At 36.9% G+C, this 62784-nt stretch overlaps 4 protein-coding genes across 7 annotated transcripts; 2 read left to right on the top strand and 2 right to left on the bottom strand.

The window, feature by feature from the left end:
* The first annotated feature begins 5617 nt into the window (after positions 1-5617).
* LOC119784620 (beta-1,4-galactosyltransferase 1-like) lies at positions 5618-9360 on the top strand. 3 transcript variants are annotated; one of them, XM_038286767.1, is made up of 3 exons: positions 5618-5923; positions 6298-6767; positions 7748-9360. In XM_038286767.1, the coding sequence occupies exons 2-3, from the start codon at positions 6387-6389 to the stop codon at positions 8414-8416; spliced, it is 1050 nt and encodes a 349-aa protein (XP_038142695.1). In that variant the 5' UTR covers positions 5618-5923; positions 6298-6386; the 3' UTR covers positions 8417-9360. The 3 variants fall into 3 exon arrangements, with proteins under 3 accessions (XP_038142695.1, XP_038142694.1, XP_038142696.1); XM_038286766.1 differs by having other exon boundaries at positions 5618-6767; XM_038286768.1 differs by having other exon boundaries at positions 5618-6771; positions 7752-9360.
* A 6300-nt stretch (positions 9361-15660) lies between these two features.
* amer2 (APC membrane recruitment protein 2) lies at positions 15661-19961 on the bottom strand. Its single transcript, XM_038286748.1, has one exon. It carries the CDS (start codon positions 19748-19750, stop codon positions 17672-17674), a length of 2079 nt encoding a protein of 692 aa, XP_038142676.1. The 5' UTR covers positions 19751-19961; the 3' UTR covers positions 15661-17671.
* A 12514-nt stretch (positions 19962-32475) lies between these two features.
* mtmr6 (myotubularin related protein 6) lies at positions 32476-48679 on the bottom strand. Its single transcript, XM_038286792.1, has 15 exons — positions 48467-48679; positions 45772-45903; positions 43726-43888; positions 41727-41884; positions 40888-41016; positions 39877-40011; positions 37298-37430; positions 37111-37220; positions 36910-37035; positions 36772-36821; positions 35501-35594; positions 35306-35412; positions 35015-35149; positions 34809-34935; positions 32476-33032 (listed from the first exon to the last, which is right to left on the bottom strand). Exons 1-15 carry the CDS (start codon positions 48488-48490, stop codon positions 32682-32684), a joined length of 1974 nt encoding a protein of 657 aa, XP_038142720.1. The 5' UTR covers positions 48491-48679; the 3' UTR covers positions 32476-32681.
* Positions 48680-50205: 1526 nt separating this feature from the next.
* Positions 50206-61682, top strand: nup58 (nucleoporin 58). 2 transcript variants are annotated; one of them, XM_038286749.1, is made up of 14 exons: positions 50206-50600; positions 51438-51601; positions 51698-51730; positions 51872-52138; positions 52282-52450; positions 52593-52658; positions 52781-52955; positions 54710-54789; positions 54920-55038; positions 55142-55224; positions 55383-55584; positions 59717-59800; positions 60452-60550; positions 60825-61682. In XM_038286749.1, the coding sequence occupies exons 1-14, from the start codon at positions 50527-50529 to the stop codon at positions 60986-60988; spliced, it is 1779 nt and encodes a 592-aa protein (XP_038142677.1). In that variant the 5' UTR covers positions 50206-50526; the 3' UTR covers positions 60989-61682. The 2 variants fall into 2 exon arrangements, with proteins under 2 accessions (XP_038142677.1, XP_038142678.1); XM_038286750.1 differs by lacking the exon at positions 59717-59800 and having other exon boundaries at positions 50207-50600.
* The last annotated feature ends 1102 nt before the right edge of the window (positions 61683-62784 follow it).

The following is a 62784-nucleotide window of genomic DNA, read 5'->3' as shown; positions in this document are numbered from 1 at the left end:
CCGACTGGGGTTTAAGGAGACAGAAGCAGAGATACAAAAGGCAACTTTCAACCAGTTCCACAGGCGGCCCTGTCCAGGAAACACCAAGCAAGGCAGACGAGCTACAAGCCCGCTCCCACGTCAGAGGACGAAAGAGAGCACATACAGCTACAGTCAGAGAAACATGACTACACTGAAAAACAGGCCAAGCATATATAAACAAAGGTGTTGATGGCACAGATACAAATCCATTATCTGAGGCTATGATAAAATCCTTAAGGACTTTCACCAGAGCTGTTTCAGTGCTATAATTTTGATTGAAACTCTTCAAAAAGTTAATTATGGTGTAAGTGAACCAGAGGTGTCAAGTAATCAAGTACAAATACTTCATTACTGTACTTAAGTACACTTTTTAGGTATCTATACTTTACTCTATTACTTATTTTTCTTCCTACTTCTGACTTCTACTTATTACATTTTCATACAAGTAACTGTACTTTCTATTCCTTACATTTTTAAAACAAACTCACTTGTTACGCTTCGGTTTAATGTTTATAAATATTTATTTCACATCATGTGCGCCATCCAATGCAGATCTTCGGCGACATCCACATCTAGTGAAAACTAGTGTAATTGGATGAGTCATATAACGCAAACACTCATTGTTAGCTAAAGGAAATCTTTAGAAGCAAGCAGGTGTTCTTCAAACTGCAAACACGAATTGTCTCTGCCATGCTACAATGTTGGATTCAGAAAAAGATGTCGAAATGTCTGAAAGGTCGGACACAGGCGAGAGCGTATCGGGAGATGGAGACAGAGACTAACAAGACCTCTCTCATCCTTGGCGCTATCTCAAAGAAATTTTAGAAATAGTCAAAAAATTGAGCTTTCAATTCATATAGTGGCATCTGGCTTTTTTTTCAAAGTTTTCTTTATACTTTTAGTAGTTTTTGGAGCAAATACTTTTTTACTTTTACTTGAGTAAAGAGGTGAAGCTGATACTTCAACTTTTAGCAGAATGTTTTAAACTGCAGTATCTATACTTCTACTTAAGTAACAAATGTGTGTACTTTTGACACCACTGAAGTGAACACACTCTTGTTTGGAAACTACTTTCTCAAGAATTTAAGAAGAAAGGAAGATTGGATATAGGTCTATAATGGACCAACTCATCTGGGTCAATCAATGGTTTCTTTAAGTTTTAATTACAGCAACTTTAAAAGCCTTTGGTACATATCCCTGGCTTAGACGAGGATAATAGTATTGCTAACTCGGAAGTTTAACCGGGTCAAAGCAGTCTAAACCCAGTTCAGATTCTTTGGTTACCTGTATTTAAGAAAAAATCTATTAAATAGGATAAATATGCTGCTCTTTCTTTCTGCCTGGGTGAAAATCATCACATGTGGGGATGCTTGAGCAGGGTCATGAAAGATGGTCAAAGTTGTGGATGATTTGACAATAAGGTGGAGTTTCAGATGCAGAGCTACATTGGGTAAGATAAAAGCATATTTAACTGGGAGTTGTTGTTTTTTTTATTTCAACTGGTGCTGTCTCACTGTTCACTTTCCTGAGAGATTGTGCTTTATGTCCTGAATATAGATTCATATAGCAAGAGGTAGCTGTTTAAGCTGTATTTAATAGGCCTGTGAAAGTCTTGAACCTAAATCCAACATAAAAAAAATGCTTTCCATCAGAACTGACTGAGGTTTTTATAAAAAAAAATGTTCATAATTGACTCATAACTTCCTTATAAAATACATAAAGGTTTATGGCATGTTAAATTGTGGAAAATGCTTAAGGGCTGTAAAGGCTTTTAAAATGTAGCTTTATTGAATACATAAGCAACATTTGAGATACAACGACATTTATTTTATTAGTATTTCTGGCTGAAGTTCAAGATCAATATGGAACTCTTCCTTTCCAGATGTAGCCTATTTCATTGTTTCCTCGGTCTTACCAGAGTCCCTTAAACATCCCAAGCCATATCTTCCTCTCACTGCAAATTTAGCCCTTTTTGTTATAGGTTTTACCTTGTATTTCAAGTACTTTTGTTAGGGCATATAAATTAATATTTATTGAATCATGAATTCAGCATGCTTTCCCGCAGAAATTTTAAGTCAGCATCAAAAATTTACCTCAAGATTAAAAAAAATATCTATATTGACTGATATATGTGTTTTTTGATAAAAGTTTTTTTTTTTTTTGTTTAAAATTTGCGTTAAACTAAAATATTTACCCTTCAAGCTACAACTACTTTAGCTGCATAAAGTGACTGGGATCCTAAGATGATTGCAAGAGAAAATTAGGAATGTTTAATCTCAAAAGCAAGTTATAACAAAGCTTAAGGGGTAGATTTAAGGGGGAATATGAGTAAACTGATCCCTTCGGAGATAATTTCACAAGTATTTTAAACTATGGGTCATAAACATAAGAAAAGAAATGTAGTAAGCAGCAAGGCATTTTCTAATGAAACCCAAAGACAGCCTATTACATTCTAACTCTTAAGATCAAACCTCTACATTTCCATCATTTTGAATCTGCAGAATAAAAGTGGTGGAATGCAAGTGCTGAGTAGTGAATACATATCAAAAAGCAGATTTTTGTCTAGCCATTTGGGCAATGAGAAGCAGGTGGAGTTGAAGAGGAAGGTTGAAGAGGTGTGTGCACACACATACACCGATATTCACACACACATGCTTTGTTCCCTGGATAGACCATGGAGCTGTCAGAACCACTCTGATTTTGAATTAACTTTGATTGGCTGTCATTGCACTGCACTCTACACAGCTGAGACCACTCAAATAGCACACATACACACAGGATCATATATGCACACAAACACATACACTTTTATGGTCTGGGCATCACGTTACACTTAACTGTTGAGTTCTCTAGGATGAACCTAAGGCTGTATTATTATGTTCTATCTATTTGTTTTTCCTTTTCTAAACCTATTATTATTATATGATAAATAACAGGAGATATTTAAAGAGTGTTTCGATAAATATGTTACATTTAAAATTTGTTTCTGTATTTAATCGTAGAATGTCCTTTTCCCTGCACTATTTTTGTAAATTCTCTAACTAAAAAAACTGATGAGATGAATCCAGCCATCTTTGCTCCTCTTTGAAATACAGTCAATAAGCAAAGCAGATAACTCTTTAGCTGCATAATTTTTGCTGAAAATGTTCTTAGGGGTGATTTTTTTCATACGTACAACAAAGATGAACTTGGCTTTTTGTTAATATTTATTCAAATTGAAAAACAGACAATAGGGACATGGAAACTATTGCTCTGGCTTTATGATTCAGATGAATTTACTTTTTTCTTTGTTTTGTTTTATACAAAGTGTTTTGTTTTTTTTATGGAATAAGCAGGATCTCGTTTTGTAATCGGTCAGCAATACATTACTACCATCTAGTGGTCACAAATGACTTAGACAAACTTCATTGTCATTTTGGAGGAGTTTGCCCTGTAATCGAAGGGTTGACGGTTCAAGCCCCGACTCCGACTTCCATTGTCGTTGTGTCCTTGGGCAAGACACTTCACCTGCATTGTCTACTGATGGTGGTCAGAGGGCCCGGTGGCGCCAGTGTACGGCAGCCTCGCTTCTGTCAGTGAGCCCCAGGGCAGCTGTGGCTACAATGTAGCTTGCCAGTTGCCACCATCAGTGTGTGAATGTGTGTGTGAATGGGTGAATGAATGTAGTGTAAAGCGCTTTGGTCAAGTCTCCTAACTTGAATAAAGGCGCTATATAAGTACATGCCACATGCCATATACAAAGTGTACAGCTTATCAACAATGAAAGAGCAGCAGCTTAACAGTGAAAATGAACATTTCCATTTATAAAGTGCACCTGTCATCAAAGTGATGTGGAAGGTGCAGAGCACTGCAAAAACAAAAAATAGGTATGGTGCTAAATGCAGTAGAAACACTGAGTTGAGTTCTATTTTGGAGATTCACCATGGAAAAAGGCACACATAATTTAATGCGGCCTACTTTAATTGAAAATAAAGTATAAAAAGTAAATTGTGTTCCCATTTCTCTCCAAATTATATTTACTTCTTTTGGAAGTTTATGCCTCTCAGTCAACAATTTAAAAGCTACCAAAAGTGTCTTATTGTTTCTTTGTCAATACTGACAGCTAGGATAAATATTAAATGTTACATATTTAATGGGTACTTCTTAAGGGTACCATCAGGCTGGAGCCAGTGCAGATGAAAATTATCCTATGCTGTAAGTAACTGTGCTCATGTTAATTCACTTAAAAACTTTTCAAAAACTCTATACTATTGTGTACAAACGGGATAACTACAGTAAATGTAGTTTGTTGCTTGAGTTGCAGTTCAACTGAAAATGCAGGCGACAGTAATATAGTATAGACTTAGACTTTGATTTATTTGTCATTTTGTTTGCACAACTGTAAAACAAAAATAAATTTCGTTTGGAACAGCTCTCTGGACAATTTCATCTTTTTAAAAGTGCAGCCTTGAAAAATAGTAAATAAATATATATATATATATATATATATATATATATATATATATATATATATATATATATATATATATATATATATATATATATATATATATATATATAGATATATAGATAGATAGATATAGATATATAGATAGATAGATATAGATATAGATATAGATATATATATATAGATAGATAGATAGATAGATAGATATAGATATATATATATATACACATATATATATATATATATATATATATATATAGATATAAACAGTAATATAAACATATAACTGGAGATTTACATTTATTTATTTTAAATCTAGAAAGGAAACTATTTTTGTTTTATGCTGTTTGACCAGGAACAATGGTAAACGTTATTTTTGACATAAAAAAAACTCAAATGATTCAAAATGTAGAGACGCGGCTCAAAGTGCATGTAAGAAAAGTCATTTTTTCTCAGTGAAACTTTCTATGGAACAATTAACAAAATAGAGACGTGCAAGCAAACTTGCTTAGCTTTGTTCATTTCTCCACCGCTTTGAATTCTTATCAAGATACTGTTTTTACTAAGAAAAAAGCACATTCTGCCAGGATGGAAACAGAACCGCTGCTTTGCCACAAACCACATACCAAGGTTTGTCTGCTAACTTCCTTTGCTGCATGCCATTTGCCATTCATGCTACAGTTAAACAGCCCCTATTGTTGTACTGATACACAAAAATTTGAATTCCATTTACTGTATGGCCATGTTTCCAGATTTTTTCCAGCTTTAATCAGTTTTCAGTGTTTTTATTTATTTATAAACTGTAAAATACAATACTTTTATTCTTTTTTTCTTTACATATTCATAACTTGGATAATAAAAAAACCTTTTCTAAAGAAGACCTTTTGTGTTTCAGTTATGTTGACACTAAGATACTCTTCAGTGAGGAAATGTTTAATTTTGTGGCTATGCTTCATCCCCCCCAAAATGCATTTCTTTTCACTGTTTGTCAGTTTGTTTATTTTTTCTTCCTCAGCGTACCCTGCTGTCAGCCTTTGGGTGGTCTCAGTTTCCTCATTGTGTTTGATGGCACTCCCCTTTCTGAACCTGTGATTGGCCGGCGCTCTTGTAAAAGGGAAGTCGGTTACTTATCAGTGACATTCCAGTTTCGAAACTTGCCATAAGAGGAAATTAGTCTCAGTCGAGTTCCAGTGAACGGAGGACAGTGCTGCCATCTTATTTATGGTGATCTAAGGGTTTTTCCTTTTTTTGACAGACTGACAGTTAACAGGCTGATAACATGGACCACTGCGGGCATCAGATAGAAGAACAGAATCTGAGGCTAAAGCTGGGGATGTCTTGACAGCTTCTTTCTATGAAGGCCTTCGGAAGGCCTTTGGGTTGACCTGCTTAGACTCAGCACCTTTAAACAAATTCCAGTAGAGGGCATACTCTGACAACATACAGACTTTTAAGGTTTGTCACTAAATTAATATTGCTGCTGCTTTGAGGATATTTTTCACCTTCATCAAAGTGAAGTCTTTTTTTAGTAACAAAATAATTGTTCTCAATATAGTTTTTTGTTTCTTGTTAAATTGTATGTTAACACCAGTACCTCAAAGAAGTGTATGTAATTGCAATAATAGTTTTTATATAAAAAAAAAAAAAGGTTTATGACAATCATCACAAACTGAGCCAGAAATGTAGAATGTAGAAAAAGCCTTATGATGATTTTAAATGTAAAACTTTAAACCGTACGTTTAGGCAGGCGGTTAAACCTGATATGCTGAGTTAAACAAGGAAGTTGATGAAGGGAAAAAAAAAACTGATCTGGTTTGTCTTGTTTTTAGAGGAGGTTTGACTTGCAAAGAGAATACAGGAAGCACAGTGGTGAAAGGTCATTTCTGCATGCCAGCGCTGAACACCGAGGATTTTAAACATGCTGAAGAAACTATTGGCCTGTTTGTCCCTCTTTGTCTTCATCAGCCTTTTGTTTTATGCTGTGGTTTTATTCTACGGTAAAAATCTTAATTTTTCAACTGCAGCTGTTCCTCGCATTGTATTGAACAGAAACCAGAATTTCTCCTGGAAGATTCAGGATGATTTACAGGTGACTGAAATCAGCCATGAAATCACAGTGGTGCCAGTCATCTCAAACAGGACTTTGGAGCCTTGCCCTGAAACCCCACCAAATCTTGTGGGTCCTCTCCTTGTGGAGTTTAATACAAAACGGACATTAGAGGAGGTTACACAGCTGGTTGGTTCTTCACTTCAGCCAGGAGGACGTTATAAGCCAACTGACTGCATCTCCCAACACAAGGTAGGTCAAAATCTGCATTAAAAGTTCATGGCAAAAATGTTCTAATAATATCTCCTTTTACCAATTGTGAACTTTTTTATTCGAGAAACATTAAAATAATTTCATAATGTCATGAGATGTTGGTTTATTTTACATTTAAAACAAAGAAATCCTGGAAACCATTTCAGAATAAAAAACAGAGAGGTTTTTGATGTTGTCACATCTATAAAGAGCTTTTTGGGTTATTCGTTTCCTCATAAATGTACAAGTTTAACAAATTTTATTGGTGGTTTGAATGTCTGTGCTTTTCTTTCCAGACAAACAAGAGTTTGTTTAATGTCAAACTTCTCAAAATTATTTTCATTTATTTTTATTACATTCACATTGAGAGCTCTTTTTTTGGATTTAATATATATATATATATATATATATATTAATATCCTTTAATTTTCCTTCATGTTTCACAACCTGAAGTTAGTTTTCACTAACCCCCCCAAAAGAACAATAACAACATTAAAGATGAAAATTAAATTATGAAATGATGAAAATGACCACATCCCTGAAAAAGTGGAGAGATTGACATCCTTAGAAAAAGCTAACTGGGTTTCTTTCCTTTTTTCTTAATGTAGATTATAGAAGATTAGACTTGTTTATAAGAGCCCTTTAGTTAAAAAAAAAAAAAAAAAAACTTAGAGGTGGACATACAGTAAATGCCATATCAATAAACTAACATTTTAATGTTAATATTCCTACAAGTAAAAGAAAACCTTAGAATAATGTTTGTAAAAGAAAATGTATTACTACTAAAAAGAAGTTATGTAATTTAAAACTTTTCTTCTTTAGAGGAGATCTATCAAAGAAATCCCTAATATCTGAAATTCACTGACAACCACAAGTGTTTTTTTGTTGTTTTCAGAACATAAAAAAACTATCAAATGAAAGTAATCTCACCTGGGCTATTGTTCTTTTTTGTTGTTTTTTTATTTTATTTTTTTGTTTAGGTAGCGATCATCATCCCATTCAGAAATCGACACGAGCACCTCAATCATTTGCTCTACTACATTCATCCTATCCTGATCCGCCAGCAGTTGGATTATGGCGTGTATGTCATCAACCAGGAAGGGGAAGGAGTGTTCAACAGAGCTAAGCTGATGAATGTTGGCTTCCTTGAAGCTCAGAAGGAATATGACTATGAGTGCTTCGTCTTCTCTGACGTTGACCTTGTGCCCCTCGATGACCGTAATCTCTACAGGTGTTTTGATAATCCAAGGCATTTGGCTGTTGCTATGGACAAGTTTAACTTCCATCTACCCTATACTACCTACTTCGGTGGGGTCTCCTCGCTGTCCAAGCAACAGTTCTTGAAAATTAATGGCTGTCCAAACACTTACTGGGGATGGGGTGGAGAGGACGACGATATTTACAGGCGGGTCGTCTACCGTGGGATGTCCATTTCTCGACCGGATGGTGTGACTGGGAAGTACAAGATGGTCAGGCATCAAAGAGACAAACATAACGAACCTAATCCAAAGAATCCTGACAAACTTGCTAAAACTAAACAGACTATGGATAAAGACGGACTAAATTCCCTTAGCTACACAGTTAAGGAGATCTTAAAAAGACAATTGTTTACTTTTATTACTGTGGATATTCAAGCACCTGCAAGTTAATGACAAGACAAGTGGAGAAGCATAGGGGGAGCTGTAATATTGAAGTATTTGTGAAGCTATTGTATTTTAAATAGCCTTGATTGGTGAATGGGGTAGAATATATAAAAATGTGTATGCATAAATGTGTCCAGGGATGCCATAAAATGAATGTGTCACAATTATTGTGCAAATTTTGACATCACTTAGATTGTTTTTTTTTTATACATATATATATATATATACAGTCTATAAGAAAAAGCTAGACATGAAAGCTCATAAAAAAGTAAACATTTGATCGTTTTCATCTCTGTGAGAATTGAAGTTAAGCTTAGATATCTGTGTGATGTGTGTAACTGAAGCACTTTATCTAACAAAGATATCAGCATCAGAATTTGTTTCTTTTGTTTAGTAGAACTCTGTTGGGATTTTTTCTTGTGTGTTTTTAGTTTGTCTCTTTACAGTCCTTATTTTTATTTATAGGTCTTGATTTGAGTTACAAAATATAAGTTCATAATAATTAACCAAAGCTTTTTCTTTTGGTGTTGCCTTATTTTTAGTTTGCTTATTGAGAATTAAATAAAGTGCAGAGATGGGTGCCTTAGTTAGAGCTATTGCCTAGAGCAAGTCGGATAATTCTTTGGAAATTCCCTTGTTATTCAATATATATTAGGACAATATGACTTGAATTAGAAATGCTCATTCTCTGTTACAAGCAGCATGACCACAAAAAAAAAAAGGCTGTGCTGATGGAATCGACTGTAAATCTACAGATCACTATGTAATCTTAAAGGATTAAATTTGACTTTTTTAGGTGATTGGTTCCTATAAGATGTCATATTACCAGGAGATTGTTATAAAGATGTCAAAAGTGGTGGAAGAGAGCAATTTTGTCAGCCAAAAAAATATATTAATGTACTTTAACTGATTTGGTGAATAAACTGATTGGGAGTCTACTCATTTAAAAATATGACAGCTGTAAAGTTGATCATAGTGGTAAAGGATCGTTCTACTATAGGCATAGATCTATTAACGAGAAGTTAATTTAATAGTAGTTTTCCCCTTTATAAAACAATAAATACTGTAGTTTAAATCAGAAGCAGCTAGCATAGAACACCTACCTTTGGGATTTTACTGTGGAATTTTTCCCTTCTGTTTTTTTGTGGTATTTAAAAGAAATCTGTACAACTGCTGGAAACACCTATGGCCCAATAGGAATTTTAAGTGACAGGGCAGGAAAAACTAGTAAAACACCTCCATCATCTAACAAAAATGACTGCAGAGGAAAAATACCTAATATAAGTTTGCTTAAACCACCTAGCACAAGAACAAAAGATCCAGTTAGGTTAATTATTATAGTATGAATTACACAACAAATACATAAAGTTTCAACTTTTCCATATAAAACTATTTCAGTTTTTCTTCTCAGGGAAGAATCCATTAAAAAATACTTTAAAATGTACAAATTATCTTGAATTTATTTCTTAGCATCAGTCCTGCTTTTTTATTCCTACACTTTGTCTCATGTTGTTGCCCGGTTTAGAAAAAAAAAGGATTTCATTTAAACTAAAGTTGATTTTCATCTTTATAATTCTTTAAGCTTTTTTTTGCTTGTTTTATTATTAAAAATTGTTGGCAAGAGAAACAATATCTTTGATGACAGATGTAAGTTTTATTTGGTAATTAGAATAACAACTGTGGTTTTCTTATAACTTTAAAATAATTTATATAATTTGTGTCACAGGGAAGTAAAAGTAAGATTTCTACTGGCATTTAGCTTTTATATCCTTTACTTTGTAACACCTTTGCTATTTTAGAAATGAGATAGTTATCATAACCGAAATGCTTCTGCACAGTTGTCAGCTCACAGTGATTAATGGTGATGGTGTTAATGCACAGCATGGTGAAAGGTCACATTTAACAGAAATAGTTTAGAGAACAGTTAAAATGAACTATTTCTAGTTTATGGCCCATGAGTTTATGGTTATGAGTCCAAATTCCTTATGTGACTTAGTTCTTATCAAGTCATTGCTGATCATTTGCAACCTGGTCTTTGCTGATTTATTTACACCCGTTTTATCACCTACTGTCCCACAGTTAGAACCATATTTAAAATTTTTTGAAGTTTAGCAAATAATACTCAGATTTGCATCTTTCCCTGATGTGGTTAAATAGTGAAAACAATGTCTACAGCTTTCTTTTGCTTCAGCATAAAGTAATATTCCATTTCCCCCACATTGGGTTGGATTAGTTCATTTTTAAGTCTTGAAGTTCAAGTCATGTATAAACATACCCTTCTGTAATGTCCCTTTGGGATCAGTGGGCTGCCATCGTGGGGCGCCCAGGGAGCAAGCGGGGGTTAAGGGTCTTGCACACAGACCCAGAGTGGCAGTCTGTGGGAGTGGGGCTCTAACTCAGAGCCTCAGGATTCCAGGGTCTATGCCCGAACCACTAGGCTGCCACTCCCTATTGTTCTGTAGCGTCTGTCTGATGCAACTTTGTCTCAACCTATATTCCATCACAGAGCTCCTCTGGTTCTCTTTTAATTCATTGCAAGGTGTAACTTAAGTTTTTTTTTTTAACCTTTAATCGTCCTCATTGATTTAAAATATGTTCATGAGTTGATGAGAGTCTCAAAGCTTAACAGATCATTATATAAGTTTCTTTATGCAGTTTGTGATGCATTTCTATGCAAGAATTTATTCAAATTTCTTTTTTAGTGAATTGTTATTAAAATGTGAGGAAGTAATCTTATAAAGAGACATTTAATTATTTTTTTCCTGCTTTTTCTGAGCTTTAACATGAGAGCTCTTCACATGTCCTCGTATACAAGTGAAATGGAAACAAAAATTGTAGGGTGTAAGGTAATTTGGATTCTTGAATCATAAGAATTAAAACAGATCACTGAACTAGTTTGACTGTTTAAGATGCCGATCAGTTAATATTAAGGCTTCTTCACAAGTTTACAATAACTTGCTTTTGTTTATTAAACAATTGTTTTTAGGTTAATTATTATTTAGAGCTTTAGAGGTTTTCTTTTGGCCTTTTTGGTTCTCACTTCTCATCTTGTGATTCATAATCTAATTTCATTTTGCATCTCTTGAGCTAAAATTTAATTTATTCAGATACTTCCTGCTTTATTCTTTTAGGAAAATTTGAGTTTCTCACAATAAGGAACTACATGCTTGATGTAGTGCTTACTGAAAGCCATGTGACTATTAAATAACTCTTTAAAAAAAACACAAAAATTTTTGTTTGAAAAGTAAAAAGTCCCATCAGTGGAGGAAATGCATTAATGGCATGCACATGTTCCGCAAACACAGTCTACTTACCTTCCTCCATTTGTTTGAGTGTCAAACATGTTCAATCACTGAGTCAAAAAACTGGTTTGCTAAGAGATTATCCACAAGAGACTAAAGCAACAATGCTTTGACATAAACACCTGAGTAAAAGGTTAAATATGGGCAAGAAAAATTAAGGTAAAAGGTGAGAGAAAGAAATCCATGAAATCTGACTAGTGTCAACCAACTGCTCCTGTTTATTTAGAAAAGTTAAATAACTTTTTTTATATATATATTTTGTTTAGGGTTTTTTTCTTCTGTGTTTTTATGTCTAAAACATGTGCTAATGCTGCTGTCGAAACCAGCAGCATTAGCACATTTGAATATGTACATCCCCATGTAAATTTGGAGTCAGTGGATACGTACCTGAATGAGTGCTTTGCTGCACCAGTTCAACTCCACTACTATCCCTCAGTGTGTGTTGGGAAGCCCACCCCCACACCGTCACCCCCTTTTTCTCCATTCACCTCCCCATCTTTCTATCCTCCTCCCTGCCCAGCCCCCTCTTCTCATTGGCTGACCTAGTGGAGTTGCTATGGGAACAACTGCCAAGAGGCTGCCATGCAGAGTGTGGGGTGCTGCTTTGGAATGGTTCTCCATGATACACTAACTGCCACACATTTATTGAGGTCAGGGATCCCTTCTTATCAAGATGACATCATTTTCAAAAGCCTTGAAGATGAAGTGTCCACACATTAACTCTACTTTCAATAATGTACTCTGGATCCATTTTCTGAATTGTTTTGTGCACATGCAATAAATGATTCAAAGGCTCAATCTTGAGTATTATTTACACACAAGAATCCCTCTCACTTATCTTTGCAGCAAATGTAATTGTTTGCTTTGTTCAGATTTTTTCTTATGGAAAATAGTTAGATTAGAAATATACGAATGAAAACCTTAAAAGAACTGCAATTATGCTGAAATATTAATGCTGGTTTTGTTTTGTTATTTGTTTATCTATAACAATTTAATCTAAATTCTCGGTATGGTTGTGAAATTGTGCAGTAGTTCTGTTTTAAACAGTTACTGGTGAAGAAACTGTTGATCAAATCAAGTGGATCTCAAAACATTAGAACGTAATAGACAGCTTCTTTATTTTGGTTATGTTTTGGTCTTCAGAAAGAGCGGTGACTCCACAGTTGATCACCCTCCAAAGGAAGAGATTGTTGCTGCTCTATCAAAGATGATTTATGGAAATTTAAGTGAAAGGAAAATTGTGCACAAGAACTAAGAAACACTCACAGCTTTTTGAATAATTATGGAGCAAAGCTTATTAGGGAGTATTAAACATCTTCAATGGGCTTTTATATATTTTTTGACCTGTTTGCAAACTTGTCTGAACTAAAATCCATAGCGATGATATCGGATATCATCAATAATGAAAAGAGAGACAACAAACTAACAAAGCAGCTGGGCTAAAAGCCGCTGATGAAGCAACCTCAGCAGAGATAAAAAGCCTGATAGCATCAATGCCACACAGTGATGCAGTTAGAAGGAGACTTGAAGAGGGATTGAGTGCAAACACTTCTTACTTGATTGGCATATATGTTAGAAATAATTTTAATAATTTTTTCTTAGTTTATTGTAATATTAAAATTTTCTGATGATAACAACTTTTAGATTGCATCAGCTGTTAGCCATTTTCGAAACATAAAAAGAAGCAGTGTCTTGAAATATAATTTGTTTGATGGACTGCTCAATCAAATTTGATTTTTCAAATTATGTTTTTGCCATATGATATTCGAATTTATAGAAGTGCACCTGCATTAAATTTAACGGCGTATTTAGTTCAGATTATTAAGAGCACATGAAATCATGAAAAAAAAAAACTTTAACATTAACCTGTACGAATGGCAACATGCAGAAGTGTCAAGTTTCTCACATGCTATGCTATCTCAGCGACACAAGTAGCAGTCTCAGTCAATAACAGTCGAAACTGAAACATAATATTCAGCTTTTCAAGAAGCTTGTAGATGTCTTAGTTACTGGAGCTCCTGGGAAGGGCTGCCTGCTGCTTTACCTTGATCTGGTTACCACAAAACAGTGGAGGTCAGCTTTCAACCAGCACTATAGAAAATAGACTGCTTGCTTATCTTTATTTTTAAATGGTTTATTTTCCCTACAAACTGTCCATTGCTGGAAACAAATGAAAAAGTTATTATACACCTAAAGTGCCTGTGGTCTGGTGTGCTGCTTAAAAAATGTTATTTTATAGTTCCATACCTTAAGTTTATCATTCCATGATGATGCATTGCTCTTCGTTAACTTGAACAAGAACCTTACAGTTCAGCAAAAAAACGAAATTCTGTTTGTGTACTTTCAATAGATTTATGCACTAGGAGCAAACACTGAGTAGAAATGCCCTCATCCTGCAGATTAATGACAAGATCAGCTGACATATATATGCATGCTCCAGCACGCAGTATTCTCACTGTCAGCAACCTTGGCTTTGACGAAGTGTGCTGGTAGAAGTGAGTGTCTTACGCAAGGCTTTTATATAAATCTCAGTGTGCAAAACAAGAGAGAGAGAGAAGGGGGAGCTGCTGCACTACTAACAAAGGGGATTGCACTGCACCAAATCCGTCTCCATATGCACTTATGCACTTTGTCAACTATGTGCCTGCTTGTTATAGTAATATCCATATTTTCTGAATCATGTTAGTATATTCAATGTTGTTTAAGATGACTTTGAATCTGATAGGTTTGAAATCTGTATGAATCAGCTGTTTTCTTGTTTTAACCTTATTGCTGTCTGACCCCATCTAGCCTTTCCTGCTGGAGAGCAAAAGAGGGTCAAAGCCTTTATCAGTCGTTAGAAAATATTGATTCATACATAGCTGACCTATTTACAAATCTGATTTAGCTGTTTTCCAATATTTTTTTTTTCATTCAGTCTGATTCAGCCTTCATTCAGTCTGAAAATAAAAGTTACAGATATTCTACTAATTTTGCTCTGATAAAAAAATAGGATAAAATGATCCCACATTCTAAGAAATCGATGTAAACGTAGATTGAAAGAGTCAGGTACTGATGTGTTAGCGCCAAAATGTTTAATTAATGGAAAAACAGTTGTTGGAACAGTGTGAGGCTGACGATTGAAAAACAACACCCGAAAAAAGGAAAACATAGCATGCTGTTTGTTGGTGCAACGAATCAAAACCCACTCACACGAAATTCTAAATTTACGATGAGAAAGGAAGAAATGTTCCAACAACTTGGAACTGATTTTGGCAGTAGTATGGTTGCCTCAGGAGTGCATTTATGTAAGATCAAAGAAATAAGGGAGGTATCATACAGGTTTGACTGAAACTCTGGCTCTGACAAGTGAAAGCCGAATTACATCAGCTTAGAAACAGAGTTAATGTATAACAGTCAGTTCAGTATTACTCCTGTTTAGCATATTCAGTTTTGTATAGACAAAGTAGTTTTAATGTTTTGTATGCCGGTGAAATTTGTAAGTAAAAAAATTGATAAATACTGTAAGGAAAGAGAGAACTTAAGTTAACATAGATGAAAATGATAAATTCAAGTGAAAACAACACTGTAAAGGATTTTGGTGCCAAAATGATATGATATTTAATAATGATGATAATATAAAAAACTTGCCATTTGGATAATACTTTTTTTTTTTTGATTCAAATGGCATTTTTTCAAATCATGCAAATTATTTTCAAAATGTTTTATTTATTTTTCTCCTTTACTGAAATCATCAATGGGGATTATCATCTTTTATTCCACTTCAGAGCAACTGTCTTGATTAGAAATGTGTTCACCACACCCACTCATTTCAGCTGGAAAAGGGTGGCAAACAATTATGGTTGCTTTTTAATTTATTGTTATCATATTTTGTTTAAATACACAATAAATTAGTATATGTATATTTTTCTCCAATCTGTTATCAGTAATTAAAACATTATAACTTGATTTAATGATGCATTCATTTATTTGCTGAATTGTGACACGTATGGACTACCAAAAATTCCAAAGTCCATTGTTAAATCTTAAAAAATAGAAGTGACAATGACAATATGTGATTAGATTAGGTCCTGATGAACAAAGTAAGTCATGGGAAAAAACATAGGATTTATGAACAGGACAAAATATCAGACATTAAAAAGGTGCTTTGCTACAGTACCAAACCTGTAATTTTATTTTGGGAATACTTGACTCTCAGTTATCAAATCTACCATGGTGGGTGGAAAGTAAAAACATTTTCATTCATTTCAACTTGTGCCCCTTAAGCTCTGACAGATGACCCCTGAGGGCCACAAGCCACACCCTCTTTTATGAATAAACTGCTGCTTTGCAAAGCTAGACACGTTAAGCAGAGGTTTGTCTTTCAGAGCATTAGAGACCAAGAAAACAGGTAAATCTGGCTTTATTGCCTTTCTGTCATTACCTTAAGTTGAGAGTAAATGACCTATTATACCTACAATATTAAGCTACATTCAGTTTAACAAACAGCTGCGGGGGATCCTGAAATCAAATTATAGAATGTGCATCAGCAGAAGAGGCAGTCCTTTAGTTTGCTTAACTTTTTTTTTTTTACCTTTTTAAGAATGTCCGACTTATAACAGTACAAAAAAGTTTGTCCTTGTCAACCATTCACATCAAAACTTGCCAAACAATCCAGAATAAGAAGGAAGTTCCCCCAACAAGTTGATACAATCACAGTTTGAGATCTGAGCTGTTTTTTTTCTTTGTTTGTTTTGTTTTTACTATTATTGATTTTTTTTTTTTTTCGGAAGTCTGAAAACATAAGAAAAACGCACTTAGAAAACTTGCTTTTGTTACATGTCCTTAGAGGACAGACTTAACCAGTGTAAGCTACAAAGAGAGCAACAGATGTCGTACAATGTGCATAAAGTGAAACTCTTCACCTCTCAAATGATCTTCCCTGACTTTTGTGCCTTGAGTGCACTGCATGCTGAGAGTAATGACATGTGTGAGCATGCTTGTCTTTTAATCTGACTCTTCTGTTTGTATACAGTGAGGATGCATCAGTGCAAAGGATCTCTCCATGTGTTATATTGCAAGATTTTGCAGGTTTAGTTAAATTAGAGTAAATCCCAGAGAAGTAAAAAAAAAAAAGTCAATAAAGTATGTGGTAGAGGTGGGAATCACCAACAACCAAATGTCAAAATTAATCAGTCCACAAACGGATTACATTTCTCAAAAAAAAAAAAAAGTAAAATGTGTTTTCTTTTTTAGCCATAAAGTCACACAGCTGCATTAGCTCTATTTGTATTTATGCATCTAAAAAACAGCATTGAACTTAGGGAATGGTCAAAAGAATACCATTTTCAAAAGTGAATGACGATAAAAAATATACTGTTCCAGGAATTTAGAGGAAGAAAAAGCTCAAATTTATGAGTTGTTTGTTATGAATGTTTTTTTTTTTTTTAGCTTTGGCTATAAAATCACAAGATTAGGAGGTAATTCATTACAAATCAAGCAAGGAAAATATGTAAAACGACAGTAAACTTTGATTGGAGTAGGTCCTTATAAGAAAACAGTAATGTCACAAGGAGTTTCATACAAAAGATGTCAAAGATAAAAAGGTGCTCTGTTGCTTTTTCCATAGTAGTAAATGAAATTTAACAGGTCCGTACTTTTTTCACAAACTTGTAGTCGAAGAATGTATTATCTCTGTTCAAGGATTGTCAACAGGTAGCCTCCAAAGTGCAAAGATTGGTCAAATGTTAATCCAGCTTCTTTGGAGTCTCCTTTTGTCTGAAATGAACAAGGCTACTGATTTTTTTTTTTCCAGAGAGCCAAAAGAAACATAGGAAATCCCTTGAGATCTGAATGGAATTTATAAGCTGATAATTCTACAGCTCAGGATTTTCAAGGAAACAACCAGTTCTGAACAACCAGGCCTGTACTATCATACATTTAACCCCAGTGTTAGACAAAAAAATTCTTTCAAAAATAACTACTTCTTGGATATGGCTCCTCCAGTTGTGTTGGCAGGTTTGTTTCCAGAACGTCGAACTGGAACCTTTGACACAGGGATTCTGGTGCGAGTTGGTTGGGGTGCTTGGGTCTTTGGCAAAGGGGTTTCTGCCTCCAGTACAGAGGACAGAGCTGACTGGCTTACAGAGTGGGGAGGTGAGGTTTGTCTGGTGCTTACTGGAATCTTGGAGTCTCGTGGAAGGCTGGTGCTGCCTTTCAAAGATTGGAACGAAGAAGAGGATGAGGTTGAAATTGGACTTTTTTGGGAGGTGGGACTCATTTTAAAATCTGCAGATGGAGAAGGGGTACTGTTTAGATCATCATCTCTCCTCTGATCTTCTCCCTCTTCAGGATCGGTGTAAAGGTCGTAAAGGTGGTCCCCAGAACAGCTATCCCTTGACAGGGCAATCTTCTGGTTTCGTTGCACCCCGCTCTCATCAGGTGTGGCTGTAGGTGTTGCTGAGGGAGTATCCCAGTATCCTTCATCGCTGAGTAGTTCTTTTTCTCCAGGTGATACAGTATGACGGCCATGTGCATGAGGGAGAGGGGGTTTACCTGCCCGGCTTCCTGCTCCGCCAACGACTGGAATCTTACTGAGACCCAGCGCCTTCACCGGTGCTTTTCTATCTGCACTTCTTTGAGCTGAGGGACGATGTGTACTAGGAGAGGTGGTGCGAGGAGGATAGGTGGATGTAAGGGTACTGGAGGAAGGCTGGTACTGATGTGGTAAAGAAGGGGAGCTCTCTCCTGCAGAAGGCAACATGTGCCAGAGTCCCTGCATATCTGCATCATCCACCCCTTCCGGGCTTGCCATTTCTTCACCCCCTCCCATGTAAGCCACCACACCACTACCAGGAGGGTGTTGCGTCGGAGGAGGAGCCACTCGGGTCCTCGCAGGGAGGCAGACAGGTGTGGAACTTTGAGCAACAGAGTACATGGGCTGGGTGATCTGGGGAGGTAATGAAGGTTTGGTTGGGGAAGCATGGGTTGTTGCACTGGATATACCAATGGTTCTCCCAACACTGGCACCCAGACTACCCCCTCCACCCCCACTGCTACTACTACTCGTACCACTTCCACCATTACCCCCTGGCCCTTCCTCATCTGCATCAGCAATAATGTCTCCACAACCAGTCAGAGAATCAAAGCTCTTCAAGGATGTGACATCTGTAAAAAGGATTGAACACAGTCGATCTACCGAGGGCTCTGAAGGTTGGTCACCCATGCTGCAGCGATCCAAAGGGGGTGTAATAAGAGAAGGGGTGAGACTAGATACAGAAGCTTTGGCTTTTTGGATGGATTGGCGCAGTGGTGAGTCGGTGGGTGTGTAAGGAATCGGGGAGTCTGGCTCACCAGATGGTCCTGGCATGGCAACACAGTGTGTGGGTGTCATGGTAACACTAGTGGTGGGAGTGTCTGACCCATGGAGGTTAGATCCTGTCTCTGCATTTTCACAGTCCTCCTGGTGATGATGAGGAGGAGGCTCAAGGGTAAGAGTAATGTCCTTCATGTTTTCAGATTCTGCAGCCTCCATGTCCCTTTCTTTCTTACTTCCCACCTCTTCTCCTTCAGCTTCATTTGTTTTCTCTTTACGCCTCCATCGCATGCTGCTAAAAAAGCCCTTCAGGCCCCTCCCTCTTCTCACAATCCCTGCCCCACCATTTTCACTTGTTCTAAAACTCCCTCGTCGGAGAAAGGAGAAGAAACTCAAGGATTTGCTAAGCGACCTCACCGGTCCTGCCTCCAGGCTAGTAAGGCCCTCCCCTCTCTGTCCCATAGCATCGCTATTAGAGCCTGATAGCCCATCATGTGTTTTGCTCCTCACAAGCTCTGCTGATGCCGCTGAACTGTTTCCATTCAAAGAATTTCCATTTTCAGAATTCCCGTTGTTTCCGCCGTTTGCTGTACCTTTGTTCCTGAAGGAGAAGAAGCTGGCCATTCCAGAGCCAGTGTGTCGCTTCCCAAAGAGTTTAAAGGCAGCTTTGTTGATCTTCCCTGCAGGCTGAGTGTCACACTGTGGAGCCACATGAGGCTCTACACAATCCGACTGCACCTCCATTATCCAGCACTTTGTTGCTCCCACACGATTGTTTCTCTCTAGTTTCTCTGACTGTCTTTATGTCCTTTCCCCTTCAGACACACAAGTTCTTTCTTCTACCTTCCACCCTGCTAACTGGTGGTCCTTCACTCCCACTCTGGCTTGCTTTAAAGCCTTCCTGCTGGTTTTCATTGCCTCCCTCCCTTCCTCTCATCTCTCTCTCTTTCTTCCTCTCTCTCTTTCTCTCTCCTAGGCAAGCACACACATGCATGCAGGGTGCTGCTCTAAAATGTAGCCATGGCAACAGGGTGGGCTAAGCAGCTTTCGTCAGTGTTGGCAGGGCGCCAGCGTCTGTCCTCCACTCCCTCCCCCATCCCTTTCCTCACCTCCTCCTCCACCTCACTTGTTACCAATCCACCATTTGCACTTTTTTGAAACAGCTACATGGTTAAAATTTCAACAATTCACTATGTTTATTCTACAGCTGTACCGCACCTATTCCAGGATATGTGCCGCTTACATTTACATAGAGGCTTTAATTTGATATGCTCCAGTTTTATGTGTTTGAATGTGTTTGCTTCCTTGTTCCTACTGATGAGTCGAGATAAAGTTGGTACTTTCATTATGCTTTATTAGTTGATATGGACAAAAGGCACCACTAAAGAAAAAAAGAGAGCAAAAACAAAGCAAAATAAAATAAGTGGAAACACAGCAAAAACACAAAATTCTATACTACAATTGTCATGACTTCTTTGTCTAACATTTTCAAAACTTTTAATCTACTTATATATTGTTCATTCCCCAGCATATATACATAAAAATCACTATGCAGACAACATAACTATAGTACATAAAAACAGATAATGAAATAAAACAAGGCTTTAGTTAAGTATTGTATGTGAATAATATAGTCATACTGCCAATATTAAGTTGTACATCCAATTTAATTGATTTATTTTTTTTTACAAAGGTATTCTGATAACTTGAACCTTTCCATATTGTGTCATGCACCAATCAGATTTACTTGCACTTAGCCAAACCTTAAGTGATAAACTAGGCTACAATAAAGGCAAAAAGTGGAAGAAGATCGAATTATGGCTTTCTTTATTTTTTGTTTTTTACCAAGTTTGGCCTTTAATTTGATTGTTAAAAGCGGGGCAGTAGGTAGCACTGCTGCCTTGCAGCAAGAAGGTTCTGGGTTCGATTCCCAGCCCGGTGTCTTTCTGCATGGTTTGCATTTTCTCCCTGTTCGTTCCGGGTACTTTGGCTTCCTCCCACGGTCCAAAAACATGACTGTTAGATTAATTGGCTTCTTTAAATACTCCTTAGGTGTGAGTGTTTGTGTCTGTATGAATGGTTGTTTGTCCTGTTGGGCTCTTTGGTGACATGTATAGGGTGTACCTCGCCTCTCGCCCGTAGACAGCTGGATATAGGCACCAGCACCCCTCATGACCCTAACAGGGATGAGTGTCATGGAAAATTGTTGGATGGATGAATTAATGTTTTTTAAATTTCACATTTTTTCTTTTGAGTTTGCCAAACTTGCAATGTTGTTGCAACTTGGAATACTAACATTTTCATATTCAAGTAAAGGTATTTGTTACCTGGGTAAATTTAATAAAAAAAAAATGTATTCATTTATTCCTAAGTTTCATACCACTGACCTTTGGGGTCTTACCAAAGAGTAAAAACCCCTATTTGCTAACCACTAGACCAGCTTCTGACAGTTGTAGTTCCTGACTATTAGTAACTTAACTATGAGTTATAAAAACTTTAAATAATAAAAAGTTAAGGAGCTTGATAGTCATTCTACAAAAAAGTATAATATTATATTTGGTATGATCTCTTTAGCAGGTGTTTTATTGTTAAAATTGGACATTAAAAGAACACTAATTCTGTAACTCTAAAGATAACCCCAAAAAGTGATGTTTTTTGTCCACACTTCGCATAAAACCCCCGTTAAATGTAGCATGTATTCATTGTAGCAAATGAATACTGCAACTACTGTACCTTGGTTTTGTTTTCCCTATTGTAAACAGTATTCAGCCCCCAAAAAAGAAAGTTGGCCATTTTTGTTTGGTTGGGTTATTTTGATTTTGTTTGTTATTATTATTTTTTTTTTTTTTTGCTTTTTTTTTTTTTTACTTTTTATAAATCAATCCAGGTTAATTAAGGTTGTTTATTGTTTTTTTTAATGTTTTTTTTGTTTGGTTGTTTGTTTTGTGGGTGGAGGGGGGGTGCTTTTTTTTCAATTCAATCCAGTTTATTTGTATAACACTAATTCACAGCACATGTCATCTCAAGTCACTTTACAAAGATAATACAGTCAGATTGGTTAAAAGTTTAATTTAAGGAAATTAAGTTGATTGAATCGAGTGATTGACTTCCAAGACATTCCAGTGCAGCCCAGCCAGTTACACTAGAATTTACCTAATTAGCTTATCTAGTATAAAATAACTCAGTTAAAAGAAAAACTATATCACAAGTACCAAGGAACCAGACAGCTCCCTGAGCTATAAAGAAATTGGTTGTTCTACAAAATACGATCCTCAGCTCCAGAGGAGCTACAGAGATTCACAGCTTTGGTGGGAAAATGACCCACTGACACATTAACTATTATTAGAGGGCTTCAAAAATGATAGAAATGCCTTTACAGTTTTAAAAAAGTGTAGTAAATAGTTTAGTAAAAAGTACAGCACAAGACATTGTTGAAAAAAAAATATGTAATTTGTATTGTCAGTATTGATAGTATTGATATAGGAGGTTAAACTAATCCAGCAGATTACAATTAACTTCCTAACAATAGGTCAGTTATGATAAAAAAAAAAATAGAAAAATATACTAAGTGTAGGACAACCTTAGAAAACAACAAACTGAACTTATCTGAATTAAAAATCTGAAAATCAACAGGATTCATTAATTAATATGTCCAATAACCAGATTAATTAGTGTTAGCAATAGCGAATAAAAATGAATTTATGTAGTTTAATGAGAAAAAGTAAAAACAGTCTTAAAATCTGATGTGAATACTTTTCTTTCTGCAGTCACCTATTGTGAAAAAAAGTTTTGACATGTTTTTGAAAAATTTGCAATTTTAAAATAATCGAAAACCCGCCTCACCCTAGTGAAGAGACTTTTAATGAAAAAGGTACATTTCTAATAACTAATGTGTTTCCATCAAGGACATTTTTTTCCTAATCAAAATTTGCGTCATTGGATAACATTAACGCATTATCAGTGTAAAATGTAACTCTTAAAACCCACCGGGTTTTATAAGAGGTTAAATGTACAAACTTGTCTGTAACCCGGTGGGTTTTAAGTGGGGGTTATAATTCTGAATGCATAAAATTCCACTGGTGAACTTTTTACCAGCAGTTGAAGCCATTGCGCGCAGCTCCAAGCTGACACCAAAAGTTCCAAACCCCACAGCTCTGGAACTGTCATAGCTAGAGGTCTGAAATTTTCTGCATTTGTGGTTACCATGATGTAGAACACATATAATACACTGAAACCCGATTTTTATTACTGCTGTTCAAAAAAGACCTATCATTTCAAGAAAAAAAAAAAACAACAACTTTGAGTCATGTTTGAACTGATGCAGGTTGATCTGTGTTCTAGTCACCTAATTTATATATTCAGAAACTAGAGGGTTTTAGCTTTCAAATAATGTATTGCACATTTAATTTGGGCTTACAGTTCCTAAGTTATTTGCTTTTTCTTTTGGGTATGCAAAATAGGCAAGGATTACACAAAATGAGGTGGACGTTAAGAGGTTAAACAATCATGTAGTCTCATTGTTTGCTTTATAGCTTCCCCCGCCCCCATACATATATATATATATATATATATATATATATATATATATATATATATATATATATATATATATATATATATATATATATATATATATATATATATATATATATATATACATATATATACATAATAAAATTCATAGTCTTTTCGCAATGCTGTTTCAAAATGTGTTATCCGCTGAGGGGGAACTGGTTTCTCAAATTTGGAGAAACACTGGTCAACAACTTAACAAGTTAACACATTTCAGGGTTCAGGTCTCAACATCTTAACTCCACAAAAACAATTTTGACACACAAAAAATACACACACACACACACACACACACACACACACACATCACATTATCCAGTACAGTTTGAGCATGCTGTATAGGCCATATGGCCTCCGAACCTCCATATGGACACACAGGACCAGGTGTCTGAAGCTATGGCAACGCCTTTAACTGCCCCTCTGTCACCCTAAATTAAGGTTTGTATTACTGGCCACTTTGGTAGTGGTGTAAGCACTTACCCTAAAGACTAACAGAGCTTTTGTGGGCATGCATAACAACAGGCTGCTGAGGGGAGCACAATTTACAACCTCAGCTCCTTGACTTTTGATACTGCTTTCTGTTTACTTTGCTAATATAAACATCGCACATCATTTTCTGAGCTATAATACTTGCAGAATTTACATATTTCTGATTAAATTTCAAATAATTGATAACAATTTGCTAAAACTTTATTAATAAAATAAGGAATCATGTAATTTATGGATGCAAAGAGTTCAGTACTGATGTGATTATTTCTGGCTTCTCGTTTTACTGCCTATTTTATCCTCCCATCCCCCCATAAATCTCCCAAAAACCCCGACCCACTTCTATACCTTCTCTCCCATCCCTGCATCCTTCTCTCAACTCCTTTTCTCCCTCTCTCTCCTTCCTCCTCCTCCTCCTCCCCCTGCTACTCTTCAGGGTCTGGAACCAGACTCTCGTCTTCCAGCCCACCGCCATCAAACAATACATTCACGAGCGAAAGGCAACACACACCTACACAAGCACATTTTGAGGGCTTCCCCAAAGTGAAGTGCTGAAGCATGCCTCTCCTTTGCTTTCATCCTTAAAATACAGACTGTCTGCTTAGCCAGGTTTTCAGGTATATCTACCAGAACTCTGACAGAATGCTGTGCAAACTTGTCTGTAAGTCAGCTGGCTAATGGAAGGACTTGGAAGTGAGTCCGAGCAGCAGATGGCTGGTGGATTGATGAGCGAAGACTGACGAGTTGTTGCATGATGAAACAGAGCAATCTAATCAGCTTTTAGAACGGAAATGTCCGCTCCTTATGCTTCCTAAATGCAAGTTAATTATTAAAGAAAATAGCAATATAAGTGCACTATATGTTCTCAAGACCATCATCATAAATGTTGATGCATAAATGATCCAAAAAGGAACAGGTGCATAAAGCACTAATGTTAATCTTCAGCCAGTTTAGAGCAACAAAGAGGCGTTTCTCTGTAATGGAAAAACGGCTGGTTCAGTAGCAGAGAACAGGTTTTGTCAGTGCTCTCTTCTGATGCTTATTACATCACGTTGCTAGTGTGAAATCGGAGAGATAAACAAACGCATGTAACTGAAAAAAGCACACACCCTGTCTCCCCTTACCCACAGTGTCTATCTAGGGTTCCCATTTCAGCCCCTTGAGTGAAGCTTAGCACTAAGTGGGACAGTTAGAGGACATTTTTCTCTCTGCCTCCCTCCTTATTCAAAGAGCTTTTCTTTGTGTGTTGTGCTTGCTTTCTTTCTCATCATACAAAGCTTTATTTAATTCTATCCACACTATATTCAGGACATGTGAGCATATTTTAAAGAATGGTGGTTAAATGAATAGGAAATTAATAGACTGCTTTGTTAGGATAATAAAATAAGAACTACTGTTGAATACTAATCATTGTTGTAGTAAAGGCTGTAAGCAGCTCTTTTGCATATGCAATAATGTGATAAAAATATTTTTTCCCCAACTTTCACAAATACTAGGTTCGCTCAATTTAAAAAGTGTTACACTGTCTTTCAAACATGAGGTAATCATCATGATTTATCAGAGGCTTTGTCCTTTTTCATCCAGTTTTAATGAACTGGTTTCCATGATAGCGCCAGTTACTATAGCCACTAGTAGCACTTGTAAACAACAATTATGCCTCAGCTGTCCGATCTTTTGTCCTTTTAATCCACTTTAGGCCTTTTTATATTGGATGAAAGGATTAAATTCAGACTAAAGGTTTCTCTAAAAACACCCTTTCTTTCTCAGAGATGGACTGCGATCTAATTGTTTCACCATTAGAAATTTCCAGAAAAGCAAGCAATGTGGATATTGCGTGTATCCAATGTCAACTACCTGTAGACAGGCTCCAGGATCAACACTCCTAATAAAACATCTGATAGAAACTCACTATGAACGAGGTGTGTGGGGTCCTCGCTCTGCCTTTTATGACATTTTTGTTTGAGAGCAAAAGGCATTGTTAATTTCCACCTTGGGGAAATGTGCGTCCGAGTAAAAGAATTGCTTTTATTACAAGTAAATCTATTATTGTGAGCAAGTTTGGTTTTTGAAGTCGTCTCTGTCAGTTTACATAACAGTAGGATTAATGGTAAAGACTTGACAAAGACAGACAAGCTAACAAACAAAGCACGGGTGTGGCTGGTTAGTCATTACTGAGAGCCAGCGCCCTATACCAACAAGTCTCTTTTTTTTTCATTGTTGCACATCAGCAGATTAAAACAAATGTGCATAAATCAAATAACGTTTCATCATCGTCACCAACATCCTGTTGGCCAGGTTTATAGACAGAGGGTGTTCCAATTCTGGATTAAACTAAGCTACACCGTATGTAAACTGCAAATTCGTTATATAATTAGGTGCTTTTTTTCTTAAGATAAGTGCATTTTTTTTCTTGAATTGAGGAGGTAAATGACACTTTGCCAATGGTGCAAGACAATTTATATTTAAAATGAGAAAAAAAACTATTGCATTGTTTTATTTCAAGTGCATATTATCTAATCGAGTGTAGACACTCATTGCATTGGCATATCATCCTTTTTACCCTACTCAAACTGAGGCTATATACACTTAATTTAATACATTTTTACTTATTTCAAGATGGTTTTGCAGTGTATGTGTGTCTGTAGGTGTGTACATGATGATGTGCATATCTTTATTCACACATGCACATACGGTATGTGAGTGTTAACACCCCCTCACCCCCGACCCGGATTACTGTCTGAGGTCTTGTGTTACTTAAGGAAACAACGGGGGGGTGGTACAAACTGTTATTAAGCTGTCTAAGACCGGATTCTCACACACGTCTGAATCCCAAAGATTCTGGGGTTTCTATCGGTGTTCTTTAATAAATCATTTTACCCTTTCATCAAATAGTTCAAAGACATTTTGAGTTCTCCGATTCACTAATCTGACAAAATAATTGGTTTGACGCAATCAAAACAAAGTCGTTTCTCAGGTTGTTTGAGTCCAACCTTAAAGCCCTCATACTAACTAAACTTTTCAGTTTGTGCCATTGCAACCACAGCAATGTAGTTTATCATTATATTATGGGATCGGTCAATACTAAATCCTGCTTAATTGTGACATAGAAATGGATAATTAGTTTTAAAACTATTTATGCAGTAAAGAGTTTTAAATTGTGTCTAGCATTTACATTCAAACCCCTTTATACTGAAAGTACTAAATCAAAAACAACAAAGTTCTACATGTTTCCTTCAGAAAGTAACATAATTAATTAAGAAAATTATCTAAGCACCTAAAAAAGTGTTCTGTAAAGGCCTTAAAAACAGAAATGATTACAAACACCTTAAAATACAGATATATAGTTGTGCTGACATTTAAAGCACAGTTAGGTTAGTTAGGTGAGTGGCCACCTAGTGATTAGGGCATAGAGCTTGGAATCATGAGGTTCTGAGTTCAACTCCCATAGACTGCCTCCATGGCTCCCTGAGCAAGAGACCCTTAACCCCACACTGCTCCTTGGGCGGTGCACAATGGCAGCCCAGTGCTACCCAAGGGGATGGGTTAAATGCAGAGAGTGAATTTCGTTGCTCTGTACTTGCGACAGTGTAATGAAAATAAAAGCTGGAAAAAAATAAAATAAAATTTAGGCTATGACACAACTAAAAAGTAACACCTAAACAAGGAAAGCTCTAAAGTTCAGGTTAGAGGATCTTTTAACAAGACATTCATTGGACAGATTAGGTTTTTAATGGAAGCCATGTTGGGGGAAAAAAAGTGGATAAAAGTAACACTGCATGTTGTATTGAGCCCACCATTCCCACACTGTCACTCGATAGCGGCAGCAGTGTGCTGTGGGAAATTATGTCTTTAGGAGGGAAGATGAGCTAGCAGTTCAGACTTGATGGAAAACCAGGAAATCTCTGTAAGACGCGAGCCTGGGACAATAATTCAAATCGTAGAATCAAAGCATGAACATAAAATCTGTTTATAGTTCTTATAGACATGCACCAAAACAGCACTTAGAATGACAACAGAAGAATGTTCTGGGGACTAAATGCAAACATATGTCATGCTTAAAAAAATTTGTGTAAAAATTTGTCACTTTGACTTTTTTATGTTTGGCTAATTTTTATTTATCAATTAAATAAACTTTCCCTTTTAAGGTTGTTGTTGTTACTTGACAAAATATGGAAACTCTTAAGATTGGCAAATACAGTACCACCATATATAGAATTGATAGCTTTAAAGTTTAAGCTGAAAGAAAAAAAATTGTACCTCTCATATTCTATCATTATCATAACAGATATAAAAATAGCTGAAGGGTTTTGAATAAACAAAACAGCAGTGGTGCTCAAATGAAGCAACTATAAATGTTTAAAACCGACTAACGAAATGGCCGATTCAATTTGCTACACAAACATCCACTTGCTTGCAAGCAGATACAATTAAAACTAATCACATTTGTTCTAAATGCACCTTATTACTTCTAATACAAATTAGATTAGACCTGGGAAGAGGCCTCAGCATGTCAAAGGCAGCCTGGACAAATTCCACCAGCATGCCCAGAGTTATGTGTACATCCTAAAGACCTTTTTCAAAGCATGTTGGAACGACTAATGTGCATACAACATTCTTGGTTTGTAATAGGGAGCGCATGGCATGCAGCATTCATCTGAATGATGCAAAACCTTGGGAGAGCTCTCAGCAGCTTGTCACTGGAAGATGCCTCTCAATATTTGATGTAGAGTAATGTGCACAAGACTTCTGCAGGAAAAAAGCAGGTATTATTAACATTTATATGTCTCTCTAGTATCTTATCTTTAGAGAATAGGATAACAGAAATAAACCTGGATTAGGGAAATAAGAACTATTGGTATCAATTATCCCAGGCAGGCATTATAGTAAGAAAAAAAAATCTCTTAAGACTTAAGACACAAAAAGTAAATAACTAAAATAGAAAACGAAGGTAGCTAAAATTTAAGAATAAAGCTCATCTGTTCATATTCTTCATTCTGTGTGAATATACGTTGTTGGCATTTCTTTTCCTGGCATAAAGCATTTATTGAAAGCTGAAACAACATCTACACAGACAACACACACCCTCATATCTTTGTGCAAGTTTCTTCCAAATGAACAACGATGGCCTTATTTTGCGATAGAAACGGAATTGTCTCATGCTAAATGTCACTCTGTGTGGTTACTGTGTCTAAGCACAGATCTCTGTTCATTCCAGCAGCATGTGGAGGCGGCATTAAGCAAGAGGTGAGGAGCGAGGCCACTGCAAATGCTGCTTGCACAAAGCTCATAAAATATTTAGAGGCTAAAACACAGCTTTTTTTTTATCCTTTAAGCTTTATATTGTGTTAATTGACTACAAACTATATTATTGAAGAAGCTTGAACTGTATATTTAGTCCTGTCTGAGCTCCCATAAGAGATAGCTACATTAGTCTGGAAGTAACAAAGAAGGCCATTAAACCGAAGCCAAAACAAACTAAAATTACTGAGGCTTCTTTATAAACCAGAATGGTTGCATCGGACCACAGCTCCAACATTTAATCTTATGTCATTTTAAAACATAGGTAAATTGTATCCCTGAATCCAGGATATGTAAATATATTCAGCTTTTCTTACTAATTTGAAGCAAATGCAAGAATTTAAGTCAACATTTCAATACAAAATGATTCATGCTGTGCTGAAATGAATGTAGATAATAAAGTTGAACAGATTTACGGTGTTTCTACACACATTCAAGCCTTTTATAAATTGTAATTTTATTTTATTTTTTTTAAGAAAATGTATGAATCTAAAAAGTTTGCCACAGCTTTATGGTAGATATGTCAGGTTCAAAAAAAGCACAGCTGGCTGGATAGATTTTAGGTGATGAATGGATTGGTTGCATAAATGAAACAGGTGGACATATTCTTGATTGTTTATTGATTGAAGTGAAAGATGATACATGACTGCATCTCCAGGTTCACCACCAATCACATCGTGAAGTTCGCAGATGACACAACGGTGGTGGGCCTCATCAGAGACAGCAAAGACCAGGACTACAGGGAGGGGGTGGGCTGGTGCAGAGACAACAACCTGATCCTGAATGTGGAGAAAACGAAGGACATCGTGGACTTGAAGAAAAATCTGCCTAACCACACTCCACTGCTCAACTCAGCTCAGCTGTAGAGGTGGTCAGCAGCACCAAATTCCTGGGGGTGCACATCACAGACAACCTCACCTGGAATGTAAACACCACCTCACTGGTCAAAAGGGTAGAAAAGTGCATGTACTTCTTGCAGAGGATGAGGAGAGCCCACCTGCCTCCACCCATCCTCACCACCTTCTACAGAAGCACCATAGAGAACGTTCTGACCATCTGTCTCACTGTGTGGTGTGGAGGCTGCAGCCCCTCAGGCTGGAAAAAGGTGAGAAGAGTAGTGAGAACTGCAGAGATCATTGGGGCTCCTCTTCCCTCCATTAAAGACATTTCATTCCAGCACTGCATGTCCAGAGCCTGTAACATTATCAATGAACCCTCATACCCCCACCATGGACTTTTTTCCGTGCTGCCCTCTGGGAAGAGGCTTTGAAGAGTCTTCCAGATTGAATTTTCTCTTAAGCTTCAATCATCCCTAAATTTATTATCAGACCTCTAACTGTTCATTCTTTCCATATATTGCGGGATGTTTGGCACCTGTTTATCTGTCATCTGATCATTTATTTTATACATTTGAGTGTTTACAAGACGAAATTTCGTTCTGTACAGTTCTCAAGATATTCCATTTCCATCCTTAAAGTGCAGCAGTGATAAAATGTAAACATGGTGATCCAATGTACATATAAGACAGATATGATTTACAGATTTTCCTAAATTCAGTTTATTTATTTTTATTCAACATTCGGCAGTCTAATGGCAGTGGAGAAGAAGCTGTTTTGGGATCTTGCTTATCAGCTTCACCTGAACCGCTTGTGATGTCCCTCATCCAGCTTCAGCCAGTCATCGTTGGTACCAAACCTTTTCCCAAGCCAATCATCTTTCAACATCCCCTTCATTTATCTACTGGCCCAGCTTTTCTTTCCCACACACAAGGAATCATTCTTCGGGGAGCGGTGGCCTAGTGGTTAGGGCATAGAGCTTGGAATCCTGAGGTTTTAAGTTTGAGCCCCACTCCCACAGACTGCTACTCTGGGTCTCTGAGCAGGAAGTCAATTTCTCCAATGTGAGAGAAAGTTCAATTATTTCCCCCTCCTCTGCACTATGCTCAGTTCCACTCACCCTCTGGCTTATTCATTCTCCAGGGCCCCAGGGGAAGACGACTATAATCATTTTCCAAGGTTATTCATCTGGGCAAATGTTGATTCTCAGCAACAAAGTCTTCTGCTGGGGCCCGAGCGCCAAAGATCTTATTCCATTCATCTGCATACCTGCTTCCATCTCCTCAAACCCCAGTTAGCCTCAGCAGATGGCTGCTCGAACAGAGCCTTGTTCTGCCGAAGGCTTCTTCCTGTTAAAAGAGAGTTTTCCCCTCTACTGTCACTACATGCATGCTCAGTGCGAGGGATTGCAGAGAATCAATGAGTCCTCACAATCACCTGGTTTTAGATATAAAAATATTGACCAATCTTTCTTACCTGTATAAATAAATTGAATAAAACTTTTCTAATAGCAAATTTTCTCTTTGAGTCTCTCAAGCTTTAAATGCAACGTTTAGAGATTTAGTATAAAAGTTTGGAAACATTTTCTTAATTAACCAGAGGTTTTTTATACACCGTATTAAAAGCTCTAGTTAATCATTAAGAAAAAAACATTTCCAAACCTTTATCCTTAATGTCTAATAGTTGCATTTATCCATGTTTGTAGGAAATCATGTATGAAAAAAAAAATACATCTTTGGTGTTATAAGTTTTGGCTAAATAAATATTTCATGTATCAAAGAATCTACTAGAGTAATATAGATATCTGTATCTCTTGTCTGCGTTTTTCTTCCCCAAAGGAAAGAGTTTTATAAATACCATTTGAGACATCTGAGAGTGCACAAAACAATTGGAACTAAATTTCTAGTGCCGGAAATATTGCGTTATCCTTCATCTTCTACATTTTTAAATCTTTTTTTTTAACTCCCGGTCAGATCAGAGGAAATTCAGATCAACAGCAGCAGATTAGTTTGGCCTCTTGCCTTAAAATTAAATTAAATCTTCTCTGAGCCAAACACTTTGATCTGCTGTGTTTTAACCAGGATAAACAGCCGTTATATCTAGGCCATGTTTCTAAAAACATGCTGGACATAAATGAACAAATTACAAGCCGTTTAGGATTTGAATGAATTTATTTTCTCTCTCTTATTTTTTTTTTTTTTTACTTGGGGGCTTTACAACATTCTTAAAAAAAAGAACAAGCTTTTTTAACGGTAGTTGCATTATATGACATATTTATGAGGCCTTCCACTGAGATTTAAACTGTACAGAAACAATCAGCCATTCAGCCCTTTGAGGACCATTATGTAATCAAAGCCAAATCATAAACAAAATGACAGCTTGCTGTCCACACATACCCATACACATACACACACACACATTCAGTAAACTCTGGCCAGTCATCCACACCAGTCGGTCTGTCCAGAAACCCTCCCTCTTTGGCTTCAACAGGTCATTCGTGCCACTCCAAGCTCCAGGCTGACAACAGCTGGCTCTTCTTTGGCAAGTTCACCGTTGCATGTCCCTTCCAGTTCTCCGTAGCTCTGCTTCCGGCTCTCGGTACCGCTGCTGCCCTCTACTGTCCGCTCGGTGTCTGTACTTTCCATGGCCTCCTCGCCCACTTCGTCCTGGTCATCCTCCACCTCGCGGCGCTGCACCTCTTTATGGTTGATAGGAGCGCCTAGAATGAGGGAGTCGGGCCGCGGCGGCAGGGGGTTGGTGCACTGATCTCTGGTTGGAGGAGGTGCAGGGGGGTCAGAGGTTGCAATGGGGGTCACACCAAGCTGTTGGAGCCTCTGAATGAATAGATGGGAATAAAAATGCATTTAATTCACCCTATATAGACCCCATATATATTTTTAGCTCAACTGGCTGGTAAAAAAGGCTTTAACAAGTAAAAAGGAATTAGGAGTGTTAAAAAAAAACAGCTTGTTAATAGAAAAATGTGAAAATCTATGAAATCACAAATGCAGAAAGATTATCATTATCATCAGTGTTTCTTAACATCTTTTGATGTATGTATTAAGTGTTTCTGAAACAGTGAAGAGTTAAACCTAACCCTTTGTAAACACTTATTGTGCCTGTCAGCAGCAGTAAGGATCATAAAGTCTAACAGAAGATGGAAACAAGGATCTGCTGAAGTGGTCCTTTGTTTTACCAGGATGCATTAAGTCTGTCACTCCTTCTGTTTCCCACCACATGCAGTCTGTCCAGTGGGACTCCTAGAACTGAGCCCACCCTCCTGATGAGCTTTTCAGCTGCAGAGCTGCTGCTCCAACATACTACACTATAAAATATACATACAATAGTGGAACTAATAACCTTGGGATCAAGCCATTTAATAACATGGGGTCTGATTCAATATTAAATTTAGAAAAACTGCAGAACACATTACATTAAGCTTTGGTAGAAACAAAATCACAATAATCCTGCCTTAACATCCCTAAACCATGATAATGATTTGCAGGAACATAAAACAAGAGGAATATCTGACTAACATTGGAACATATTTATTGAAATATTAACTATTACGTTTATTACATTTATTCAATGATTTATCACCTTTCAAATGAGTGCAAATGGTGTCGCCTGTTCTCACAGTACATCTTAAATTAACAGGTAAATAAAATAACGCTCCGTTAAGTTGTTAATCTTCTTCTACATTGTTTGAATTTGAGCTTTATTGTGGAGAATGAAAAGCACAGAAGTAGCTCCGAAAATAAAGGACTCAGGGTTCAAAATTATAATGGGAGCGTTAGAGTTCACATCAGCCTGGAGGCAATGATGCAAAATTATGCAAACTATAGAAACAAAGACAACTTTGGTTTCCCTCCACCCCTGTACTGACAAGAGAAAACCCTTCATGCGTTTACTGTATTCATATATCAGAAGGTCACCTAACAAAAGGCATGAATGTTTGAATAAAACGTGTCGTTTGAATAAAACAAATAACACGTTAACTTACACAATAAGACATTCAGTGCAGCCGGTGACATAAATGAAAGTTAAGGCAGAGAATTAATAAATGTGGATCACGTCCCCACTAGCGAGCAAACTAAAGATGATACAATAAAAAAAAATTAAAAATAAAATAAAATTGTATATATATAAATAAATATATAAAACATAGCAAAATCCCTCGTCAACTTTACCGTCGACATGCCGCAGCCATGTTCCGAATTCCTCGTTTTCCAACCACTTTTGTTGAAATTTGCATTTTCCCATTCTCTAGCTTTTTCTCCGCCTTTCCGAACATATGGGTTTACAATCAACTGGAAGCAGTTCTGCGCACTTGGAACCAGTTATCTGATATATCGGAGGAAATTGTTTTACAAACTTTTTTTTTTTTGGAATAAAGCATTTTAAATGCCATTATGATCTAATTTAATGAATTTTAATGACAATTAAGGCCTTGATTTAAAAAATAATAATTTAATGACATTTAATGATTTTTAATGACACACGGAAACCCTGTGTTAACAAATATGGAGGGTCAATACTTTCTTGAAATCTTTCTTTCAATCAGAAGCAAAGAAAGAAGCACAGTGAGACAGAAAGAAACTTTAACTCACAGTCTGTAGTGCTTGCAGCGTGCTCTCTGCGCTGCGTGTATTCTCCTTCAAAGTCAGAATGGTTTTAAGGATGGATTGCCGTGGATGCATCGACCGATCAAACTGGTGGTACATGTTCCTCCAGAACCTGAGGAGCACAGGATTTTAAAAAAATGTGGAGAAAACATTTTGCAGACCTATTAAAGTGCAGGGTATCCTGTACTGACTTAAAATGGTAAGGCAAGGTGGAGGGCTCCAGCACTGGATGGGCCTCAGAGTATGAAGGCCTGTAGAACGGATTCAGGTAGTTCTGCTTTTCGCTCATGAGGAAGGCCCAGAGTGAGTGAGTTCGCTCTCGAAGCCTAAAACACAGAGTGACGATTCAGACAATCATAAGAACATCTAATATGAAGAAAGTGGGAAAAAAAAAACAAAGTGGTAGAGCAGCTTTCAACAAATGGGAGCAGAGCAGTCTTTTTTTTTTTCTCCAAACGTCCAAAAGTCAGCATTTTACTTACTGTAACTCCTCTCTCTGCCTCTGGTTGTTCCCTAAGAAGTTCCCATACTGACAAGAGTGAACGTGTTCGTGGATCTGCAGCAGGAACCATTCACTGTACTCGAAAGCCTTATGAGAGGGTCATCAAAAAACAATCAAGCACACTGAATAAATGAGGCTTAATGCAAATCTTTTATTCTGTCGCATCCCAACGTACCTGCGGGAACTGCTCAGTCAGCTGCCAGACACACTCAAGAAACTGAGTGAAGATAGGAGATACTTCCTTCGGATCCCCGTCCAACTGGTCACACCTTGAAATACAGAATCATACTTATTAATGGAATAACATCTAATGATGAGGACCTGTTTTTGTTTAGCATTTATACTAACCACAAGGTTTAGTTCAAAAATCAGTCATCTTGGAGAGGTTCAGTGTAACTAAATGTTGCTGTTGCCGAAAGGCAGTCTCTGATGCCTAAGTAGTTTGATATTATGCTGTTTTATACAACATTTGATGCAGTTTATGCTGAGAGAGAGAAATGTAACATTGTCACCAGACTAAGAAAGCCAACAAAGTATCCATCACTGTGTCAGTGAGGAGATGAAGCTCCCCTATATTTTGGCATTCAGACTGTAAAGAAAGGGGCGAATTGGATCAAACCAACATAGAGGTTATGAACCACATTAAGAGACCAAAATGTTGTCACTTACTTTTTTTTTTAGACTGTTAAAGACAAAAAAGTGTAATGAGCGATCAGATGTTTTAGGTTAGAGATACAATACATACATAGATACAAACATAGAAGTTTGCTGTGACCCTGCCTGCCTGTAGTTTAATAATGAATCAACAGAGGGTATCGACACTCAAAACATTGTATCTGGGTACAATACTAATTTGGTATGTTAAGTCTTAATGTATTAATAACAAGTGTTCGTTGCATATGTTTGCAATTGTTAATTTTAGATTTCTGGATTATTTGCATATAAAAGAGTAATTCTTCAGACAACCTTAAAATATTGTGAAATTGTGTTTTGTTTGGGTTATTTATTTTGCAATCCTTTGCACACTTATTTCGCTACCCTCTCTGATTCGGTTAAGACAGCATGTTAAATGGTGAAAATGCAAAAAGTAAACGATTCATGTTTAATTATGAAACTACAGATGGAAATTAGTATTCAGTCTAATTCTGGCAATTTAAATGTTAATAAATATACACTGCCCCTTTTAAATAAATAAAAATTGGGTCTTTTTTATCCCCATTGTATCTAAATGGTATCTAGTATGGAAATCTAATTTGACATTTTAGTATGGAAACAACCCCAGTGTGTAATAAATAAAAAACATCCCAAAGAGTAAAGAGGAAACCTAAAGATGAGTCTGGTAATGTACTCAACCCAACCTTCCTAAAAATAGAATAAGGAAATACTGAGCGCTTATCCTGAAAGGTAAAGATTTGAATTTGATTTCCATGTAAAGTTAACCTTTACCTGTCTGCAAACTTGTGACCAAAGGAAATCCAGTCTTTCTCTATCAGTACCTGAAAGACAAATGAGGGCAAAATTATAGTTTGAAACAGAAGCAAATCACTCCCATAAAACTGATCTAAACTGATATGCACAACATACCATAAAGCCCTTGATGGTGCGATAGTAGGGGTCCATCAGCAGCGACCCCAGGGCACAAACCTGGGCTGTTCTGTCCCATCCATCCGAGCAATGGACCAACACACTGGCCCCTTCCACTGTCACTGCCTGAGGCAGAGAAATTCGGTTTAGTACGATGGTCTGGTAGAAAAGGGCAATATTTATGAAAAGACTAACAGCTACCTTTGTCAGAAACACAGCTGCATCTACTACAGCCTTGATATGTCGCAGCCAGCCGCTGCTTTCTAGTCCCCCCAGGTAGTCGCTCATAGTTAGAGACCGAGTCCCAGTAACTGAGAAAGAGAGACAGATATTTAATTAGAATATCCATAAATTAAATGTTAGGATGTGTTTGCAGCAGCTCTCTGACCTTCCAGTAGCTTTTGCAGGCTTGACCGCATGACGTGGATATTTTCAATCCCGACAAACTGAAAGCGGATGTTGGAGTAGTTGTCTTCGTTCTCGTAACCTTTGCCTGCAGCACGGTTAGCCAGCGCATTCAGCTGAAGGAAAACAAACGGGGAACGGAAATCAAATTAAATGCAGTTCATCAACTCTTTAACCTGATATAAACCGTTTCAGCACAAAGAACTATGAAGGTAATTTTGAATCAAAATTATTTGTGCATTGTATGTGTTAATTTGAAGTTGCAGAGAGACTTACATTGACCTGCTCGGTCAGTCGGACATACCAGTAATTATATGGCCTACTGCCACGTTGCCTTCCAAGGACCCAGCCCAAGTAGACCTTCGAAGGATGCAGCCATTTATATTTATTTTATTTTTATTTTACATTAAAGGTCAGATGAAATGGTAAAATGATGCACACGTTTTTATCATTCCCTTCGGAGATTATTGATGGAAAAAAAGCTGACATTGACGATCGTTTACTCTTCCTACCTGGAAGATGTACATTTATTTGTTCGTAATGGAGGAAGTAAGACACCAGTGTTGTTAAGTTAAAGTCGTTAGTTATCAAGAAAAACTACTTTGAAACATGATAAAATACAATAAATATCAATGGCTGAGACTGAGTCCTTGGAAGGCAACATAGTAGTAGGTCATTTACGTATTTCCAGTTGGTAGACTGACCGAGAAGGCAGCGCCCTCTGCTGTAGCTGAGTTTCTTCCCCACTGCCATTAGTCTGTTGAATGTTGTATAAAATGGGGTTTATAAAAAAAAAAAAAAAAAAAAAAAACTCTGAATGTTGGAAACTGTAAATTATATACAGTCGTATTTTTACATTTATCACTGCTGCATTTTAAAAATGAAAATGTCTTGAGAGCTGTACTGAATGAAGTTTCTTTTTGTATACACTCTGTGTGTACAAAATGACAATAAAGTCTGTCTAAGTCTAAGTACGACCAAGGGTACTACCACATGTCACTAGGGGTGTAAATAATAATCGTTTTGTATCGATGCATTGATCCAACAGCCGACGATCCGATGCATCGAGACGTCCGCAAGAGAATCGATTCATGTTTTTTTTTCCCACCGGTCTATTTTTATCCATTTGCTCCTGGGCGTAATTCTCCCTCCCGTGATACGGTGGCGCTAAAACTATTTTGCCCTCCTACCTCGCTTCCTGGTTATACTCTTACAGCAGTGTGTTGCAGTAAGCTTGACACAGACATTTTTAAATTATGCTCAATATTGAAGCGTGGTCTGTGCTACACGCTGTGGATCTAGATACGGCCGAGGCGGCGAGGAAGTGGGGGCGAGTTTAGTCCGACGACGGAGGGACATGAGGGCCAAAAAGAGCGGGGATCCAGGTGGAAAAAGGGTCCCAGCGTTCTTGCGCACCTCACTCGTCTAGCGGGTCAAACTTCACGAGTTGTTTTCCGCAATTTCGGTCATAAAAACAAAATAAGCCGGCCTCCTGTCTGCGGCACTGTTTGCGGTCACCTACAATTTGGGAGAGGTGCAGCGGAGCCGAGGTATTGCATTGCACTCATTGCACTGATTATGTGCAGTATTTTTGGATGCAACTTTTCTACTTCTGTTATTTGCTGTTGTTTCTAAAAAACAAAATGCATAACGATATTACAGCTTTCATTGATTTATTTCAAATTTGAAACTTTGTTTAGCCTGTAAGGTTAAAAAAATAAATAAATAAAAAAAAAAAAAAAAAGATTAACCGATTAATCGAATCGAATCGCATCGTGGTGTATTCTTGAGTATCGAAAATAATCGAATCGTTTAGTCATGAAATCGATACTGAATGGAATCGCCATGATGGATGTGATTTACACCCCTACATGTCACGCATCAATAATACCGGTGTGAAATTTGGAGCAAAAGTGAAAAGGAAGATGTAACTTGTAAGTAGAATTTGGGACTCACAGCTGCCGATTCGTACAGTTGTATTCATTGGGTTGTATTTGTGTTAAGGAAAAAATATATTTAAAAAAAAAGAAACTTGTAAAGATTTTAATACGCATCATTTGTTGCAGATCAACTTGAGCAAATCTTAAGACATTTTTGATGTGCAACTCAGATCACAATCTGTGTGCTTGCACTGAAGGATTTGAAGAGGTGTAACTTTTTTGTAATTGTGACAGAAAAAAAATCTACGATTACAAAACACACAAAAGTTACAATGCACAAATACTTTTGCAACATAAGTTCTGGACCATTTAGAGTAAAACTGAGAATGTAAGAGGTTTGTGATGTGCAACCTCTGGAACACAATTTGTGAACTTGTACTTAAAATCTGAACAGGTGTAAAAAGAAAAAAAAAGTTGTATTTGTAAATTCTTTATTTTTGTTTTAGAATTAGAAAACTTAATAATATAAGTCTCTCTGCAACTTTAAATTCAAACTTACAATGCACAAATAGTTTTGATTCAAAATTACCTCCAGAAAGAAAAACAGAATTAAAAAAAAATGTTCACATTAGCATCGCGATTTAACCAGAGAAGGATCCCCATGATGCTCCCACTTCCTCACCTTCGGCCTTGTGTCCATGACGTAAACAAACCGGCTGTTGTGATTGGCCTTGCTGATGGCCTGCAGCATGCTCTCATCCTCCAGGCATCGTGCACTGAACCCAGACAGAGGCTGACTGCAGCGACACACTGCTGCCTGTCACACAGTTCATACAACAGCGGAAAAGACTTTAGTCACATTTTTTATGAATTACCTGTTGTTTAAAGTCCTTGTATAACATTTAACAGCAGATATTTAACAATTAAAGGTAGTTTTCTTAGATCAATTCTAGCAGCTTCTAACAGTTCTAACAGTCTTTCAATTGTTCTGACATCCTAATAAATCAGAAAATCTGGTTTTTCATACAGAAAATGTAAGTGCTCATCACATGATCATCACAAGATTCTTGATTGAAATGTATTTTTTTTATTAACCATTTTTTACAGTCCTTCCAACAAAATACTTGTATTGTTTCATTAATAAAATACATTCATCTGTCTACGTGATTGGAACGCTCTCACTCCCACCCACTTAAGCAACCCAGAGGAAATATAAGAAGAGGGAAAATCATAAAAAAAAGGCCTTATTGAGAAAAATCAACTGATGCTTCAATCTATAACTGTAAAAGGAGGGTCACTTTTATTGGCTTTGGTGCGTTTTGGAGTTGAATAAACATAAGACAAGAGTAAGCTACATATATGTGGATATATAAACAGGGGCATTCATGTAATTCCTTCATTTTCTAATCTATCTAATCTAACAACTACTTCAATCAAGAAACTAGCTTTTTATTGTTTTTTCTGTTTCATGTGGAAAAGGCCTTCAATTAATCTGAACCTATAGAGCCTGGAGATTAGTATCAGCAGGGAAAGGTCTGACCAGTCTACCTAAACTCCTCTTATTCAGTATGATAATAATTTGGTTCTTCCTTAAATTTAAAGGAGACATTTATTTTCCTCTTTTACTGTATAAGTATTTTTAAAACAATTATTTTTCCAAACTTTAGGACCAATTTCTTAAAGCCTTAAGTACCTTCTTTTCTTGGTAGAAGTATGTGAGCACAGGGAAGCGTCCTTTGCTTCGGAACTTGGAGCTACCAACAATGATGGGCTTACTGGCTGTAATGGGAACGTACAGATCCCGTGGATACGTCTCACACACCTAGAAAACCCAAAGCAAAGTGTATATGTGTTTAAATATCCATAAAACTATAAGCAAACATGTACAGTGAGCAAAATCCTATCACTGCTAAAGAAAGCAAGACCCAAAGAAGAGAATAGGCGCACTCTAGTGGACAACAAAGGTACAAGCTTTCAAATATGCAAAAACATTTTAAATCCAGTGCTATTTTGCAAATGATGCAAAAGATAAATTTTACTAAACACCCTGAAAACAAAGTTCTCAACATATTATAAAATAAAAATATGTTATTTAAAAAAAAAAAAGCAACACCATAAACCACAGCTTTACTATAGCATAAGTAAACAGGTAGCTGGAAACTGCTTTATGGTTAGCATGTGATCTAAGTCCAAAGTCTATTGTTTCTTTATGGAATGAGAAGTTTTATAGCTCAGAGATGGTATAAGGGCTCAAAATAGTGCCACATAAACTACTTGTTCTCCTCTATGCGATTTAATATTATATTTGCATCACTCCCCTAACAATGAGCCCTGCAGATTAATACACAAAGCAGAACAGCTTGTAGTATGGGGTCCTAAGTTTGACCTTCCAAAGATAATGAAGATGGCACATAGCGAGGCATTCTACTGTTCAGCTGATGCTGCAGTATATATTGGGTAAATGTGTCAAGTTGTCTTAAAAACTTAGTAACAGAAAATACAAGACTTTTATTACTGTAGTTAATGGTCTACCTTATACTCTCTGTTGACGTCGGTGTGCTGCCATTGGTCATTGGGGACACCCATTCTCTCAAACTCCGCCCCCAGGTCGATGAGCTGCCAGCCTTCTTCTCTCTGCTGATCATTCTGCTTGGGGTTGTAGGAGAAGGCGTAGAGTTCCTCGTAGTATACTGTGACAGGAAGAACAGAATGAGGGGGAAAAAAAACTCAATTTCCAGTATGTGTGTAGAGTTAAAGGGCATTTCCAGAGCAGATAACTTCTTTTTTTATTGTTTTCCACTCTCATTATTTCCATCAGGGTAGCAATTTATTGTAGAAAAAGACCCTAGAATACAGTTTGAATTACTTCAGCTGCATGTGGTTTTTTACGATGGAAGGGAGCAAACTTTTTTTATACATTTACTACCACCACCCTTTTATTTCCATCTTGTTCCACTTTAAACTCAATGATTTTAGTTATTACACATTTATGACGGTTATTAACCTCCTCTTGCAGTGATATATAGAAGAATAAGGCCCTTAAAGGATTTCTTCTGTTTTTGTCACAGTTAAATATTTCCAGTTATCAAATTCATTTCCATGTTAGATAAAGACAAACATTATATTTTTAATATCAATTTCATTTCTTAAAGGAATAGTACACCCAAAACATGATTAGCCTTCATTTTCTACTCACCCCCATGCTGAACAACACTCTGGAGTACTTTTTTGATATCTCAAATGCATCTGGAGATCTGGGAGGCTTCTTGCTGTCTGCTGACATTCAAATAATGGAGGTCTATGGTGCCCGAGGCAGAAAGGTCCATAAAAGTCCACAAAAAACGTGTCAATATTCCTCCATACTGCTCGTCCAATGTATTCCAAGTGTCCTGAGTGGGTAGCGTCCATAATTTACTCGAAACGAAGTAATTTAGAATGTTTTTAGAGCATAAACAGTAGTGTATAGGATTTCCTGAAAGCGCACACATGTGCGTTCACGACGCTACGGAAGCCGGCAGACCAAACCAGCGCATTCAGCTCGGCAAAGAACTCATGCTCTTCCTCAACACTGAAGTCCTCAGACATTTTTCTTTCGTTGTTTCTTTCTTTGCACAGGTAAACAGCACATTTCTTCTTCTACGCTTGCATTATTGGCAGAGCAGACGCTGAATGCGCACTTTCATCTTGTTTGGTCTGCCGGCTTCCATAGCGTTGTGAACGCGCTTTCAGGAAATCCTATACACTACTGTTTATGCTCTAAAAACATTCTAAATGACTTCGTTTCGAGTAAATTCTGGATGCTACCCACTCAGGACACTTGGAATACATTGGACGAGCAATATGGAGGAATATTGACACGTTTTTTATGGACTTTTCTGCCTCGGGCGCCATAGACCTCCATTATTTGAATGTCAGCAGACAGCAAGAAGCCTCCCAGATCTCCAGATGCATTTGAGATATCAAAAAAGTACTCCAGAGTGTTGTTCAGCATGGGGGTGAGTAGAAAATGAAGGCTAATCATGTTTTGGGTGTACTATTCCTTTAAGCAATACGACCTTTTTTTTTCAATCTAGGTTTTCCAAACCATTGAAAAGTGGATTTTTAGGTGTATTTTGGGTCATTATCCTGTAATAAAAAAGTGTGTTTGACCTTTGGTCATAAACTGAAGGTCTTCGGGTTTTTCTGGCAATAAGCAGAATTCATGTTTCTATTTGTTATGGCAAGTTACCCAGCAACTGAAAGAGCAGCAAAGCAGCTCTGGAGCAGCTTTAGATCCAGTGAAGCCGAACCAAAACATGCGGTTAATCCGATTTATTTCAGCTATTAGCAACTAGAAAAAAAAAAATTTTTTACATAGGTTCAGAAAAGTCTAGGTAGCCTATTCCCTTGAATAGATAAACAAAGGAAAAAGTACCCTAAAACAGCTTTTTGGATTAAATCAGATTCACCTAGAAATAAAGATGTGTTTGCATCAGTGGTGAGAATTGATGACTACAAAAAAAAAAAACAGGAAACAGGATGGTGGAATCACCTGGTCTCAGGAGACGAAGCAGTGAGCTATAGATGTCATGGCAGTCTCTTTCCCTCTGCAGCACGAAATGAACCACCCTGAAGTTCCGACAGTGGATGACCAGCGGGCAGCCGGTGGTGGTCAGGCTCTGCTTCTCCACTGAGGCTATATGGTGGTGCAGAATCTGCAGAGAAAATGGGGGAAAAGAAGGGAGATCGTTTTCAGAATCAGTCTGTGCAAGAAGTTCGGTATATCATCAGGAGGAAATCTCTAATAGTTATGAAATGTACCTTATTTAAACATGCAATGTTGAACTCTTTTATTCAGCAGATTATATGGCTAAGCTCAGTTTGTGTCCCACAGCCACAGACTCATTAGATTAGGTAATGATATATAAAGGACACTGAGATAAACAGAAAAGACACACACTTGCATAGTCTAAATGCTGATGGCACCAGCTGTTAAGGCATTCACTTGTGTGGTGTTTAATATTGCAAGAGGCTCCAATTAAAACCTGATAAAATCTCTCTAGACCCAACAGAATGATAACAACATGACATCCGACAGCGCTCTCATAAACAACATTTCATATCTGAAAAAAACAGGAAGCTGCAGACAAGAAGGGACAGATATGGTTGATACTATTACAAAAAATAAAGCAGGTTTCCTTTTCACAACAGAATAGGAAGGAAATAAGGTTGAAAATGAGGTAAAAGATCTAAAACGCTCAACAGTGTTTCTGCTTCTTAAATTATCATATTACAAATCTTAAGGCCAACTGCAAAATAGGGCTATAACTAATGAATATTTCACAAATCGATTAATCTGTCGATTATTTTTTTATTAATCAGTTAATAATCAGATAGCCAAATGTTCCTTAAATAAGACTTTTACAAATTAAACCAGGTGAAACTTGAGGTGTTCTAGATAGAGCATATTGACAGACGGAAATTTATTTTTTTTTTATCATAAAGATAAAATATGTACTTATTATTAATATACAATTTTGATATGATTACAGTTGCACTGTAAGCTAAAGGCATGTTTTAGAGTCTCAATACTCCAGTTAACAATTAATCGATTACTAAATTAGCTGACAAATATTTCAATAATCGATTGATCACGATTAATCAGATTAATAATAATAATAATAGTGGAGGGCTTTAAAATGTGCTTAAGTTCAATGCAATTAAAGAGTGATAGACTCCAAATATCCTGTTAGATAATTGCTCTAACCTAATAAACAAAGCTAATTTCCTTACTGCGTTTTATTTCCTTTATGCCTCTTTAAACCCTGACACTGCTGAAGTTCTTCCTGTTACAACATAAAGAAAATCAGCTGCCTCAGACACTGAATCCAGACCTCACAGCACTCTTCCTCTTCCTGATAACCGCTCACAGCTTTGCCCACTTTTCACTCCTTACTTTTCACTCTAAAGTCTCTGCTAAGGAGATATAATGCCTCCAGGATGCTCTAGTTTCACTTTGACTGCAACTAAAGAATTAGTTGAGAATTTGATTAATCAATACCTTGATATACAAAAGGGCTATAAGAGTTGCAGTTAGAACCTTATAATAGATTTAACAATACAACTATCCTTCCATCTGGAGACTACATTAATAATAAATTGCAAAGTAACTGGAGATAATCAGCAGGTTAAATGCAGGTTTATATCAAGAAATAGGAGTTCTCATTATTTCATGAGTGTCTTTAATAGCTGTAAGACAGGATAAAACTACAATTGTGGTGCTTTCTATCATCAAACATTCTGGAACTGTTCATTTTTTTCTGCACTTGCATCTGATATAGAATTTTAAAGGGAAAACAGAAGTAAACAAGATGTGGCTCCTTTTCTGATTTATTTGCAGTGGAATAACTCATGAAGCTTGGATGTTGTGTGAAAAAACATGAGAGAAACGCCGTTAGGAAGAGTGGAATCTTTTTGTCTTGTCCTTCGCTGCTCACATGAAGCCTGTTATTATTGTTTGTCATTCCAGTGTTTTTCCGTATCAAATTATAACCAGAAAAACATGACGAGCAGACGCCTTGGCACTCCACCTACTCACCCAGATCTCCTGTCCAGCAGAAGAGGAGTTGTTAGAGCTGCTTTCCACAAAAATGAGATGCGTAGCTGTGAGGTACAGTGTCCCGTTTGTGGATTTGTTGCTAAAACGATCCACCAGCCGCACCTGCTCCACCTGCAAAGACAATACTAATGAGGGACTAATTGATGAGCCTTTAGCAGGACAGCTTGCTCCTTTGGCTGCATGTTGCATCAGCCCTAAAGATGAGCCATGGGAATGGCAACTGGGAAAACAAGAGATATTAAAGGAAGGTAGCATTTGGCACTGATTCTAGCAGGCCCATTATATAACAGTGACCATCTGGGTTTTTTGTTTGGCTCCTAGATTTTTTTGTAATAGAGTTAAAGGACTTAAAAACCTACTGTAGAGGGAAACTGTAACCAGAAACCATTCAATTTAATAGAAAGATTGCCCATTTGTTTTTATTTATAGAAAAATCCAAAAAGAAAAGAATGGATGTTATATATTGCATTACATATAAGCAACATTTTTAAAATACTGGTAAAGAAAGGTCTGTTTGCTGTTTGAACAAAAGTTAAAATGGTGTTTGTGATTCTTGGTCTTTTAACCGTTGCTGTTAAATTTCCAAAACACTGATAAACCACATTAATCCTGCAAGTGTTGACTCAGACATCCTCTTCCTTCCAGCTGCTAAGCTGCTGTTCACTGATAGGATGTCGTAACGGAGACTGACCCTCTCTCAGCGACCCGAGGGTCAGAGTTTTGTCATAAAACAGCCTATCAGAACATACAGGAATTCTGGGATGTATTCAGCAAAGGTATAGCCTGATAGAAAGAAAAAAAGAAGATAATTGCTGTCACTTGTTATTTATAAAAACAACGTTTTGAGGATACCGTAATAGAAAATGTTTAATGTTGATTTAACACAAAGTTTCTTAACAATTTGAGCTTTCGTCATAGCTTTTCTGGATCTACAAACACCTGAGAGAACAAGTCACACTTATGACACACCTTGTCTGCAGGTGACCCCACCCTCATAATAATCCCTCATAATAATCCAGGCACTTTTTATTCGCCACGTCTTCTATTCAGCCCTTAACTGGCTTCAAATGTAGAGAATAAAACTACCAAACTATAACCTTTACAATGAAATCTAAAATTGAATTAAAACAAATCGCTTCTTCCTTACCTTACATGTTAAACCGAAAAAAAGAAAAAAGAAGATTCCAGTTAATCAGATGGAGACTATTTCTTGGATTGGTTCTAATAGAAGACTTAATTTTCACAATCCTCACTCATATAAATATGGGAACAACAAAATGCACTTCCATGCACCTTATAAAATGAAAGATTAACCGAAAATGGTACTTATTTACGTTTGTGCCTCCTGGTATAAATGACTATTCTATTCTTCCCCTGTAATTATTAACTATAAACATGGGGGCGAAAGATTTGGATCCATAAAATGGAGTATTTTGCAACTCCTTCCGTGGCATTCAAATGTTCTACCTTTCTCATACAAACACCCTTATTTTGGCACTGTAGTGAATTTGAATAAAAATATAAAAATGGAACACTTGGTACTAAGAAGTGGAAGGTGTAAAAGTCTGATTGGTGCATATCTAGAAAAAGCTGCATGTAAAAAAAAACAAAAAAGGGAGTTTTTCCTCTCCACTGTCGCTACAAGAAAGCTTAGTGTGATGTATTGCCTTCGAGTCGATGAGTCGATGCAATCAACTGGTTTTCCTTAGAAAACTTTGAATTGTTTTGACTGCATGATCTGGTTGAATTGTCTCTGTAAAGTGCCTTGAGATGACATGTGTTGTGAATTGGTGCTATATAAATAAACTGACTTTCAATTCAATTTTAATCCAGTTTATTTATATGGCGCTAAACCAGTTGATCGCATCGACTCATTGTCTCGAAGGCAATCCCTCACACTAAGCATGCTTGTAGCGACAGTGGAGAGGAAAAACTCCCTTTTAACAGGAAGAAACCTCCAGCAGAACCAGGCTCAGTGTGAGCGGCCATCTGCCGAGGCCGACTGGGGTTCAAGGAGACAGAAGCAGAGATACAAAAACCAACTGTAAAAGGAGGCCCCGTCCAGGAAACATACAGCCAGGCAGATGAGTCAGAGGATGAAGAGAGCACAGTCACAGTCAGAGAAACAGGACTACACTGAAAAACAAGCCGATCTCCAACATCTATAAACAAAGGTCTTTCAACAATTTTTTTTTTTTTTGATGTGCAAAAACTAAGGAAAGTAAATCTTAGCTTTAGCTTCACCTACAGGTAATCAGATCCCTGCTGAACTGCCTGTCATAAAGGCCCATCTGACAGTCTGTCACTATCACACTCCAACCTCTATCTTCCTCTTGATCTCTATCTCATTAGATCCAGAGTGACTTCACAGATGGGCATTAGCTAAATCAATAACAAATCTCTGTAACACTGTAGAGTGGCTGTCTGATGATTTGCTATGCGGAAAGAAAACAAACAAGCAGGTAATTGATGCTCGTCCTGTCTGTCATCTGGAGCTGCTGAGCTACACCTGCTAGCATCACACTTTCAACAGCTGAAAGCAAACACTTTCCATTTAACATTGACCCAATGCTGAGTGTAGCGACATCCAGGCTCTGCAAACAAACCATAAAGGCAGGGCCTTGATAGCTGGCTCTATTCCCTCCAACTGAAAATAGCGAGAAATGTTAGCTACCTTGGGCGTTCGGATATGCTCCATTTCTTCGATAACAGACGTCTGTCAGCGACTGGAAGGGTTCACACGACGCCCCCTGTTGAGAAGTCTATCATTGATTATTAATGGCTTCTCTGGAGGAAATATCGCTTTTACTTATTCGGTGCACCCGATAGGAGTTTATTGTCAATTATTTCGCTCCTTCATCCGCATAAAGTTCCCTGACAAAACGCCATGACGTAGGATGTAAGCATTTCAAAATAAGAGCATTGCGTATTTCTGCGAATAAAGTGACCCATGGTATGACTCCTGTATGAAAAATATAATACTAAATTTGAATCATATGATGATATAGATTGCTACAAAAACTATACTAGATTGGTCCCCGAGAATGATTTTCTTTTTTTATCTTTACAATCTTCTTTAACAATGGTTTCACAAGTTTTTATTTACTAGATCGGAGGTTGGCAACCTGCTACACCAGAGCCACAAGTGACTCTTTGGCTTACTTAATAATATTATATAAAATATTAAATATCAAAATATCAAAAAGTGAACTATTGCCCCTAATGCTTTCTTTTATAATTTTTTTCTGCGCTCTTATTCTGCGTGAGTGTATTATGTGATAAATAAAACTAACTGCTTTAGTATTTTTACAAAGTATTGCATATTTAAATGAGTTAATATTCACATACTTAATAAAATATCTATAAAAATGTGTGGCATTCAATTTTTTTGTTGGATATAAATCAAAACTGCAAATATTCTCTGTCAACTGCTGAAATTACACCAGCTAAATCCTACCACTTTTTAAAGAGCAAAAAATACTATTACTCTTTTGGCAAAATCACTTGAGTTCTGCTGGTAAGCACAATTTCTGATGCTATGATGTTTTTGTTTAGAACTGCAAATATGGGACTTATGGAATAAATCAGTATGCTTAGTCAGGAAATATATATGAGCTGTTTTAAAATTCTAGCAAAAAGGAAACCTGACAGTTTCCTCACAATATTAAATCTAGATTTTAAAAACACTCTAAAGTTATTAAAGAATTTCCATGATCTATTAGGATACTTTTATTTTTAGAATGTATGCCTAAATATTATTTTGTTATATAATATTATTAATTCCATAATTCTCTTAAAATTTGTTTAATGTGAATTCTACCTCTGACAAGAAATTATCCAGTAATTAATAAGGAAAGCGTTCAGTGAAGAGGTTGCCCAAAGAGCTTCATATCTCCTGGATTCATAAATACATAGTTACATAAATTAAATTTTAAATCTTCAAAATTCTAACTTGTGGTTTAGTCGTTATTTGTTCCGGGCTTTAGAGGGACAGCTGCTTTGAAGTGATCCTTCTTATTGATTATACTGAATGTCTTGCCTTGGGGTCTCATATTTGTAATAAAACATTGGAAAATACCAATATTTTTACAAATTACAGGCAGCATAAACATCTGCGGTGACTTCCTTGACCAATTTACAATTTCCTTTTTACATTTTTTTAATTTGGCAGATATGACCATTTTTTAAATAAATATTGTATCAACATCTATTTGCCCAAGGATATTTTGAAGGCTGGCTGACCTATTTTAGTAAAGTTACACATTTTATTTTAACAATAACACCGGAATAAGATCTGTTATGGCCGCAAAAATAGGGCTTCGTGGCATTTAATGTTATTTTCTGTGCGTGTGCATTTTTTTTTACAGGAACTAGACTACCGTAGAGAACGATGGGTAATGTAGTTTTTTTAAATATACCCAGAATGCACTGCGTTTGGGAAATACCAGGCGGGCAATAGAAAAGAAAGTATCACCATGCTTAAAGTGAAATATTTAGAGCTTTTAAATGCTTAAAACGACACCTTAATGGAGTAAATTATCAGTTTTCAGCTGTGGTGTAGCTCCTGATACATTGGGAAGATAAAGAATTCTTTTGTAATGTTTTGAGCAAAGACTAAACTGCTTAATTTGCTTTCACGCGGACATGAAGGCTAACTGACAGTTGCTAACTGCTAACAGTCGGGCTCCGTACTTAGAGGCTATTGATGTAAATTGTTGGCCCCTTTTGAACACAATGTCTGGGTTTAACTTTGGCACTCTTGGCTCCAGCAACACTGGTGGAGGATTCTCATTCGGAGGAGTCACAAGGTAAAGCAGACATTTACTTAGCCGACTTAGCTAATGTTAGCATTGTTTAATTTTTATCCTGTTGAAACTGCGTTTACTTTTTTGAACTGCTATGTTTGCAGTGGAGGTGTGGTTGTCATGAGTCACGTTATTAGATGTTATTTTCTTATCATGTGTTATTTTTAGGTTTTAAGTAACTGTCATTTACTACATTAAATTGATGTCTGTAATAAAGGGTGAACATGGCAACTTGCAGAGTAAATGTTGCCATCAACTTCCTTGGTTTACGGTTTGAAATTGCTGTAATCTGTAGTCTGAAGCGTTTTAACCCTTTATAGGGCACTCCGTGAAATACTTTGAAAATCAAAATTTCAAGCTGTTATTGGAATCCAGGACAAGACCTTATTACCTTTGGAACATGAAAAAATATGGATATTTTGATGGGAAAAAATGAATGTCAATGGATAACAAGAAACTCAAATTTTCCCGAATACATAAGTTTTAATTAGGCTTTTTAATTTTTTACCTTTTCATTGAGCTTTTTACCTTTTTTTTTCTTGTCAACTTTTTTCAACTTATTTACAGTAGGTAATATATCATTAAAGGGCTCGTCTAATTGGCCAAATGTCAAATAAAATGTACATCCATGTAGCAGTATCTTTGCTGAATGGCTGGATATAGATCTTGTGTTTCTAGACCTCACTGAGGAACTCCATTTGTAAGGAGTATGCAAGTGATCAAAAATGCTACCTTGCCCTACAAAGGGTTAATACTGTCAATATGACAGATGTTGTTTCAGCATATTTTAGGGAAGAAGGTTATGGACTAAATCTACAACATTTATTTTTGCTTTTTAAGTACACCTGCGGCCAGCACTGGTGGCCTTTCTTTTGGGACTCCAGTGGGAGCAGCAGCAGGAACCCCGGCTTCCACTGCAAGTACCACCCAATCCCTTGGCCTGGGAGGTTCTCTCTTTGCTCAGAAACCTGCTGGGGGCTTCTCCTTCAACACCCCTGCCTCAAGTAAGCTTTATGTCAAATAATGACACAAATTTGTAGACATTGTTTTTTGAAGTAATCTGTTGTGTAATACATTAATCATGGGCTTGTCTTCATTAGCTTCCTCTGCACCCAGCACTGGTCTTACATTAGGTATGTTTTTTTTGTTTGTTTGTTTTGTTTTTTATTTAAATTTTTTTTTTCAGTTAATATACCTTAAACTACTTGTTTTAAACATTTAAATTAAGTTTGTATTCTCCTCTCTTCATATACATTTAAAAAAAAAATTCCCAGGTGCACCAGCTACTACATCTGCAACCACAGGTTTTAGTTTGGCCTTCAACAAACCCACTGCATCAGCAACACCTTTTTCTCTCACCACAACTACCTCCTCCTCAACTGCTGGGACAGGCTTAAATTTTGGCTCCAACCTGACATCCACGGCTCCGCAGCAGCCTGCAGCCACAGGGTTCACACTCAGCCTTGGTGGCACAGCTTCCTCTGCTGCATCAACTGCACCATCACTAGGCGCCAGTCTCTTCTCCAGCACTGGAACTACAGGTGTGCTAAAAAATAGAGATGTACTAAGAAGAGCTAGAAAAATGCTGTTATTGTTAGTTTAGACAGCATACTGATGGACATAAATCTTAATAAAGTGGTGTAAAGCAAAATGTTTAAAGTTTTTAATTTATATTGTGTCACAGGTTTGGGTCAGACCACGCTGGGAGGAGGAGCTGGGTTAACCTTGGGCTCGCTGTTGGCTACCTCCACAGCAGCTTCAGTTGCTCCTGCACCGAGTATTGGTCTGGGTGGAGTTGACTTCAGCACGTCCTCTGAGAATAAAAGTGACCCCTCATCTGGAACCAATGCACAGTATGTCCTGCTGAACTAATGCGCTTACTCAATGTTTAATATCATCTGTGCTTCATTGTAACACATTGCTTAATAATGGGAGGCAGTTTGATGGCATTTTTCACCTTAACAATCTTAATGAAAAAATTCTTCTCACTTTCAGGGACAGCAAGGCTTTAAAAGATGAGAATCTGCCCCCCTTTATTTGCCAAGATGTTGACAGTTTTCAGTAAGTAGTTGAAACATACATATACGGTACAATTTTGAGCCGGTTTATTTGTTATGTGCATAATTGATTTTGTAATCTACAAAATGGATTTCTAAATTTCAGCCATTTATCTGCTTTTACAGAAAATTTGTTAAAGAACAGAAACAGGTTCAAGAAGACATAAGCAGGATGTCTTCAAAGACTATTGCAAAAGTCCAAGATGACATCAAGAGTCTCAAACAGCTGCTTTCTGTCTGTGCAAGTGGGCTGCAGCGCCAGGCTCTGGCTATTGACAAGTTGAAGTTGGAGACCGCACAGGTGAAAACAGAATTTAAAGACAAAAAAGCTTAGATACAGCATTTCAAAGAGTTAATGTTTATTTTTGAAAAGTTTGCTGCAGGTGTTACCAGTTGATTTATATAATTAGCAGCAGGGCTAATAGAGGGCTGTGTTGTTATATTTAGTGAATTTGCACTTTCTCTTAAATGACAAGTATCCTAACTCCAGTGTCGTGCTCAGTAATTTCCTATTGCTCCCATTACTAATCACCCCTGCAGTTTTGTTTATTAAATAGTCTTAAAAAGTTATGGCTAGGATGTTTAATCCTCATTTTGTAAATGGAGGGAAAACTATATTAGCCATGTGTGACATTGTAAAGGGGACTAGTAGTCCCTCAATCTTATGATGACCCGATTTGTTGGGGACAGTCCTGCACTTTTTACTTCTGTCCTACTGTTCAAAAATCTATGACATGTTGTGCATTTGAACAGGTCAAATTAGAAAAAAGAAAAAAAAGGTCTAAAAAGGTATTCACAGTTGCCTTTCCGAAATGGGAAGAAAGCAAAACTGCAGCAGTGGTCACAGAGCTGGGCCTGATCAGTCACCTGATCTTCAAACAGAACAGGTAAAGGATGGGAATACCAAACATGAAAGAAACTACTTTTAAAGAAAACTCAGCCACAACAAACACTGTAGAAAGGTTTATAACTGGAGGAGGGGATTTTCAGAGAAATTTTCATGAAGTTTGCTAATGTTATTTTCCAGTTTAATACAAGAGAGTGTGATGTAAATATAACACTTAAAGAGTCATAAAAGAAATCCAGAGCTGAAAAAGTATGTCCTGCATCGTCCCCAATAAGCATCCCAGTTGTCCCACATTATTATTATTTTTTTTTTTAGATCTGGTCTCCTTATGTATCTTGCCTATTAAAAGAACAAACAAGAAAAAAAACACATGTGGGTGATAAAAGTAAAGACCTTAGATGATTTTTTTGCAGTTTAAACAATCTGTAGACAAGCATTTTTGTATGCCACCTGCTCTCAATATTTACACATCCATCTAATTGCCAGGTTCAGCAATCTTACGTTAGTGAACAATATCTGAGTCCTAATCTCTTCTTTTCCCATTGGCATCTAATTTTCATTGCACTTTTTCACACTTGATTTAGCACTTTTTCATTCCAAACCTTTGCTGGTAAAAGGACCTCCTTGCTTACTTGTGGCTTGCATGGTTAATATCCCTCTGTTCAGGGGGTGTTGGATCATTCAATTCAGAAATGTTTTTGTTTATTAACAGAGCAAAAACAAAGCTTCAAATATAGAAAAATATGTGAAAAGACATAATGATGGCAAAGTTCAAGTAGAAAGTTTTTTTGTGCAGCCAGCTGGAAAGAAAATAAAGTAGGAAGAAAATGCCCTGTTTTAATATAACACTAAGGATATCTTTATCCAACATTGTGGTTGAGGTACCCTGTGACTTTTCTCCAGAAGTTTTGAAAATATATTTTCTAGCAATAAATAGAACCAACCCCCCCCCCCCCCCCCCCCCCAGATAAAGCTAATTTATCTGTTTTCCAGTTTTTTATCTGTTTTGTATCGGAGCAACATGCCCACAGTGCATCAGTGGTGGGATGTGTTTGACCTCAATAAGGTCTACTTCATCTAAAGCTAGCAGATTCAGCCCTAAGATTAGGAGTATTTTTAGAGTGTCAACAGTCTTGCATATTTTCTGCAGACGGTGAGGACAGGATACGGTAATAAAAGCTCTTTGCACACTCCTCTCATTTTGTCAGGAGCTGAAAAATGCTGACATAGCCCTGCGCACCCAAAAGACGCCCCCTGGCCTTCAGCATGAAAACACGGCTCCCTCAGAGTGAGTTAGTAAAATCAAGCATGCATAACTACAAATATTATTCAAAAGCTGGAGCATTTGACTCTCCTGTGAACAGAAGTGCCTCCGTCCTACTCTGTGGCCATCATCACTTGTTGTTTTTCCTGTTTAGTTATTTTCGTAGCTTGGTGGACCAGTTTGAGGTGCAGCTGCAGCAGTTCCGCCAGCAGATCGAAGAACTGGAGAATCACCTGACCACCCAGAGCAGTGGCTCACACATCACCCCTCAAGGTTGGAATAAAATCTGATATGTTTGGGGATTTTAAAGAACTGGGCTGTTTACTTTACTCTGATTGTCTAAATATTTTAATTTAATGTTTGTTTTTTCCTACAGACCTGACTCTGGCCATGCAGAAGTTGTACCAAACATTTGTTGCTCAGGCAGCTCAGCTTCAGTCTGTCCATGAGAATGTGAAGGTCAGTTTTTTTTTTTTCCTGCATAATACATAAATCATCTTTTTTTTTTATTTAATGTAGTCGTTTTCAGTATTATTACCTATGTTAAGAAAGCTAGCTTATTAGATTTGTCATCTGCAAACAATTCTGTTCCTAATATATATTATTCTACCCAATAGATCCTGAAGCACCAGTACCTTTCTTACCGAAGAGCCTTCCTGGAAGACTCCACTGATATCTTTGAGTCTAAACGAGCCTCAAACAGAAAATGGCAGAGCGCGCCACATGTCACAACCGGACCTGCACCATTTTCCAGTGTACCCAATGCTGCAGCTGTTGCAATGGCAGCGACGTTGACGCAGCAACAGCAGCCAACTCCAGGTCTGACTGCCTTCAAGTTTTAGATAGTTCTCCTCATCTGCTCCTTGTTTGCGATGTTCAATAAGGCAAAAGAGACTGTTAGGTTTAACAGCATTGTAGACGAGATGATTGTGTGTTTTTATGTTTTTCCACATTTCAAAAGAAAAAAACGCTGCAGACAGAATCATTCATCAACAATTAGAGTAAGACATGTAGCTGGTGCCAAAATGTGCGAATTGGAAAAAAAAAAGAATGAAAAGTCTACTGCACAGTTCTGAAATGATGCCTTATTAATCTTATTTCAAACACTTTGCAGGTTATAATCACCTATTTCATGCACCTTACATAAGTAAAGTAAGGAAATATAATATGTCCAGTGCTCAATTGACACCAGACCCTGGCAGTTATTAGTTTCTAAAACGTTTTTGAGTTTCGGGTTTTTTATTGTTTTTCAAACAATCCAAAGGAGCCTGACATGTGAATGTTGCGATCTTGAGTTAAAATGATCAAACAATTGCCAAGTTTTATTTCTAGATAGCATAGTTACTGACTGATCCTTTTAGATATGCAGATCTCTAGTTCTGTGTTCACTAAGATAAGTTTTTGCTTTATTTATAGATCAAAAGGTAACTTCCATTTTTTTTTTTAGTCAAGCTTGTTTATTGTAGCTCTGGTTCATCAGAGGCCAAATTTTATAAGTTTATGCGTTTTAAGAAGAATTAATGAATTAGTTCTGTTTTGTTTGAAAAGAAACGCGTAAAGGTGTCCCGTTACTTGTTGAATACATGCTTTTAATCTAAATACTCCAACATGTGTAGGTTTTACATTTGCTTTTTTACGGTCCAATATAAGGTGACCAATTTTATTTTCAAGTCCCAGTAAATCAGCATTTCGTCTGTCTTCGGCAATGTCTCAGATAGTTTACAGGTAAAATAGTCATCCGTTATGTTTGCAGTCATATCTCTGGGGTGTGAAGTGCTACCTTATTAAACATGTATTTCAGGGCACTTAGCATATGATGAACAAGCTAACCTCCTATGTAGATCTGTGAAGTTAAAATGGGAGTTTTTTTCTAACAGCCAGTAGCAGAAAAACCATGTAGTTTTCATCTTCAAATTTCTGCTATTTTTTTTCTAATAGGTTGGGCTGTTTATGAATTGTCTCAATAGGCTTTGTGTTAAAATTCCAGCTTAAATCGCAACAGTTTAACCACATTCAGTCATAGAGGTTCAGAAAATTGATAAAAACATTAATTTTTGTTGTGATTTGACTTATCCTTGTGCCAAGGAAATATCAGGTTCTTATTCACAATTTAGTGAAAGAAGCACTACAGATCCCTCATAAATGTGTGATCCACGCTCTCATATTTTCTCTCTGTCCAATAAGGACATCTTGATGAAAGGTTACATTTCAGTTTTTATATCACTGGTATTTTTCAGCAATTTAGACTTTCTTTTTCTCTTGTGGAATAGTTTTCTTTTAGAAAGCGGCACAAATGTTATACAAACTAATCCTAATCACACGTCCTATTTATTGAACTATTTATTATTTGGGTTGTTTTTCATGTGCTTAAGTTGGTGTGAGCTTGAAATAACATTCAGGATGTTTAGTATCACAGCAGATGTAACTCCAGATGTGCTGCTGGCTGGCACTTACCTCTGAAATGTTGTTTTCCCTGAATACTTGACAGTGTCCCAGTGATGTAACTCGTGAGACAAACGGGGGAACATGCAAAAGACTCAGGACTAGATTACAAACCGTTTAATTGCCTGCACTGGTGGAAATCCAGATCAACAGTCACAAAGAAATGTTTTTTTTGTTTTGTGTTTTTTTTTTTTTTTTATCTCAGTTTAATCCATTTAGTAGAGTTGCTGGCTTTGAGGCCACACCACTGTTATTTAAGATGACTTCACCTAAGGGCTACTGTTGGCTTAACAGGGCTGGTCCATTTTAAACAGCTTTTACATCAGTTAAAGTAGTCAGGTGTGTTTTGTATATCGTAATAAATCCTATGAACACTTCTCACTGTTATTTAATGAACACTTTGTTGTCGCGAGCCGAGTCTAAGTCAATTGAGCGTTAATATTTGCTGCTCAAACTGGTCCACAGCTATCAGGAATATACAGTAGTGCCAAATGAAACAGGACGACCACGGAGGTGTCATTGTTTATCCATATTTAGATTGCCATGAAGTTTATTCACACCATGTAAGGTTTTATTTTAGACCTGATGTCCATGGTGGTGAGCATAATATCAAGAAAAACATCTATGTGCTTAAAATAAGCCAATGAACACAGTATTACTGTTGCTGCTAGTCATAGTTTAAAGAGTCACTTTGCATCAAGATAAAACACATTTATCAACACTAGTTTTACGCCATGACATGGATGCCTTCTGGTATCAAGTGACACTGCTAAAACATCTTTTTTTTTTTTTTTTGGTTTCTTCCATTTTACACGTCTTCCGCAGATATGGTGTCTGAGGTCGGGGCTTCAGAGTTTATAACATAGTATTTGCTGGCCTTTTTTCTTACGTCTGGTGTCTGACATTTAGATCTATTCGGATGCTGTATTGTTTTGAATGTTATCGGAAAGGCAGGTGTAATCCCCATTTACCTCCCTTTTTTTTTAAACCACAAAGGGGAGACAAATAAATGTGAAGTTCGTCATTTTCTAGATAACTTTGCTTAAATAATAAAAATAAAAAATTGTCTTGGTCTTTCCGTTTCTCTAGTTTGGGCACAACAGTAAAGAAAACTGAGCCTCAGAAAATTTTTTTATTATTTTTTCCTTTTTAAATACTTGATGTGTTTTTATACTTTGCTAATATTTCAGCCAGCAATCGCATGTAGGTTTAAGATGCAGTTTATTTTATTTAAGCTTTAACCACCAAAATTAGACCTGTCGGTACATCCAGGACTTTCCTGAAGGTTGTACATTCATTTCCGAGGTATTCTTTAGTACGTTTCTTTATGACTAGTTAACACTGAAGCTAATCACAAATGTTCATTTCAGATTTTGTTTCAGCTTAATCTCTAGTTGTTGTACTGGTGTGTTTAAGTCTATATATCCAATGCCTGTTAATAACAATACATTAATATATAATATGGTGTGCCTTTTAAAGTATATACAATAATTGTGTGGTGAATTGTTTTCTTTTTCTTAGGAGGGACGTATGCTAGTTCATTCACTCTAAATTCTTGAAGATTTGGACATTTGTCGAATGCAGTAGCAGTTAGCAATTAGCCAATTCTGTTCCTAAATGTTTGTGTTTATGTAAGTTGGATTGCAATTAAATTGACAATAAATCAGTTTTTAAACAAAGAAACGTTTGTCCTTGTTTCTTTTTGACAAAAGTTGTTTTAGCAGTGTGGGCTAACCAGACAGTGCATAAAGAAACAGCTGTGAAAAAAGGGAAAAAGGACAAGTTTCTGAGTGAAAGAACTAGCAGTTTTTATGGTAACTTTGCTATAATGTGTAAGGAACGGTTATTATTTTGATTAGATAGAACCAAAATGTAGCAGATTAGGACCCAAACTTAATTTGAATTTACTTAATGACTTTTTTTCCCTCTAAAGTGCCTCATAAATCCATTGATCTAAAGAATAGTCACAGAGGCTCATTGTTTATATTCATCAAGCAAATCCTGTATTTTTAATTACAAAATGCTTCAACAGCCATTTCCTGAACTAACTTATAAAGATGCACATCAATCAATAGTCCAAATTGATGTTGACCTTAATAGGCTTTGATCAACACTCTGCAGGACTTTTGGTCAGTTTTTTTTCCCCAGCAGAATTAAGAACTCTTGCCTATTTTATTTTTTTTTTCCTTCAGCAGTAAGCAGAACATCAACCATCAGTGTGTGCTTTGATTCGCTTTTTTTATAGATCATGATAAAATGGATTTAAATTATTTCTAATTCTCTGTTTCATTCAAAACTTCCTCTATTAGAGATATCTGTTTCACATTCTTTATTTCGTATGTTAAGGTCTGAATTAAACAAAAGCATGAATCAATTGCAACATTTTTAACTCCAAAAAGACAAAATTCCTGCTTCTCTCCAACATTATAAAAAGTAAAACATTGATTTTTAACTTGCAGCCTAAAGGCAGACTGAAAAGTAAAACTATTCCTGTCTTTTTGTACCTTAGGCACCCAGGCACCCTTGGGGGCAGGGTTTGGAAACCCCTTTGCCTCAGCTGTAGGCACTAGTTTGGGCTCTTCTACACTTGGAGGTACCTCCTCTGCCTGTTTTCAGAACAATATACTCCCCCTTATCTTCCTTTTAATCTTGCAATGTTTAATTTACCTAATGCTAGATAGTATTTGTCTGTTATTTAATTAAAATTTTGTGTAAGATGGAGAGAGAGGGCATGACTTATTAAGGCCCAGACCCCCCTCCTTTTTCTTCCCCTCATGCTTCCTTCTCAGTGGAAATGTGCGTTCACACCAAGACTCTTGTTTTTGCCAGGGCATATTTCAAATTAGAAACTGCTGGGAGGTTTTTCTGTCACTAATTCATCATTCTGAAAATGGAAATCATCACTAAAAGTTTACAAATTAAAGACGAATCGATCAGAGAGTGGTTTGAGCGCACAATGGTGGTGTCTTGCCTTGTAATTAGTGTGTTTTGTGAAAACTTGCCATTTATCTCCATTTTGTCTTTGGTTTGCTGTCCAATGCAGCGCAATGCTCTGTAATCTGTAGTGAAATGCTGAGATGTGCATTAAGCTTAATGATACAGCTGAGGTATTTCATTTTATTTTCACATACGCTTGCTTATGCCTGTCTGTGTGCACCCCTGGGACAACGCTCCTTGTGTAGTTTGCACATCTAGCTCAGTTGGTCTAACTTGTCTGTTTTGTTTTTGTTTTTTTCCACCACAGGTTTTGGTGGAGGGCCAGGATTTGGTGGCATCGGAACTGGAGGGTCATCTTTTGGGTTCTCCTCTACCAGTAAGCCTGCAGGGGGCAGTCTGAGTGCAGGTATATTGAAGAAGGCAGAAGGCATAACTAAAATAAAATAAAAGACAGTGTCTGATAAAGCACCTCTTGTTTAATTTTTTTTTTCATATTTTATATCTGAGCAACATAGAACGGAGATGGGTTTCACAGGTTTAGATTCCAAAGTTTAAAAAAATTAATAAGTTGGAAGAACAGTTATCAAAATTTGTCCTTTCATTATACCATTTAATCCCTGGAAATGGCGATTTTTTTAAGCTTTTGTCTGAGTTTTGTATGCATTCTCTTGCTTTCCTAGGTTTTGGTAGCACCAGCAGCTCTGGCTTCAACTTCAGCAACCCTGGCATCAACCAGTCCGCTGGCCTGACGTTTGGCGTTTCAAACCCGTCAGCCACCACCTTTGGCACGCCCCTTCTCCAGCTAAAGAAGCCTCCTGCTGGCAATAAAAGGGGAAAGAGATAGAAAGAGATTTAGACAAGAATAGTACTGAGCATCTGACCGACTCGTGGCTTGTAGCAAGGAAAGCCTGTGCTAGAGTGTTTAAGTATAAAAAAGACGGAGGCGGTTCCATCACGTAACATTTTATTTTGATTTCTTACTTTAACCTGAAATTGGACAATCCAATATTTGTGCTATTTTGTTTTTGTTTTTTTTTCTGCTGTTTCTGCTTTAAGCAGGGGCAGCCATTCACTTCAGTCCTCACAGATGGTAAGATAATGTCATTTAAGACTCAAATTAGCTCTTTAGAATTGTGTCTAACCATTTGTCTCGCTATGGTGTCTCGATGCTAAGGCCAGAGCAGTTGGTTTGACAACAAATTGCTCAGTTTCTGTCTAAATATTATGTTAGATAAACGTGTTTTGTGGTTAACTAAATTTTGTTGCATCAAAACCTCTTATAGAGCTGCAGTGAAAAATAACTTTGCTCAAGTTGCGTCCAAAGATGAATTTAAAAAGAGGGATGAAGGGAAAGGAGTTTATGATAATAGTTTGGGACAGTAAAGCCTGTTTCCTGTCAGAGTATTCAATCATAGTTTAGTCCCAGACTTTCCAAGGTGTCTTTAAGGGGATACCGTTTTATTTTTGTATCAGGTAAAAGAAGTTAACTTTCAGGAAAAAAAAAAAAGTTTAGGACAGAACATCTTTTGGGTTTTCCTGTCATGTCTATGTAACCTGTGATAAGATCCATTCTAATTGTGCGATTTCTTGTTGACAATTTCCTTACGCTTGTTCAACGAATTGTAACGCTGGGAAAAATCCAATGCCCTTTGTTCTCCATGGGTGTATGACATGGAAACATAATCTGACACTTCCTGAAGCATATTCTGTTTGCTCAGTTTATAAATGTGCTAGAACACATTTGCACTATCCAGTGTATGTGATCTGACAGTGATTGTGTGAATCCGTTTGTCACACAACAATCATGTGTCTGTTAAGTGTTTGGTGAAGACCTATGCCTCGCTTTCTTTTGTTCATGTTGGTTATTACCAAATAATTGTAGTTGTACTCCTGTTTTTTTTTGTTTTTTTTTTTTTGGTTTGTGGAGATCTGTATTTTTGAGATGCTGTTTAATAATAAAATCTTTTGCCTGTATGTTTTTTTTTTTATTGTCATTCCACTTTTCATAAGTACAGCGCATTGAATGTGACTTTCTGCATTTAACCCATCCCCTTGGGGAGCAGTGGGCTGCCTTTTGTGGCACCCAGGGAGCAGTTTGGAGGCCAAGGGTATTGCTCAGAGAGCCCCAGTGGTTTTCGAACTCACAACCACAAGTTTCCAAACTGTATGCTGTAATCACTAGGCCGCCAATCCTGAAATAATTGCAATCATTTCATTATATGCACGCTACCACAGAGGGGGAAAAAATGCATGCAAAGATATGTCAGATAGTTTACAGATTTTATCCTTAATAATAGGGCTATGTTAAATTGTTATTGCTTTACAAGATTAGGTTTTTGTGGATTTTCCACTCCTTGAATTGTAGAGGTTTAGTTTAATAGGTATAATTTTAGATCAAACTTGATCTAAAAAGGCGTTATTGAAAAGAAAAGGGAGAAGAGAAAATGAATAAAATCCCCTTTGTGTTTATAGATTTCCTAACTCAAATCCAAAATTATTTTTCAGTACGTTTTGTTAAACAGTAAACGCATCTTATGAAAAGGAAAGGGCGCCATGGCAGAAGAAGAAGAATGCTGTTGCTAAGCGACGATAACGCTACAATACTGAAGTCCGTTAGTAACAGCCGTTATTTTTCAGTTC

The sequence above is a fragment of the Cyprinodon tularosa genome, unplaced genomic scaffold (genome assembly GCF_016077235.1).
Source record: "Cyprinodon tularosa strain WSP-4 unplaced genomic scaffold, ASM1607723v1 ctg23, whole genome shotgun sequence".
Classification (NCBI taxonomy): domain Eukaryota; kingdom Metazoa; phylum Chordata; class Actinopteri; order Cyprinodontiformes; family Cyprinodontidae; genus Cyprinodon; species Cyprinodon tularosa.
This window is presented reverse-complemented; position numbering and strand designations above follow the sequence as displayed.

Coding starts and splice junctions, on each gene's coding strand:
- LOC119784620 (XM_038286767.1), top strand. CDS start 6,387: ATGCTGAAGAAACTATTGGCCTGTTTGTCCCTCTTTGTCTTCATCAGC. Junction 6,768..7,747: donor ACTGCATCTCCCAACACAAG/GTAGGTCAAAAT, acceptor TTTTTTGTTTAG/GTAGCGATCATCATCCCATT.
- amer2 (XM_038286748.1), bottom strand. CDS start 19,750: ATGGAGGTGCAGTCGGATTGTGTAGAGCCTCATGTGGCTCCACAGTGT.
- mtmr6 (XM_038286792.1), bottom strand. CDS start 48,490: ATGGAGCATATCCGAACGCCCAAG. Junction 37,036..37,110: donor CAGCTGTGTTTCTGACAAAG/GTAGCTGTTAGT, acceptor TCTCTGCCTCAG/GCAGTGACAGTGGAAGGGGC. Junction 35,413..35,500: donor TGACTGAGCAGTTCCCGCAG/GTACGTTGGGAT, acceptor CCCTCTCATAAG/GCTTTCGAGTACAGTGAATG.
- nup58 (XM_038286749.1), top strand. CDS start 50,527: ATGTCTGGGTTTAACTTTGGCACTCTTGGCTCCAGCAACACTGGTGGA. Junction 52,139..52,281: donor CTCCAGCACTGGAACTACAG/GTGTGCTAAAAA, acceptor ATTGTGTCACAG/GTTTGGGTCAGACCACGCTG. Junction 52,659..52,780: donor CAAGATGTTGACAGTTTTCA/GTAAGTAGTTGA, acceptor CTGCTTTTACAG/AAAATTTGTTAAAGAACAGA.